At 38.6% G+C, this 56,524-nt stretch overlaps 4 protein-coding genes across 5 annotated transcripts; 3 read left to right on the top strand and 1 right to left on the bottom strand.

Annotated features, from left to right (window-relative positions):
* Positions 1–346: 346 nt before the first annotated feature.
* On the top strand, positions 347–10,934 carry LOC131543454 (mucin-5AC-like). Its single transcript, XM_058780784.1, has 26 exons — positions 347–374; positions 1,221–1,482; positions 2,018–2,132; positions 2,245–2,335; positions 2,443–2,549; positions 3,371–3,584; positions 3,680–3,805; positions 4,696–4,813; positions 4,985–5,123; positions 5,328–5,438; positions 5,563–5,632; positions 6,007–6,147; positions 6,327–6,491; positions 6,593–6,687; positions 6,774–6,900; positions 7,076–7,331; positions 7,806–7,855; positions 7,985–8,085; positions 8,547–8,698; positions 8,783–8,921; positions 9,008–9,112; positions 9,190–9,369; positions 9,478–9,714; positions 9,830–9,986; positions 10,098–10,226; positions 10,777–10,934. The coding sequence occupies exons 1-26, from the start codon at positions 347–349 to the stop codon at positions 10,932–10,934; spliced, it is 3,573 nt and encodes a 1,190-aa protein (XP_058636767.1).
* Positions 10,935–11,922: 988 nt separating this feature from the next.
* On the top strand, positions 11,923–30,139 carry LOC131543455 (mucin-17-like). Its single transcript, XM_058780785.1, has 12 exons — positions 11,923–20,172; positions 20,246–26,474; positions 26,574–26,833; positions 27,493–27,661; positions 27,966–28,070; positions 28,156–28,196; positions 28,317–28,442; positions 28,618–28,713; positions 28,843–28,971; positions 29,060–29,099; positions 29,697–29,817; positions 29,938–30,139. Exons 1-12 carry the CDS (start codon positions 11,923–11,925, stop codon positions 30,137–30,139), a joined length of 15,768 nt encoding a protein of 5,255 aa, XP_058636768.1.
* A 746-nt stretch (positions 30,140–30,885) lies between these two features.
* tollip (toll interacting protein) lies at positions 30,886–43,555 on the bottom strand. The gene is made up of 6 exons (XM_058783074.1): positions 43,388–43,555; positions 41,500–41,649; positions 39,244–39,426; positions 36,614–36,766; positions 36,189–36,279; positions 30,886–31,483 (listed from the first exon to the last, which is right to left on the bottom strand). The coding sequence occupies exons 1-6, from the start codon at positions 43,418–43,420 to the stop codon at positions 31,263–31,265; spliced, it is 831 nt and encodes a 276-aa protein (XP_058639057.1). The 5' UTR covers positions 43,421–43,555; the 3' UTR covers positions 30,886–31,262.
* An 807-nt stretch (positions 43,556–44,362) lies between these two features.
* Positions 44,363–48,391, top strand: slc35c1 (solute carrier family 35 member C1). 2 transcript variants are annotated; one of them, XM_058782113.1, is made up of 3 exons: positions 44,363–44,468; positions 44,928–45,430; positions 47,670–48,391. In XM_058782113.1, the coding sequence occupies exons 2-3, from the start codon at positions 44,959–44,961 to the stop codon at positions 48,242–48,244; spliced, it is 1,047 nt and encodes a 348-aa protein (XP_058638096.1). In that variant the 5' UTR covers positions 44,363–44,468; positions 44,928–44,958; the 3' UTR covers positions 48,245–48,391. The 2 variants fall into 2 exon arrangements, with proteins under 2 accessions (XP_058638096.1, XP_058638095.1); XM_058782112.1 differs by lacking the exon at positions 44,363–44,468 and having other exon boundaries at positions 44,487–45,430.
* The last annotated feature ends 8,133 nt before the right edge of the window (positions 48,392–56,524 follow it).

Genomic DNA, 56,524 nt, shown 5'->3' on the forward strand with positions numbered 1-56,524 from the left:
TTGAATATTTATTGATGTGGCTTCAAATTCAAATTTCAGCTGACCATTATTATTATTATCATTATCATCATTATTATTATTAATACATTTATTTTTTATTTTTTATTTTCTGACGTTAAATCAATTTAGTTTCTAAAAATGAGCCTCATTTATTCATGGATTCTAAATACAGGTATGGAAATCTATCAGCTAAATGTTACATTATGCTGTCATACAAAATAAACATGTGGCCCCACCTTTAGTTCAATCTTACGTCCCTTCTGAGGGACAAATGCTATAAAACTCTGAGTATAGGACTGTGTCTTTCTCATTGAACCTGTGGAGAGCTCGACGCTCCTCACACACCATGGAGAGGATACAGATCATGTCTATGGGTGCGCTGATATGGACACTGTCTATTGGACTTGCTACAACACAAACCGGTAAAACTCATTTAAAACAAGTGTTATCAAATACTGTATTTAAGCGTTTTATTTATTTTACGTTGACTGTAAAATGCATTTCATTTTGTAACACTTTACAATAAGGTTCCATTTGTTAACATTAGTTAACTACACTACTGTAGTTAACACTGAAAAATACGTATAACGCATTTATTAATATTTTATTAAAATCAATATTATTTAATGGACCTGAATAACATTAACAAATATTAACAATGAACAGCTGAATTTTTCCATATATAAATAAATAAAGATGAATAAATACTGTAACAAATGTGAACGTGTTAATGTTAGTCAGTGAACTACCTGATTTTAACTTTTAACTTATTATTAATTGTATAATTTTTTTTTCTTTTTTTTTCTGCTAGAATAATGTTTCTATAAATAGTGGAATGTAGTAATACAATAATAATGCAACTACATGTAATGATGGGATGCCAATCATATTTTCTAAGAATTTGTTTTTAATGTATATAATCATAATTAATGGCAGAAATTAAAATTGGAAGGTAACTATCAAAAATCTGTGCGATCCAATATATTTCATTTATATTATGTTTAGTGGAACTGAAAATGGAAGTTTGATTCAAACAATCATTTCCTATATTAATACTGAATATTTCTCGAAATCCTCCAGTTTTCACAACAACGAACATGATTCCAACTGCCACAATAGAAATGGTTTTAGGTAAAAATCTATGAATCATTCAAAAATTCAAATGTTTCTTCATTCACAACTTCAAAATAAAATAAAAACAACTGATGTTTTATGATCAGGAGTGAGTTCACAACACAATGAGCAGGTTTGCAGTGTGTGGGGAAACTACCATTACAAGACCTTCGACGGGAACTACTTCCAGCTTCCATCTTCCTGCAACTACATCCTGACCTCACACTGTTTGAGCAGCTATGAGGACTTTAACATCCAGCTGAGACATCAGGTGGTGAACAATGAACCCACAATCAGCAAAATCACCATGAAGCTGCAGGGGACAGTCGTAGAGCTGACCAAAGGCTCTCTCAGTGTTAATGGGCAAATGTAAGTGATTCTGATTATCAAATTAAGCATATCTTCAGGCTATACTCACATGGCACGTCCTGATATTGCCGAGTGCGACGTGTTCCTGGGTCAACATCTTTGTTGACCCTGGAACAACATTGTGATTAACCAATCAGATTTCAAGAACCAGTTTATCATTTTTGTAAAGTTTAGGATTACAATCAGTGTTTGGTGCCTGTACATCAGTGTAATTCATCTATCAGTTCCTCTGATTTTAGGGATTACTCATGGGTATGCTTAGGTTTAGGTGTAGGAATATGGTTAAGATTATATTTTTGGATTAAAATGTTGTTCCAGGGTCAACAAAATATGTTGACCCAGGAACACGTCTAACTCAGCAATATCAGGACGTGCCACATGGCTTAAACTGGTTTGACTTTTGACGTTATTGCTCTCAGTTTTCACTTTGTTTTTTGATGGTGGTGGTTTGGGAGTTAATATTGCAAGCATAATGTCTTTGACAGATCTGTATTGTATGAACAGATTTTACTTAATTTTACCACTCTTTCCGTAGAGTCACACTTCCATTTAGCAGCTCTAAAGTTTTCATCGAGAAGATGACGTCTTATATTTCAGTCAAGGCTATTTTGGGGCTAGTAGCCATGTGGAATGAAGATGATTCATTCATGGTTAGGATCTTTTTTTCATGCAACAAACATTTATTACTAATACTGCCTCCAATAACTGCAAACTAACAAGGAGGGAACCATGTAATGTAATATATATTTGATTGGTTTTCAGGTCAAGTTAGATGAAAAATACAAAAACCAAACGTGTGGACTTTGTGGAGACTTCAACGGAATCGAGGTTTACAATGAATTCATCAGTGATGGTACTTTTTATAGTTTATTTGACTATAGAGAAATATATCTGTAACCTTCTTGAATGTTTTACATTATAATACACAGACAATAAAGAATAATTTATCTCCTGTTCTAGGAAATGCGCTGTCCTTTTCTGATTACGGGAACCTCTGGAAGATGGATGGTCCAACAGAAGTCTGTAAGGAAGACACAGTACCTCTTGAAGAAAACTGTGGAGATGAGGTAAGGAATGAAATTGTCGTTTTTCTCTGTCTACACAGAAATAACAAGTAATTAAGTCCTTTTAAAATGTGTACAAACTAAGGTAGTAATAATCAAGTATTTGAGCTAAAAATCCTATGGTTATGGGTGACAAAGGAAATTGGGTGTGATTGGTAAATTCAAGTTTAAAAATTATGAACATAAGCACAAAAGTAGTCATTTAGGAGAGACTTTTATGTGTAAAATGGTTTTGGTTTATGTTGTTCATTATCCTTTTTGTCCCAAATGACCCATTTTACCCATCAGTTTTAAAATGAAATAAAATAAACAAAGTATTTTAGCATAATGCAGCAACATAACATAATGTGAGTACATGAAGGGGTCTGAATACTTTCTGCATGTACTAATTAAATAATAATAATAATAACCCAATAAATAACTAAGAAGACTATATCATATGGATTTACTTTTAGACATTTTGCTGATGCATTTATTTAAAGTGACTTTAGAAATAAGAAACAAATGGATTACCACAAATTATTGTCATGTTATTTTGCATTTTCTTGGGCCCCAAAAAACTTGATTTAGTATTATGAATCATATATTATATGTAGGAAATCCAGGGTTCAAGTCACAGGTATAAAATTCTTTATGTTTAATAAATCAATTTACACAAAAAAAAAAAAAACAAAAAAAAAACATTTGAATGTGAATGGATTTACTTCAGAAACAGTGAGCCTTTGGAATGATCATTATTAGTGGTTTCATCATTTGTAGCTGTAGCAATAATTATTTTACTGGGTTGTTGGTAATTATTTAATGCGACTTCTCATTCCCCACAGAAGTTCTGCCATGATATCTTCTCCAGTTCAGTGTTCAGTGATTGCAGAGGTCGGGTTTCCATTGATTCATTTGTCCAAGTTTGCATGAAAGACCTGTGCCATTGCAACGGCACCTCTGGATCCTTCTGCCTATGCAAATCCATCGCCGAATATTCAAGACAATGTGTGCATGCAGGAGGAAAGCCTGAAGAATGGAGATCAGAATATTTTTGCCGTAAGTATGCCATCTTCTGTTAGTAACTCATTTCTTTAGTCTTTTGTGAATGTTTGTCTTACCTATAGTATGTCCCCTTTTTTTGTATGTTACAGCACATCCATGCCCAGAAAGCATGATCCACCAAGAATGTGGAAATCCCTGCACTGACACCTGCACAAACCCTGAAATAGGACAAGTGTGTGAGCACCACTGCATTGATGGATGCTTCTGCCCTCCTGGTACAGTGTTTTTACTACTTTTTTTTTTTTTTTTTTATTGATGCTATTTTCTAAAGTAACTGGCTACATTGATTTCACTTTGCACATTTCTTTTATCTTTAAACTGATACTTTAAACTGATTTCATTTAACCCCTCTAGTGGCATTCAATAATTTTAGATTGGAAATTTATTAGACTATGAAATAATTAGAAAAGTCTTTATAAATAATCACACTTGTGATATTTGCAGTCAGAAATGACATAGGAAATGATTGGGATTCACAGAAAAAATATGAAAACACGGAGCATTTTTAGGAGTACAACCTACAACTCAACCACAGTGAACTAATCTTTGACAATGTCTAAATATATATCCAAAACCTAATAAAAGTAAGTAATTATGTATTAAACATACTCTTAGAAACAAGTAGAGAGAATAGACAGCATTTAGTGGTTAAGTTACATATAATTTTCTTATTTCCTCCACCAGATGTCCTCAATCTGCCTTAAATGCATTGGATATTCATTCCTTTGCTCTATTTTTAACTTAATCATTGTATTAAAAAAAAAAAAAAATTGAATATTTAAGGGCGAAGCACTGTAGGTGCTGTAGCCCCCATTGTATCAGTTTTTTTTTCTTTCTAAAATTTGTATTTTATATAGACATAAATGCTGCATAATTTAGAGCTTTGTCTAGTGCCATAAATCTCAAAATACTAAATATTAAAGGCTATATATTATGGAAACAAAATATAGTACATCAATTCCGTCCTGTTTGACTATTAAGGATCACAATTCTGAGAAATACCTGAGGATTAAACAACAATAATTGGTAGATTTCTAACTGGTGTTCTGAACACATCCATTCTGTCCTGTGCAATAACCCATTTTGCTCTTTCTCTCACTTCCAGGCACTGTTTTTGATGATATACACAATACTGGCTGTATCCCACACAGTGAATGCTCCTGCGTCCTTGGAGGCAAAATATTCGCCTCTGGGGAGAATTACACAAGCAGCTGCAGAGACTGGTAAGCCTTGTTTGACATTTAGATTGAATTTGCTCTTATAGTCAGGATAAAAATGAATAATATATTAGACAACTTAAGATTTAATGTTTTAATATTAAATTAAGTACTATATTGAATGTTTTGAAAAGTATATATTTACAGTGACATTATTATTATTTTTCTTCCATTTAGTACCTGTGAACAGGGACAGTGGAACTGTATCCAGAAGGATTGCCCACATTTATGCTCAGTAGAGGGTGGATCCCATATCACCACTTATGATGGAAAAGCCTACACCTTTCATGGAGACTGCACTTACGTCCTGTCCAAAGTATGTACTTTCTTGAGCTTGAAGCCAGTTCATTAGACAGCTTTACAAGACACTACATATAAGCTGCTGCTGCACTAATTAGAAGTAGCTAGTAAATAAGTGATTGATTTTTAAGTATTGCGCTAAGCAATGTCATGACTATACTGTCAAATAAAACAAACTGACAAATTAACCTTGTCCACCGTTTTCTTTCTTTTTCAAAAGCAATGCACAGGCACAAAATTCACAGTTCAAGGAGACCTGGTGAAATGTGGTCTGACTGAAACTGAAACCTGTTTGAAGTCAGTAACGCTGGCATTGTTAGATGGAACTAATGTAAGTACTAAAATGCACTGAAAGAGAAAACTTAACATACCACTTAGCATATCAAATCTTAAACATTTCCAAACAGGAAACATTCACTGACTTACTTTTTTGCTGTATTTCCTTGTGCCCACAGGTGATCAAAGTGGATTCCAGTGGAAATATTGAGGTCAACAGAATAATTGCCCAGATGCCACTTTTTACAGGTAGGCAAATCAAATATGAGAATAGAAAAGTTTGAAAGAAAGAAAGATAGATGGGATGAATAACCTACATGCAATTTCCCACGAGATCTGCCCCCTTGCAGCACTAAAATATAAATAACTATTATTACAGTTTTATGAAACTGTATTTGGGTAAAGTAAAGACATGGTTTTATTTAAAAAGTTACATGGTGTAACTTTAATATCAGAGAAAGGTTATTTGGTGAGTATAAAATCTTTAAAGTAATTCATATAGTGTTGGTGCATTTAAATAATTGTTCAGAATGGAGATTGCTTATACAAAAAACTGCTTGATTTCTGTTTTATTACTGTTTACCAATTATTTATTAATATGTCTATTATTATTTGATTTTCAGCTGATGTGAGCATTTTCAAGCCCTCCTCATTCTACATAGTCATTCAGGCCCATTTGATTGGGCTTCGTCTTGAGATCCAGCTTGTACCACTGATGCAACTTTACATCACAGTCAATTCAGCGTACCAAGGAGAAACATGCGGTATTTACTTTTTACAGACTTTTATCTTACCCTCTCATGCAATACTCTAGACAAAAGCAGCATCAAATCAATAAAATGTGCATGTTTTTTTTATCTTTATGTAAGGCTTTCTGTCTTTTTTTCTCTGTTTTTATTTTAATTATTTTTCCTATATTAATCTTGCTAATAACAATTTACAGGTCTTTGCGGCAATTTCAACAACATTGAGGCTGATGATTTCACAACCATTGGTGGACTCAGGGAAGCAACCGCTTTAGATTTTGCCAACACCTGGAAAACTAGAGCAAGTTGCCCTGATGTCAAAAGAAACTTTGAGAATCCTTGCAGTCTTAGCACTGAAAACGGTATGAATTCACTCTATTGTTGTGATTTGATTTTTAACTCTGGAATGCCATTAAAGACTAATCATTGATCATTTTTCTAATAAATACTTTTTGCTTCACAGAGAAATATGCACAGCACTGGTGTTCCCTGCTATCAGATCCCTCATCAGTGTTTGCCCCGTGCCACTCTGAAATCAGCCCTGAAATCTACAAAGCAGTAAGTGAAATTATGTTCCTTCTCTTTAATTTTTAATTTAAAATGTTTTTTTTTAGCGTTTTTACTAACTTTTACATACTTTCTAGAATTGCATATATGACAGCTGCAACTGTGAGAAAAGCGAGGACTGCATGTGTGCTGCTTTGTCTTCATACATTCATGCATGTGCTGCAAGAGGGATTGCTCTTGATGGCTGGAGAGATGTTGCCTGCAGTGAGTTGCTTTCTTCTCTGAAAGGCTTGAGAATATGTGATAGTTGGCAACAGCTCGACAAGCTCTTTTGGAGTTTCATTTTAAAAGTCAAACAGATTAAAAACAATGTGTGAGAGCTCAAATAAGAATTTTTGGTTGCATCTGTTCATCAAGTTAATTGTCTATTTCTTCTCAGAAACGTACACGCTAACCTGCCCCAGCACCACGGTCTACTCTTATCAAATGACCAGCTGTGACCGCACTTGTCGATCCCTCAGCCAATCAGACAACACCTGCACTATTGACTTCGTGCCAGTAGATGGCTGTGGCTGTGCAGAAGGAACATACATGAACGAGAATGGTGACTGTGTTGCACCAGCCAGCTGCTCATGTTATGATTCAGGGAAAATTATTGCTGCTGGAGACATAATCTCTAAAGATGGTGGATCATGGTATGCACATGGTGTTGGTTAAATTTCTGTTGAAAAAAAAAATTGTTGTAGGCAGGGTTTTTCAAAGTTTTTGATGTCAGTGACCCCCAAACATGGCAACCCTGAGGCACCAATATAAAGCTGGCTACTTTTATATTTAAAAAATATTTATATTAGGCTAACTGTGAGAAAAAATAGCAAAATTAAATAATTGATTTTAATATTGTCATTGCAATCAGGCTAACTTTTTTTTTTTTTTTTTTTTTTGTATTAAGTTCAAAGTGTAGCATTTATATAGTGATGCTAGCTTTTCAATTCAAATTGTGTACAGCTTTTTACAATCTTTTCTCAAGTCTTCTTTTTCTCTTGAATATTATAATATTACTTTTTCAACCCAGGCGGTAGGGGTGTCCATGGACTTCAGTTTGAAAAACCCTGTTATAAACTTGCCCAAAATGTGATTTAATAATATTTTATTTAATATTTAAATTTCAGTATTTGCGAGCAAGGGAAACTGAGCTGCACTGGGGTATCGAACGGGGAAGGTACGTGAAGCTATATTTAAATTGTACATTTAAAACCACAGGTTTCTGGTTTACACTTTAATTGTATTTGTATTTGAGATCAGCTACGTGCATACCCTTAATGTCTTTTTGTCCATTCTTTACTTATAGAGTGCCAAGATCCAATGACGTTTTTCAACTGCTCCAGTGCTAGCCCTGGATCCACAGGATCAGAGTGTCAGAAGAGCTGCAACACATTAGACATGGCCTGCGTGAGTTGCTTTAATTGCTATAAAAGTGTAGGCCATGCTGATGTAATTCTAAACCAGTATGGTACTTTTTCTGTGTGACACAAAACAAGAAATTTCTTTGAGTAGTCTTAAGTCTTTAAGTACAACAACAGTAAAACTTCATTACGGTTAATAAAACACCATAAATGCACAATTAAATATTGCCAGTTGTAATGTGTGGAATGGAAAATTACATTTGAGAGCTTTGAAGTTTTGGAAGACATTTAAAAAATACTATCAAAAACACTTTTGAGTTTTTGGAACTGGACTACCATGTACTGTAAAGAGCAGAATGAAGATAATTTATATACTCCCCCTTTTTGTTATACTGAGAAAGTAACAGCATATGGGTTTAGAATGGCATTATATTGTTAAATTTGGGTGAACTATCCTTTCAGCAGCTACAAGTAAATCATTACTTTAATGTTGAATGTTGAATGCAGATCAGCACAGAGTGTGTGTCTGGCTGTGTGTGCCCCTCTGGACTGGTATCTGATGGGAAAGGTGGCTGTATCGCTGAAAACCTGTGCCCTTGCTTTCATAACGGAGTTGCCTACCAACCTGGAGAAAGCATTAAGACTGACTGTAATACATGGTATGTTTAGCTGTTCAAGATTTGTAATTATTTTTTTATATTCTATATACAATTTTCCTAATGAACTTGCATTCCTTTTTATAGTACTTGTAAGGATAGACGATGGATCTGTACCACAAACCAGTGCAGTGGGACATGCAGCATCTATGGAGACGGCCATTATAAAACGTTTGATGAGAAAAGATATGTCTTCAGTGGAAACTGTGAATACAGCCTTGTTCAGGTATTAACCTTGCACTTCCTTGTGAAGCCTGAAGATCATTATACTGTATCTTTATAATCTGAATCTAAATTTTATGCCATGACCAGGACTTCTGCAACAACACAACTGGCACTTTTAGAGTCATTACTGAAAACATTCCCTGTGGATCCACCGGCACCACTTGTTCCAAAACTATCAAGCTGTTTCTTGGTGTAAGTTAACTTCTTGCATTCATAGTAACCTTAAATTAGTGAAGGATAAGCATTGCAATTATGCCATTGTATTTCAGAGCATTGAGCTTAGATTGATAGATGGATCCTACCAAGTTGTTCGTAGAGATGCAGGAGAGGAGATTCCCTACCAGATGCGCACCATGGGGCTTTACTTGGTGATTGAGGCCAATAATGGTCTGATGCTCATATGGGACAGAAAAACAACTATACATATCAAACTGAGTCCAGAGTTTAATGTGAGTAAAGTGGTTGGTTCGTCAACTCCACCCTTGTTAACTCTATTTGTTAATTGCAAATATCAGATTTATTTTATATATTAACAGTTTTTCCATTTGTATCGATAGGGCCGCGTGTGTGGTCTGTGCGGAAACTACGATGGAAACGCAAACAATGACTTCACTACGCGCAGTCAAGCAATTGCTGTCGAAACCCTGGATTTTGTAAACAGCTGGAAGCTCTCTAATTGTCCAGATGCAACCCTCATCCAAGATCCTTGTGTCCATAATCCATATAGAGAGGCGTGGGCACAGAGGCAGTGTAGCATCATTACTAGCAGTGTCTTCTCAACCTGTCATTCACAGGTACTTACAACAAACTGCTTTTTAGGGAGCTTGAAAATCCATCTATGTATTTTTTGTCTGAAACATTGAATGCAATTTTGGTAACAGCCACATTTCCATGAATATTGCTTTAAAGGTGGATCCCTCTCCTTTTTATGACGCTTGTGTGAGAGATGCATGTGCCTGTGATAGTGGTGGAGATTATGAGTGTTTTTGCACTGCTGTAACAGCCTATGCACAAGCCTGTAATGAGGGTGGAGCCTGCGTTGCTTGGAGAACACCTAAAATATGCCGTAAGTCACTAATAGTTATATGACTGTCATCAGATGTGCTGTGGTGGAATAACTAAAAGCTGTAAACCTCAAAGACCATGAAACAGGTTTAAGGTTGCCTTTTTATTGCAGCGATGTTTTGTGATTATTACAACCCCCCTGGTGAATGTGAGTGGCATTACAAACCTTGTGGAGCACCTTGTATGCAGACGTGCAGAAACCCCTCTGGAAACTGCTCTAATCAGATACCAGCACTTGAAGGTGAGAACTCATAATTAAATCCAGTTATATCACCTGCATGTTAGTGTGAAAACTATTGCTACTTGTAACAAAATGACTCTAATACCATTTCTAAATACATCACACATATTCTGTAGTTAAATATGTGTTTTTTTTAACATTGCAATATATTCAGTATACAATTACTGCTCTAGGTATCCTAGAGGTAATTTGGTTGGTTATCAATAATGTAGACCACATAAAGGATAACAGGAAGGGGATATTTTGCTTCAGGTTTTTAAAATTTTTGCCTCAAATTGATTCAAATGGATTTTAGTCAAGTATTCATGCAAATCTTTATTGTTCATAATATCACTCAAACTTATATTACCTTGGCTTTGAATCATTAAAAATACTTATAATAAGCTCTATTCCCGAAACTGAACAAGTATATGGAATAGAGCCTTTGTAAGCTTTGTAAAAACAATTGATTCACTAAAATAACTTAATTTGAACTTCACATATCCTCATCAAGGTGGATTTTTTTTTTTTTTAATCTGATTTATGTATTTTTCCATTTGAACCTTTTTAGGTTGCTATCCTAAATGTCCTCCCGAGCAGCCTATTTTTGATGAGGATAGCATGAAGTGTGTGACGCAGGAAGATTGCGGCTGTTTTGTTGATATGCTACATTATCAGGTTGGCCAGCAGGTGCCAACCACAGAGAACTGTCAGTCATGGTATGTGTAGATATTTTCTACTCATATTCAGGTTTCAGACAGGTCACTAACAGTTTTAAAATATATTTAATCTATCTTATCTGTACTTTTTCCTCATGCAGTTATTGTACATCATTTGGCGTTGTCTGTGACTTTGATGTAAATGGTAAGATTTTTAGCATTTCAGTTATAGTTTAGTTTGAAGATTGTTTAAGAAGAATCTATTAACATCATATACTCTTTCATAATACTTTATACATTTTCCATATACATTTTCTCTTTTTACAGCATGTACATGCATATACAACAATGTGGAGTACAACTTTGGAGATATCATTTATCACACAACGGATGGGCTGGGAGGTTGTATCACAGGCAGATGTTCAGTCAATGGAACTATTGAGAGGACTTTGATACCTTGTGAAACGACTACTGTCCCAACAACCACATCCACCGTGACCACAACACAGAAATTAACACCAAACCCGACAACAGTTTTTGTCTTCAGCACCCCAGGTACTTTTTCATTTCTGTGGTACACATTTATTCCTGATCTTATATATTGCTACTGTAGTTTATTTAGGCCTCATGCATTGCAAATAAAAGCTTATGCATTAGTTCTTCTAGGAAGACTTGTGGTAAGCTTGTTGTTGTAAACATAAATTATTTTCATTCAATTAAAATTAGATCACAACTTGAAATTGAAAGATATTTTTATATTATTCAAACACTGAACATATATTTTTACACACCAAATTATTTATTTGTTTGTTTTTTTGATTGACATTTTATTTTTGTTACTCTTTACATTTTATATTGTTATATTTCCCTTGTCCACAGAATACACTACACCTGAAACTGAAAAAGAAACAACCACAACTCATGAAGATTTATCTACATCAAGCACGCCAGAACAATTGACAAGTGGACATTTAAGCCAACCAACACCTGAAGTTATTTTAACTGCTTCTACTACAGAAATTAAATATTCAACTGAAAAACAGATAGCAGTAACATCAATGTCTTCAACATCATCAGTTGAAACATCAACACTGTCCTTATCCACGACAGGAAACAAAACACCAGAAGCTGAAAGCTCTACAGAGGCACAAAGTACAAGCAGGTTAACAACATCAGAAACCTCAATTGCACCCATTACAAAAACCCTTGCAACGATCACTGGTAAAGCGTGGACAACACTTCAGACTACTGGTGAACAAACCACCGAGATTAAATTTACCACATCTCAAATACCTTTGTCCACCACCACCAGGCCACCAAAAGTGGGGACGACTGGCCTAACAAGCCAACCAACGACTACAGCAACAACCACTTTAGAAGAGATAACAGGCACATCATCTGAAACATCTACAAGCACAGCCCTGCCAGTGTCACAAACTTCATTGCCAGTCGTTACATCCACACAGTCAAACACGTTGACAAAGACAACTGCAGTACCAGTTACTACCCTTGTGTACACAACAGTGAGTGTAGAATCATCCACTGGGTCTGAGGTTACCACTCAGGGTCTTTCTTCAACAACAAAACCAATCAAAGCTGAAACTACTTTTTCAACCACCACACCAGCCATCCCATCCACTACTCTCCTTGTCGAGGAAGAAAGCACAACTGCCCAACCATCTACAGAATCATCAGCTCCAAGTGTAGTCTCCACAACTTCAAAATCATCTACAGCTACTCAAACCACTGGACAACCAACAACAACTGAGACTGTAACTGAGAATGAACTGACCACAGCTCAGACACCTTTGTCCACCACCACCAGGCCACCAAAAGTGGGGACGACTGGCCTAACAAGCCAACCAACGACTACAGCAACAACCACTTTAGAAGAGGTAACAGGCACATCATCTGAAACATCAACATCTACAAGCACAGCCCTGCCAGTGTCACAAACTTCATTGCCAGTCGTTACATCCACACAGCCAACAACACAGACAAAAACAACTGCTGTACCAGTTACTACCCTTGTGTACACAACAGTGAGTGTAGAATCATCCACTGGGTCTGAGGTTACCACTCAGGGTCTTTCTTCAACAACAAAACCAATCAAAGCTGAAACTACTTTTTCAACCACCACACCAGCCATCCCATCCACTACTCTCCTTGTCGAGGAAGAAAGCACAACTGCCCAACCATCTACAGAATCATCAGCTCCAAGTGTAGTCTCCACAACTTCAAAATCATCTACAGCTACTCAAACCACTGGACAACCAACAACAACTGAGACTGTAACTGAGAATGAACTGACCACAGCTCAGACACCTTTGTCCACCACCACCAGGCCACCAAAAGTGGGGACGACTGGCCTAACAAGCCAACCAACGACTACAGCAACAACCACTTTAGAAGAGGTAACAGGCACATCATCTGAAACATCAACATCTACAAGCACAGCCCTGCCAGTGTCACAAACTTCATTGCCAGTCGTTACATCCACACAGCCAACAACACAGACAAAAACAACTGCTGTACCACTCACTACCGTTGTGTCCACAACAGTGAGCGTAGAATCATCCACTGGGTCTGAGGTTACCACTCAGGGTCTTTCTTCAACAACAAAACCTCTCAAAGCTGAAACAACTCTTTCAACCAGTACACCAGCCATCCCATCCACTACTCTCCTTGTCGAGGAAGAAAGCACAACTGCCCAACCATCTACAGAATCATCAGCTCCAAGTGTAGTCTCCACAACTTCAAAATCATCTACAGCTACTCAAACAAATGGACAACCAACCACAACTGAGACTGTAACTGAAAATGAATTGACCACAGCTAAGACACCTTTGTCCACCACCACCAGGCCACCAAAAGTGGGGACGACTGGCCTAACAATCCAACCAACGACTACAGCAACAACCACTTTAGAAGAGGTAACAGGCACATCATCTGAAACATCAACATCTACAAGCACAGCCCTGCCAGTGTCGCAAACTTCATTGCCAGTCGTTACATCCACACAGCCAACAACACAGACAAAAACAACTGCTGTACCAGTCACTACCGTTGTGTCCACAACAGTGAGTGTAGAATCATCCACTGGGTCTGAGGTTACCACTCAGGGTCTTTCTTCAACAACAAAACCTCTCAAAGCTGAAACAACTCTTTCAACCAGCACACCAGCCATCCCATCCACTACTCTCATTGTAGAGGAAGGAAGCACCACTGTCCAACCATCTACTGAATCATCAGCTCCAAGTATAGTCTCCACAACTTCAAAATCATCTACAGCTACTCAAACAACTGGACAACCAACCACAACTGAGACTGTAACTGAGAATGAATTGACCACAGCTCAGACACCTTTGTCCACCACCACCAGGCCACCAAAAGTGGGGACGACTGGCCTAACAAGCCAAACAACGACTACAGCAACAACCACTTTAGAAGAGGTAACAGGCACATCATCTGAAACATCAACATCTACAAGCACAGCCCTGCCAGTGTCGCAAACTTCTTTGCTAGTCGTTACATCCACACAGCCAACAACACAGACAAAAACAACTGCTGTACCAGTCACTACCGTTGTTTCCACAACAGTGAGTGTAGAATCATCCACTGGGTCTGAGGTTACCACTCAGGGTCTTTCTTCAACAACAAAACCTCTCAAAGCTGAAACAACTCTTTCAACCAGCACACCAGCCATCCCATCCACTACTCTCATTGTAGAGGAAGGAAGCACCACTGTCCAACCATCTACAGAATCATCAGCTCCAAGTATAGTCTCCACAACTTCAAAATCATCTACAGCTACTCAAACAACTGGACAACCAACCACAACTGAGACTGTAACTGAGAATGAATTGACCACAGCTCAGACACCTTTGTCCACCACCACCAGGCCACCAAAAGTGGGGACGACTGGCCTAACAAGCCAACCAACGACGACACCAACAACTACTTTAGAAGAGGTAACAGGCACATCCTCTGAAACATCAACATCTACAAGGACAGCCCTGCCAGTGTCGCAAACTTCATTGCCAGTCGTTACATCCACACAGCCAACAACACAGACAAAAACAACTGCTGTACCAGTCACTACCGTTGTGTCCACAACAGTGAGTGTAGAATCATCCACTGGGTCTGAGGTTACCACTCAGGGTCTTTCTTCAACAACAAAACCTCTCAAAGCTGAAACAACTCTTTCAACCAGCACACCAGCCATCCCATCCACTACTCTCATTGTAGAGGAAGGAAGCACCACTGTCCAACCATCTACAGAATCATCAGCTCCAAGTGTATTCTCCACAACTTCAAAATCATCTACAGCTACTCAAACAACTGGACAACCAACAACAACTGAGACTGTAACTGAGAATGAATTGACCACAGCTCAGACACCTTTGTCCACCACCACCAGGCCACCAAAAGTGGGGACGACTGGCCTAACAAGCCAACCAACGACTACAGCAACAACCACTTTAGAAGAGGTAACAGGCACATCATCTGAAACATCAACATCTACAAGCACAGCCCTGCCAGTGTCGCAAACTTCATTGCCAGTCGTTACATCCACACAGCCAACAACACAGACAAAAACAACTGCTGTACCAGTCACTACCGTTGTGTCCACAACAGTGAGTGTAGAATCATCCACTGGGTCTGAGGTTACCACTCAGGGTCTTTCTTCAACAACAAAACCTCTCAAAGCTGAAACAACTCTTTCAACCAGCACACCAGCCATCCCATCCACTACTCTCATTGTAGAGGAAGGAAGCACCACTGTCCAACCATCTACAGAATCATCAGCTCCAAGTATAGTCTCTACAACTTCAAAATCATCTACAGCTACTCAAACAACTGGACAACCAACCACAACTGAGACTGTAACTGAGAATGAATTGACCACAGCTCAGACACCTTTGTCCACCACCACCAGGCCACCAAAAGTGGGGACGACTGGCCTAACAAGCCAACCAACGACTACAGCAACAACCACTTTAGAAGAGGTAACAGGCACATCATCTGAAACATCAACATCTACAAGCACAGCCCTGCCAGTGTCGCAAACTTCATTGCCAGTCGTTAGATCCACACAGCCAACAACACAGACAAAAACAACTGCTGTACCAGTCACTACCGTTGTGTCCACAACAGTGAGTGTAGAATCATCCACTGGGTCTGAGGTTACCACTCAGGGTCTTTCTTCAACAACAAAACCTCTCAAAGCTGAAACAACTCTTTCAACCAGCACACCAGCCATCCCATCCACTACTCTCATTGTAGAGGAAGGAAGCACCACTGTCCAACCATCTACAGAATCATCAGCTCCAAGTATAGTCTCCACAACTTCAAAATCATCTACAGCTACTCAAACAACTGGACAACCAACCACAACTGAGACTGTAACTGAGAATGAATTGACCACAGCTCAGACACCTTTGTCCACCACCACCAGGCCACCAAAAGTGGGGACGACTGGCCTAACAAGCCAACCAACGACTACAGCAACAACCACTTTAGAAGAGGTAACAGGCACATCATCTGAAACATCAACATCTACAAGCACAGCCCTGCCAGTGTCGCAAACTTCATTGCCAGTCGTTAGATCCACACAGCCAACAACACAGACAAAAACAACTGCTGTACCAGTCACTACCGTTGTGTCCACAACAGTGAGTGTAGAATCATCCACTGGGTCTGAGGTTACCACTCAGGGTCTTTCTTCAACAACAAAACCTCTCAAAGCTGAAACAACTCTTTCAACCACCACACCAGCCATCCCATCCACTACTCTCATTGTAGAGGAAGGAAGCACCACTGTCCAACCATCTACAGAATCATCAGCTCCAAGTGTAGTCTCCACAACTTCAAAATCATCTACAGCTACTCAAACAACTGGACAACCAACCACAACTGAGACTGTAACTGACAATGAATTGACCACAGCTCAGACACCTTTGTCCACCACCACCAGGCCACCAAAAGTGGGGACGACTGGCCTAACAAGCCAACCAATGACTACAGCAACAACCACTTTAGAAGAGGTAACAGGCACATCATCTGAAACATCAACATCTACAAGCACAGCCCTGCCAGTGTCGCAAACTTCATTGCCAGTCGTTACATCCACACAGCCAACAACACAGACAAAAACAACTGCTGTACCAGTCACTACCGTTGTGTCCACAACAGTGAGTGTAGAATCATCCACTGGGTCTGAGGTTACCACTCAGAGTCTTTCTTCAACAACAAAACCTCTCAAAGCTGAAACAACTCTTTCAACCAGCACACCAGCCATCCCATCCACTACTCTCATTGTAGAGGAAGGAAGCACCACTGTCCAACCATCTACAGAATCATCAGCTCCAAGTATAGTCTCCACAACTTCAAAATCATCTACAGCTACTCAAACAACTGGACAACCAACCACAACTGAGACTGTAACTGAGAATGAATTGACCACAGCTCAGACACCTTTGTCCACCACCACCAGGCCACCAAAAGTGGGGACGACTGGCCTAACAAGCCAACCAACGACTACAGCAACAACCACTTTAGAAGAGGTAACAGGCACATCATCTGAAACATCAACATCTACAAGCACAGCCCTGCCAGTGTCGCAAACTTCATTGCCAGTCGTTACATCCACACAGCCAACAACACAGACAAAAACAACTGCTGTACCAGTCACTACCGTTGTGTCCACAACAGTGAGTGTAGAATCATCCACTGGGTCTGAGGTTACCACTCAGGGTCTTTCTTCAACAACAAAACCTCTCAAAGCTGAAACAACTCTTTCAACCACCACACCAGCCATCCCATCCACTACTCTCATTGTAGAGGAAGGAAGCACCACTGTCCAACCATCTACAGAATCATCAGCTCCAAGTATAGTCTCCACAACTTCAAAATCATCTACAGCTACTCAAACAACTGGACAACCAACCACAACTGAGACTGTAACTGACAATGAATTGACCACAGCTCAGACACCTTTGTCCACCACCACCAGGCCACCAAAAGTGGGGACGACTGGCCTAACAAGCCAACCAATGACTACAGCAACAACCACTTTAGAAGAGGTAACAGGCACATCATCTGAAACATCAACATCTACAAGCACAGCCCTGCCAGTGTCGCAAACTTCATTGCCAGTCGTTACCTCCACACAGCCAACAACACAGACAAAAACAACTGCTGTACCAGTCACTACCGTTGTGTCCACAACAGTGAGTGTAGAATCATCCACTGGGTCTGAGGTTACCACTCAGAGTCTTTCTTCAACAACAAAACCTCTCAAAGCTGAAACAACTCTTTCAACCACCACACCAGCCATCCCATCCACTACTCTCATTGTAGAGGAAGGAAGCACCACTGTCCAACCATCTACAGAATCATCAGCTCCAAGTGTAGTCTCCACCACTTCAAAATCATCTACAGCTACTCAAACAACTGGACAACCAACCACAACTGAGACTGTAACTGAGAATGAATTGACCACAGCTCAGACACCTTTGTCCACCACCACCAGGCCACCAAAAGTGGGGACGACTGGCCTAACAAGCCAACCAACGACTACAGCAACAACTACTTTAGAAGAGATAACAGGCACATCATCTGAAACATCAACATCTACAAGCACAGCCCTGCCAGTGTCGCAAACTTCATTGCCAGTCGTTACATCCACACAGCCAACAACACAGACAAAAACAACTGCTGTACCAGTCACTACCGTTGTGTCCACAACAGTGAGTGTAGAATCATCCACTGGGTCTGAGGTCACCACTCAGGGTCTTTCTTCAACAACAAAACCTCTCAAAGCTGAAACAACTCTTTCAACCAGCACACCAGCCATCCCATCCACTACTCTCATTGTAGAGGAAGGAAGCACCACTGTCCAACCATCTACAGAATCATCAGCTCCAAGTATAGTCTCCACAACTTCAAAATCATCTACAGCTACTCAAACAACTGGACAACCAACCACAACTGAGACTGTAACTGAGAATGAATTGACCACAGCTCAGACACCTTTGTCCACCACCACCAGGCCACCAAAAGTGGGGACGACTGGCCTAACAAGCCAACCAACGACTACAGCAACAACCACTTTAGAAGAGGTAACAGGCACATCATCTGAAACATCAACATCTACAAGCACAGCCCTGCCAGTGTCGCAAACTTCATTGCCAGTCGTTACATCCACACAGCCAACAACACAGACAAAAACAACTGCTGTACCAGTCACTACCGTTGTGTCCACAACAGTGAGTGTAGAATCATCCACTGGGTCTGAGGTTACCACTCAGGGTCTTTCTTCAACAACAAAACCTCTGAAAGCTGAAACAACTCTTTCAACCAGCACACCAGCCATCCCATCCACTACTCTCATTGTAGAGGAAGGAAGCACCACTGTCCAACCATCTACAGAATCATCAGCTCCAAGTATAGTCTCTACAACTTCAAAATCATCTACAGCTACTCAAACAACTCGACAACCAATCACAACTGAGACTGTAACTGAGAATGAATTGACCACAGCTCAGACGCCTTTGTCCACCACCACCAGGCCACCAAAAGTGGGGACGACTGGCCTAACAAGCCAACCAACGACTACAGCAACAACCACTTTAGAAGAGGTAACAGGCACATCATCTGAAACATCAACATCTACAAGCACAGCCCTGCCAGTGTCGCAAACTTCATTGCCAGTCGTTACCTCCACACAGCCAACAACACAGACAAAAACAACTGCTGTACCAGTCACTACCGTTGTGTCCACAACAGTGAGTGTAGAATCATCCACTGGGTCTGAGGTTACCACTCAGAGTCTTTCTTCAACAACAAAACCTCTCAAAGCTGAAACAACTCTTTCAACCACCACACCAGCCATCCCATCCACTACTCTCATTGTAGAGGAAGGAAGCACCACTGTCCAACCATCTACAGAATCATCAGCTCCAAGTGTAGTCTCCACAACTTCAAAATCATCTACAGCTACTCAAACAACTGGACAACCAACCACAACTGAGACTGTAACTGAGAATGAATTGACCACAGCTCAGACACCTTTGTCCACCACCACCAGGCCACCAAAAGTGGGGACGACTGGCCTAACAAGCCAACCAACGACTACAGCAACAACCACTTTAGAAGAGGTAACAGGCACATCATCTGAAACATCAACATCTACAAGCACAGCCCTGCCAGTGTCGCAAACTTCATTGCCAGTCGTTAGATCCACACAGCCAACAACACAGACAAAAACAACTGCTGTACCAGTCACTACCGTTGTGTCCACAACAGTGAGTGTAGAATCATCCACTGGGTCTGAGGTTACCACTCAGGGTCTTTCTTCAACAACAAAACCTCTCAAAGCTGAAACAACTCTTTCAACCACCACCAGCCATCCCATCCACTACTCTCATTGTAGAGGAAGGAAGCACCACTGTCCAACCATCTACAGAATCATCAGCTCCAAGTATAGTCTCCACAACTTCAAAATCATCTACAGCTACTCAAACAACTGGACAACCAACCACAACTGAGACTGTAACTGACAATGAATTGACCACAGCTCAGACACCTTTGTCCACCACCACCAGGCCACCAAAAGTGGGGACGACTGGCCTAACAAGCCAACCAATGACTACAGCAACAACCACTTTAGAAGAGGTAACAGGCACATCATCTGAAACATCAACATCTACAAGCACAGCCCTGCCAGTGTCGCAAACTTCATTGCCAGTCGTTACCTCCACACAGCCAACAACACAGACAAAAACAACTGCTGTACCAGTCACTACCGTTGTGTCCACAACAGTGAGTGTAGAATCATCCACTGGGTCTGAGGTTACCACTCAGAGTCTTTCTTCAACAACAAAACCTCTCAAAGCTGAAACAACTCTTTCAACCACCACACCAGCCATCCCATCCACTACTCTCATTGTAGAGGAAGGAAGCACCACTGTCCAACCATCTACAGAATCATCAGCTCCAAGTGTAGTCTCCACCACTTCAAAATCATCTACAGCTACTCAAACAACTGGACAACCAACCACAACTGAGACTGTAACTGAGAATGAATTGACCACAGCTCAGACACCTTTGTCCACCACCACCAGGCCACCAAAAGTGGGGACGACTGGCCTAACAAGCCAACCAACGACTACAGCAACAACTACTTTAGAAGAGATAACAGGCACATCATCTGAAACATCAACATCTACAAGCACAGCCCTGCCAGTGTCGCAAACTTCATTGCCAGTCGTTACATCCACACAGCCAACAACACAGACAAAAACAACTGCTGTACCAGTCACTACCGTTGTGTCCACAACAGTGAGTGTAGAATCATCCACTGGGTCTGAGGTCACCACTCAGGGTCTTTCTTCAACAACAAAACCTCTCAAAGCTGAAACAACTCTTTCAACCAGCACACCAGCCATCCCATCCACTACTCTCATTGTAGAGGAAGGAAGCACCACTGTCCAACCATCTACAGAATCATCAGCTCCAAGTATAGTCTCCACAACTTCAAAATCATCTACAGCTACTCAAACAACTGGACAACCAACCACAACTGAGACTGTAACTGAAAATGAATTGACCACAGCTCAGACACCTTTGTCCACCACCACCAGGCCACCAAAAGTGGGGACGACTGGCCTAACAAGCCAACCAATGACTACAGCAACAACCACTTTAGAAGAGGTAACAGGCACATCATCTGAAACATCAACATCTACAAGCACAGCCCTGCCAGTGTCGCAAACTTCATTGCCAGTCGTTACCTCCACACAGCCAACAACACAGACAAAAACAACTGCTGTACCAGTCACTACCGTTGTGTCCACAACAGTGAGTGTAGAATCATCCACTGGGTCTGAGGTTACCACTCAGAGTCTTTCTTCAACAACAAAACCTCTCAAAGCTGAAACAACTCTTTCAACCACCACACCAGCCATCCCATCCACTACTCTCATTGTAGAGGAAGGAAGCACCACTGTCCAACCATCTACAGAATCATCAGCTCCAAGTGTAGTCTCCACCACTTCAAAATCATCTACAGCTACTCAAACAACTGGACAACCAACCACAACTGAGACTGTAACTGAGAATGAATTGACCACAGCTCAGACACCTTTGTCCACCACCACCAGGCCACCAAAAGTGGGGACGACTGGCCTAACAAGCCAACCAACGACTACAGCAACAACTACTTTAGAAGAGATAACAGGCACATCATCTGAAACATCAACATCTACAAGCACAGCCCTGCCAGTGTCGCAAACTTCATTGCCAGTCGTTACATCCACACAGCCAACAACACAGACAAAAACAACTGCTGTACCAGTCACTACCGTTGTGTCCACAACAGTGAGTGTAGAATCATCCACTGGGTCTGAGGTCACCACTCAGGGTCTTTCTTCAACAACAAAACCTCTCAAAGCTGAAACAACTCTTTCAACCAGCACACCAGCCATCCCATCCACTACTCTCATTGTAGAGGAAGGAAGCACCACTGTCCAACCATCTACAGAATCATCAGCTCCAAGTATAGTCTCCACCACTTCAAAATCATCTACAGCTACTCAAACAACTGGACAACCAACCACAACTGAGACTGTAACTGAGAATGAATTGACCACAGCTCAGACACCTTTGTCCACCACCACCAGGCCACCAAAAGTGGGGACGACTGGCCTAACAAGCCAACCAACGACTACAGCAACAACTACTTTAGAAGAGATAACAGGCACATCATCTGAAACATCAACATCTACAAGCACAGCCCTGCCAGTGTCGCAAACTTCATTGCCAGTCGTTACATCCACACAGCCAACAACACAGACAAAAACAACTGCTGTACCAGTCACTACCGTTGTGTCCACAACAGTGAGTGTAGAATCATCCACTGGGTCTGAGGTCACCACTCAGGGTCTTTCTTCAACAACAAAACCTCTCAAAGCTGAAACAACTCTTTCAACCAGCACACCAGCCATCCCATCCACTACTCTCATTGTAGAGGAAGGAAGCACCACTGTCCAACCATCTACAGAATCATCAGCTCCAAGTATAGTCTCCACAACTTCAAAATCATCTACAGCTACTCAAACAACTGGACAACCAACCACAACTGAGACTGTAACTGAGAATGAATTGACCACAGCTCAGACACCTTTGTCCACCACCACCAGGCCACCAAAAGTGGGGACGACTGGCCTAACAAGCCAACCAACGACTACAGCAACAACCACTTTAGAAGAGGTAACAGGCACATCATCTGAAACATCAACATCTACAAGCACAGCCCTGCCAGTGTCACAAACTTCATTGCCAGTCGTTACATCCACACAGCCAACAACACAGACAAAAACAACTGCTGTACCAGTCACTACCGTTGTGTCCACAACAGTGAGTGTAGAATCATCCACTGGGTCTGAGGTTACCACTCAGGGTCTTTCTTCAACAACAAAACCTCTGAAAGCTGAAACAACTCTTTCAACCAGCACACCAGCCATCCCATCCACTACTCTCATTGTAGAGGAAGGAAGCACCACTGTCCAACCATCTACAGAATCATCAGCTCCAAGTATAGTCTCTACAACTTCAAAATCATCTACAGCTACTCAAACAACTCGACAACCAATCACAACTGAGACTGTAACTGAGAATGAATTGACCACAGCTCAGACACCTTTGTCCACCACCACCAGGCCACCAAAAGTGGGGACGACTGGCCTAACAAGCCAACCAACGACTACAGCAACAACCACTTTAGAAGAGGTAACAGGCACATCATCTGAAACATCAACATCTACAAGCACAGCCCTGCCAGTGTCGCAAACTTCATTGCCAGTCGTTACATCCACACAGCCAACAACACAGACAAAAACAACTGCTGTACCAGTCACTACCGTTGTGTCCACAACAGTGAGTGTAGAATCATCCACTGGGTCTGAGGTTACCACTCAGGGTCTTTCTTCAACAACAAAACCTCTCAAAGCTGAAACAACTCTTTCAACCAGCACACCAGCCATCCCATCCACTACTCTCATTGTAGAGGAAGGAAGCACCACTGTCCAACCATCTACAGAATCATCAGCTCCAAGTATAGTCTCCACAACTTCAAAATCATCTACAGCTACTCAAACAACTGGACAACCAACCACAACTGAGACTGTAACTGAGAATGAATTGACCACAGCTCAGACACCTTTGTCCACCACTACCAGGCCACCAAAAGTGGGGACGACTGGCCTAACAAGCCAACCAACGACTACAGCAACAACCACTTTAGAAGAGGTAACAGTCACATCATCTGAAACATCAACATCTACAAGCACAGCCCTGCCAGTGTCACAAACTTCATTGCCAGTCGTTACATCCACACAGCCAACAACACAGACAAAAACAACTGCTGTACCAGTCACTACCGTTGTGTCCACAACAGTGAGTGTAGAATCATCCACTGGGTCTGAGGTTACCACTCAGGGTCTTTCTTCAACAACAAAACCTCTGAAAGCTGAAACAACTCTTTCAACCAGCACACCAGCCATCCCATCCACTACTCTCATTGTAGAGGAAGGAAGCACCACTGTCCAACCATCTACAGAATCATCAGCTCCAAGTATAGTCTCTACAACTTCAAAATCATCTACAGCTACTCAAACAACTGGACAACCAACCACAACTGAGACTGTAACTGAGAATGAATTGACCACAGCTCAGACACCTTTGTCCACCACCACCAGGCCACCAAAAGTGGGGACGACTGGCCTAACAAGCCAACCAACGACTACAGCAACAACCACTTTAGAAGAGGTAACAGGCACATCATCTGAAACATCAACATCTACAAGCACAGCCCTGCCAGTGTCGCAAACTTCATTGCCAGTCGTTACATCCACACAGCCAACAACACAGACAAAAACAACTGCTGTACCAGTCACTACCGTTGTGTCCACAACAGTGAGTGTAAAATCATCCACTGGGTCTGAGGTTACCACTCAGGGTCTTTCTTCAACAACAAAACCTCTGAAAGCTGAAACAACTCTTTCAACCAGCACACCAGCCATCCCATCCACTACTCTCATTGTAGAGGAAGGAAGCACCACTGTCCAACCATCTACAGAATCATCAGCTCCAAGTATAGTCTCTACAACTTCAAAATCATCTACAGCTACTCAAACAACTGGACAACCAACCACAACTGAGACTGTAACTGAGAATGAATTGACCACAGCTCAGACACCTTTGTCCACCACCACCAGGCCACCAAAAGTGGGGACGACTGGCCTAACAAGCCAACCAACGACTACAGCAACAACCACTTTAGAAGAGGTTACAGGCACATCATCTGAAACATCAACATCTACAAGCACAGCCCTGCCAGTGTCGCAAACTTCATTGCCAGTCGTTACATCCACACAGCCAACAACACAGACAAAAACAACTGCTGTACCAGTCACTACCGTTGTGTCCACAACAGTGAGTGTAGAATCATCCACTGGGTCTGAGGTTACCACTCAGGGTCTTTCTTCAACAACAAAACCTCTCAAAGCTGAAACAACTCTTTCAACCACCACACCAGCCATCCCATCCACTACTCTCATTGTAGAGGAAGGAAGCACCACTGTCCAACCATCTACAGAATCATCAGCTCCAAGTGTAGTCTCCACAACTTCAAAATCATCTACAGCTACTCAAACAACTGGACAACCAACCACAACTGAGACTGTAACTGAGAATGAATTGACCACAGCTCAGACACCTTTGTCCACCACCACCAGGCCACCAAAAGTGGGGACGACTGGCCTAACAAGCCAACCAACGACTACAGCAACAACCACTTTAGAAGAGGTTACAGGCACATCATCTGAAACATCAACATCTACAAGCACAGCCCTGCCAGTGTCGCAAACTTCATTGCCAGTCGTTACATCCACACAGCCAACAACACAGACAAAAACAACTGCTGTACCAGTCACTACCGTTGTGTCCACAACAGTGAGTGTAGAATCATCCACTGGGTCTGAGGTTACCACTCAGGGTCTTTCTTCAACAACAAAACCTCTCAAAGCTGAAACAACTCTTTCAACCACCACACCAGCCATCCCATCCACTACTCTCATTGTAGAGGAAGGAAGCACCACTGTCCAACCATCTACAGAATCATCAGCTCCAAGTGTAGTCTCCACAACTTCAAAATCATCTACAGCTACTCAAACAACTGGACAACCAACCACAACTGAGACTGTAACTGACAATGAATTGACCACAGCTCAGACACCTTTGTCCACCACCACCAGGCCACCAAAAGTGGGGACGACTGGCCTAACAAGCCAACCAACGACTACAGCAACAACCACTTTAGAAGTGGAAACATCATTCGAAACAACTAAAACAGTGTATATTCCAACCATTTCACCAATTTCAACACAAAATGTTTTCCACTCATCCACATCCATGAAGACCTCAATTGCTCCCTTTACACAAACATTACCATTATTTACTAACACCCTTCCAGTGCCTACAACGTCCTCTTCATTCTCAACCACTTCTGTTGCTTGTTGTTTTGTCAATGGCACACATTTTCAATCAGGTACAAAATTCCCATTTAATTTTTATTTTTTTATTATTTAATAATTATATGAAAAGCTGAAAATGTGTAACTTTGTAACTGTTTTTTTTTTTTCTTCAGGTGACATCATTTACAATGTTACTGATGGCTTTGGTTGGTGCTTCACTGCATACTGTAATGCAGCTTGTGATATTGTGAAGATTTCAACATCATGTGAAACCTCCCCATCACCATCCATTCCTCCTGAAACAACCACATATTCAAGTTCAACAACCATAAGTTCCCCAGAAACAACACAGCCTGCCACAACTAATACAGACACAGAAGTAACAACTACAACCTATGGGCCTAAGTGTGATGCACTTGATCCACCAAGACAGGTATATCTTTAAATACTAGAGTCTTGTGTTTCACAGGTTATGGAATTAATAGAGACATGACCCTCCTTTTTTGCATGTTAAATGTCAATGGGAACAAGATAATACCAAAACTAAATGTTAGATATTTGCATCTGGCAGATGTTTTTATCCAAAGCAACTTAAATTTCACTCAGTTTGTTTAAGAATGTAAATATTTGTTCTGACAATGATTGGATTCACCTTCTGATTATAGTGTTTGTATAGTGTTTGGTAAAAACTTATAATGGGTCATGATTTGATCAGGTTTTGGTTATTTTGGATTCATAATTATTTCTTTAAAAAGGCTAATCTCACTAAAGTGACAATTTGGCCATTAGTAATATATAGACAAAATTAGGCTAAACTTTCTCAAATAACAAATTCTCAGTCCCGAAAACTGAATTTTTGATAATTAGTGCATTTAATAATAATATTCCAGTAAACTAACAGAAACAGATGTTAAGCAGACTTTTAAATATGTGTAATAGATTTGCAGATCATGGAAAAATGCCTGAACAGTTAATTATTTGAATGGATGTGTCAATTGCAGAATTTAGTGAACAGAATTCAATTAACCATTTCAGCTTCCCATCAATGAAAATGTGATGTATCTTACACGTTTTTTTGTTTTTGTTTTGCAGCCCAATGATAGTTGGCAGAGTGGATGTCAAATGTGTGAGTGTGAGAGTGAAACACTGACGGTCCGTTGCCAGCCTGTAACTTGTCCTGTTTCACCACCTGTTACTTGCGATAAGCCTGGACAAGTGCTTGTAAACACAACAATTGACTGCTGTGAGATCCATGAGTGCAGTAAGTGATCTGAAAACAAGGAAAAGTTGGGGACACAGAAGGACTTTTTAAAACAGAAATACTATAGAAATACTATTAATTTTATATATTTACTTGTTTTTAGTTATTTAGTCATACTTACCAGTGGTTTTCAACATGATGGCTTTCAAAAATGAGGTCCTAACTTAAGGAAATTATGGGTCTTGATTTTACCCTTGTACTGTTTAAACAGCATAAAGTTAGACTAAAAATTCGAAAAATCGATTGTAGAAATGCCTGTACATTTACAATGAAATGCTGAACAAATATTTTTAATATTCTACAGGTTGTGATGTGAACCTGTGCCCTATTCCCGCAATACAATGTCCACTGGGCTTTATACCATCCTTCAGTGTGTCTCCAGATAACTGCTGTCCAGATTATAATTGCTGTATGTATATGGACCAGTTGTTCTCAGAAAAGATACTTTGTTTTGATGCTGTGCAATGCACTCATTAATTTCTTATTCTTTACAGCACCCATGGAAGTCTGTGTCCATAATACCACAGTGTATCAGGTAAAATGAGATATTACTTCATTTTATATATATATGTATATATATATACTGTATATATATACCAATACCTTACAAGATATCAAAAGTATACATATTCCCTCTCTCTGTCTTCGTCTCTAGCCTGGCTCACCTATACCAAGCGATGACCCTTGTACGCTTTGTCAGTGTGGTTGGAACGTAGATCCTGAAACAAAACTTCTTGCTCCAAAGTGTGTGAAAGCTGACTGCAACGATAACTGTCCAGAGGTATAAACGTCTATTTCCATCTTCAATAAAGACTAGCACAGTGGGGTTACAAATGCCACAAATGTTTTAGAAAATCATGTGAACAATAAGCAAAGACACCTTTAAAAGAAGTCAGTGCACAGTTATGCATCAACTACCAGGCAATGTGATGTATTTCTTTCTTTTTTTCCTTTAGGGTTACGAGTACCAACTCATTCCTGGTCAGTGCTGTGGAGAGTGTGTTAGCACCGATTGTGTTGTTATGCATGACAACATCACAGTTACCGTTTCAGTAAGTTCTGACATGATATTTATTTGAGCATTTTAGCAATTGCATCGTAAAGTGAATTTTGTAACATCAAATTAATGACATTTTAAATGTTTGCATTAAGTATTTTATGTATACGTTCTCCACTAACAGGTAGACCAGATATGGCAACCATCTAATGACAAATGTGTGAAATACAAGTGTGAGAGAGTCAATGGTAACTCAGTGACAGTTGAGATTAAGACCACTTGCCCTGCCTTTAACCCTGAGAATTGTATCCCTGTAAGTGGCCTGAAAGAGACTATTTTGGACAACATAATATCTTAAATTTATGCCTGTTCAATGGTTAATGCCTTTTCTTTTTCTACAGGGAACAGAGACAATAGATGCAGATGGCTGCTGTCAAACCTGTGAGTCTGGAAAATTTAAAAAGCATTATTCAATAATTGCAAAATATGTTAATGAGAGTTAAATATTACTCTTAGAAAATGCATTTATTTGAATCATAATTTGTGAAAATGACGGGTAATGCCATTTAGATATACATCTGATGCCACTATCTGAACACCATTTCTAGGAGCAAAATAATAAAAAAAAAAAAAAGAAAGAAAATACTACTACTGAACAGTGCTGGGTAGATTACTTGCAAATTGTAGTTGGAACATAATCCATTATATTATACTTTTCAGGTAATATAATCAGACTACTTTTTGATTACTTTTAGAATAATTCTGACCTAACATGTTTATCTCTGCCAATTTACCTGTGTGTCATGTGACCATGTGAATAGCATGTAATCATGTAACCAATAAAAAGTAACTGTAGTCTGATTACAAGCGTTTTAAAATGTAATATAATTACAAGTACTTCATTTTTTTACATAATCTAGATTACATGCAGTTGGTTACTACCCAGCACTGCTACTGAACTTGCCGAAAAACGATTTCATATACAGTGCAGAATTATATTTTCTAACACTTACCTAATGTGTTTATCATTTCCCTTAGGTACACTGGACAACAAGTGTAATGTCCAGAAGAACAGCACCTTCATGGTCAGTAATGGCTGCATAAGCAGCACACCTGTGGAAATAACCTCTTGCTCAGGCATGTGTGAAACCTCATCAATGTGAGTATCAAAATCACCATTTAGAGACCTTCATTTATAAATACATGTAGTTTTTATGCCACAAACTGCACCGTCTGTGCTGGTACTTAACAACCGAACCCTCATTGTATGTTGAAACAGATACTCTGCAGAAGCGAACGCTCTTGTGCACTCATGCTCGTGCTGTCAAGAAATGACAACCACCAAGAAGCAAGTGACTCTGACTTGCCCAAATGGGTCAAATATCAGCCACACTTACATTTACATTCAGTCTTGTGGCTGCAAGGCCTCTGATTGCTCTGGTCAATCGACTTCCTTAAGGAGACGCCGAAGGAGATTGTGAACCTACGTTCTTAACCCCGTACAGTAGAGCAATTTCAAATGAATTTTATGGAATAAATCTGTAAATTTTAATAGCATGAAATGTTTGTGATAATTATTTCTATGGCGTCATGAGAATGACAGCTTTTGTTTCTTGTCTAGTAGCTCTTAATAAACTAATGCAAACTGAAGTTTGTTCATATGTTGTCATTTTTCTTTAAAACTGCAATGGTTTCAATGCTCTGTGAATGGCATGGTGGAAAGGATTCTGCCCCAGTTGTGGATTCACAATGTAAATTTTGGATGCAAAATTATAATCTTTTGCAACCCATGACCATTGCTCATGCACTTAAGTATATTTTTTAGTCTAACTGCATTCAAACTGGCGATAACTGGTGCGTTAGCAACTATAGCCTTTTCATTTATGTTTACATTTCTGCATTTAGCTGACACTTTTATCCAAAGTGAAGAAATAACAGCAATTCATCACAGAGCCAACAACAATCACAGTGTGCAATGCCAGGTTTATTAGAAAGCTAGAGCAGAGGAGAAAAGCAAAGAAAACGATTTTGTGCCATTTACTCCAAAACACTACGATACTTTTAATCACAAGGTCTTGCAAATGTACTGTGCAATAACAGGCATTGTGCATCATATATTTGCCAATATCATGGGCATTTTACACTTAATAGATATTCTGTGCTTGTAATGGTCATAAAGTGGTTTGTGCACAAATGAGCTATTAAAATAATGACATTAATTCTGATATACTCTGATATCTCTTTAATAATCTTCAAAATAAATTATGTTCATGTACATTTATGTAACTAAATTCATACAGATAAAAGCATAATACAGTATATCAAACATCTTTAAGACATGGGATCACTACAATACAGATATGGTATACTGCCCTCAGCGGACATATGACAAGTTACTCCTTTGCCAAAATCATCCTACATTCTCTGTAACGTTCCAGAAACATTCATTCTGAATGCTGATTTAGAGACAATTAAAAGTTTGTTAGATTTACTTGCTACTGTTAAGGGTTGATAGACTTCAGTGTGCATATTTACAGGGTCTTTTTGGTATAAAGTTTTACATTGTTGGTACATTTAAGCGCTAGCTGAGTGGCAGTTCTGCAGTTAAAGCTCCTCGGCCATCTGTAGCAAGGAGTTAATGGCAGCATCCTTGTTACCCTGTTGGGCCTCCAAAACGGTGCGGATCACCTCCTTGTCCAGGTTGGGAAACATGTCCTGAAGGGCTTTAAGGTCTTCTTCGCTGCAGGGGGCGCTCTGTGATGTGACAGCAGGCACAGCTGGCATTCCCATGGGCACCACACCTTGGTTGTACATACCAGGGACACCTAAATACACATTTGGACAAAAGTGTACGTTTTGTGTTTTGTTTTTATCATTCAAGGCAGTATTTAACTGTGCACAAGTAACCATTTTAGAGTCTTACTCTTCCAAACAGAACAGGCTTGCTTACTCATTTTCACCCTACAAATCTGACATTAAAAGTAATATGAAAATCTGTGTTTTATTATTATTATTATTATTGAAAGTTCATTTAATCTATAGACACAAAGGTTTGCGTATGTGTTTTTGTTTTTGTTTAGAGGCTGAAACTGAGCAAAAATATGCAATTAGGTGCAGATGCTGATATTTATACTGCCAAAAATGAAGATGAAATTTTGATAGTTTGTATTGTAAATCAATGAGGTCTTTATAACAGTATATCAGACTACCTGCATAAAATGACACACACGTGGTCAGAATTGTTGGTACCCTTGGTAAATATGGTCAAAGGCGGCTGTGAAAATAACTGTGCATTCTTAATCCTTTTGATCTTTTATTTGAAGAGAGAAAAAAAAAAAAGAGAGAAAACCCCACAAAAATCTAACCTTTCATTGGAGAATAAGAATTTAAAATGGGGGGAAATATCACTATGAAATAAATGTTTTTTCTCAAATACACGTTGGACATAATTATTGGTACCCCTAGAAATTCTTATGAGTAAAATATAACTAAAATATATTCCCATTCATATTCACAATTTTGAGCACTCCAGGGTGATTATGAACATGAAATTATCCAGCCATGGCTTCCTGTTTCACAGAAATAGAAATAGGAGGGAAAACAAAGCCAAATTCCCTTAATCATCCATCACAATGAGAAAAAACAAATAATATATTTCTGATGTGCAGCAAAAGATAATTGAGCTTCACAAATTAGTGAAGTGACTTTAAGAAAAGAGCTCGAGCAGTGAAAATTCCCATTTCCACCATCAGGGCAATAATTAAGAATTTGCAATCAACATAAAATGTTACGAATTTGCCTGGAAGAGGACGTGTGTCTATATCGTCCTAATGCACGGTGAGGAGGAGAGTTTGAGCGGCTAAAGACTCTCCAAGGACCACAGCTGGAGAATTGCAGAAAAAGGTTGAGTCTCGGGGTCAGAAAACCTTTAAAAAAAAAAAAAAAAATCAAACAGCACCTACATCACCACATGTTGTTCGGGAGGGTTTCAAGAAATGTTTTTAAAAACGTACAAAATCAAGAAAAGAAAATGCTTCCATTTTCATTTACATATTCAGTTATCAGACACGACTGGAATTTCAAAATGGGACTGGCTTCTATGGTCAGATGAAACTAAAAAATGAGCTTTTTAGCAGCAAACACTCAAGATGGATTTGGTGAACACAGGGATAAAAAGTACCCCATGTGTACAATGAAATATACTGCTGTATTTTTGATGTTGTGGGCCTATATTTCTGCTGGAGGTCCTGGACATCTTGTTTAGACACACAGCATCATGGATTCTATCAAATACAAACAGATAAAACGTCAAAAAGTGATTGACTCTGTTAGAAATCTTATAATGGGCCATGTTTGGATCTTCCAACCGGACAATAATGCAAAAACAAACCTTAAAAACACAAAAATGGGTCACTGAGCACAAAACCAAGCTTTCTGCTGGCCATTCCAGTCCTCTGACCTGAACCCTGCAGAAAATGAGTGGTGAAATGAAGAGGAGAAGAACCAACATGGAGCTGGGAATCTAAAGGATCTGGAGTGATTCTGGGTGAAGGAATGGTCTCTGATCTCTTGTCAGGTGTTCTTTAACCTCATCAGGTATTATAGGAGAAAACTCCTATACCATTTTGGCAAATGGAGGTTTCAAGAAGTATTGAATTAAAGGGTACCGTTAATTGCGTCCAATGTGTATTAAAAGAAAAACATTTATTTCATAATGATATTTCGCCCCATTTTTAATTATTATTCTCCAATGAAAGGTTAGATGTTTGTGAATTTTTTAAATAATAGATCAAAAGGATTAACAATGCAGATTTATTTCCACAGCCTTCTTTGATTATATTTACCAAGTGTACCAACAATTCTGACCACGTGTGTATATCAGTTGTCACTCTATATCCCCAATAATGTCTTAGTAAGATGATATTTAACAAAAAAAAAAAAAAAGCTATAGGCCAGAAAGAGCTAAATAAACTTATCACTGCATCTAAACCAAAAACATGTTTATTAGATCCTGTACCCACTAAATTACTGAAAGAGTTGCTGCCTGTAGCAGAAGAAGCGCTTCTCAATATTATTAACTCGTCGTTATCTCTAGGTCACATCCCAAAACCGTTCAAACTGGTGGTTAAGTCAAGTCTCTTGTTAAAAAAACACAACTAGATACTAGTGATCTGGCAAATTACAGACCCATTTCAAATCTTCCATTTATGTCTAAAATTTTAGAAAAAGTTGTCTCTGCTCAATTATGCTCCTTCCTTATCTATAAAATTATATCTATAAAGAATTTCCATCAGGTTTCAGGGCCCATCATAGCACAGAAACTGCACTTGTTAAAATTAAAAATGACTTGCTTCTTGCATCAGACCAAGGCTGCATCTCATTGCTAGTTTTACTTGATCTTGGTGATGCGTTTGACAATATAGATCATGACATACTCATAGATCGATTACAAAACTATATGGGTATTCAAGGGCAGGCTTTAAGATGGTTTAATACTACCAGTCTGATCGCTATCACTTTGTCTATTTAAACAGGGAATCATCTCAATTAACGCCAGTAAAGTATTGAGTCCCACAAGGATCTGTTCTAGGCCCTCTACTATTTTCAATATACATGTTACACCTTTATGGGATTAGTTTCCATTTCAACAAGACCAGATGAAACTTCTGAATTATCTAAGATAACAGAGTGTGTTAAAAATGTAAAAGATTGGATGACCAATAATTTTCTCCTATTAAATTTGGATAAGACAGAGATATTACTTATTGGCCCAACAAAACAGTACACAGAATCTCTTAGATTACAATTTGGATCTAGACCGATGTACTGTTACTTCCTCTAGTCAAAAACTTGTGTTACATTAGACAGCAACTTGTCTTTTGAAAACCATATTTCCCATGTTACAAAAACAGCATTCTTCCATATTAGAAACATCGCCAAGCTGCAGGAACATGTTATCTCTTTCTGATGCAGAAAAGCTAGTTCATGCATTCATGACCTCTAGACTGGACTATTGTAATGCACTGCTAGCTGGTTGTCCTGCATCTTCAATAAACAAGCTACAGGTAGTCCAAAATGCAGCTGCTAGAGTCCTTACCAGGTCAAGAAAATATGATCATATTACTCCAATTTTACAATCTCTAAACTGGCTGCTTATTACAGAATTGTGTTAGTTACAAAATATTACTACTTACTTATAAGGCCCTTAATGGTTTAGCTCCATGCGTACCTAACAAGTCTTCTAGCTCGCTACAATCCATCACGCTCCCTAAAGTCGCAAATCTCTGAACTCTTGGTAGTTACTAGGACAGCAAAGTCCACTAAAGGAGGTAAAGCATTTTCGCATTTAGCTTCCAAACTCTAGAATAGCCTTCCTGATAACTTCTGGGGTTCAGACACACTCTCTCTGTTTAAATCTAGATTAAAGACACATCTCTTTACCCAAGCATTCACATAATGTATCTCATAACCTTCTGATCAAATGCACATTATTCTTTTGCTTGGGTTGAACACATCATTTTTTGCTTGGTTTGAACAGCAGCTATGCTAATTTTGTCTCTATTTGCTTCTCTGTGTCTGCCACGGGATTGGCATCCCAAAGTAACTAGGAATTACAGAAGCTTCAGTCTGGATTCAGCCCCTACGAAGATCTGAGATGACCGAACACCTGAGAAGAGACTATGCCAACCCCTCAGAGGGCCTCAGATGATGCCAATCCTGAACCAACATACAAAACTACCAAATTTTGCTATAAGTCTGAACGCAACATATAATCGTTGCTGTTAATAGTGTTCACTATTAATAGTGTTGATTACATGTCATTAACTAACTGCATGATTTCACTGTACATTTCTGCCACATGGTCATTACCTCAACATAGTCACCACTGATAAGCTACTACTAAATATAATGCAGAAACTTAAATTTTCTGTAAAGCTGTTTTGCAACGATTTGTATTTTGAAAAGCGCTATACAAATAAACTTCAATTGAAAATACTTAGTTTTATGTTCAAAACATATAATGCAATGGAATAGAATTACGACTGAGAGAAAAACAAATAAATGTTCCTCACATTTTAACATGATTTTTCCAAAAAATGATGTCTGGACAATCAAGTAAACCTGAGCTGCTGCAGTCCTGTAAGTGTTCATCTTGAAATATTACTAACATCATCAAACGTATTCTTATGTTTACTTCGAAAATATCAGTAAAGATTTCACAGCAAAAAGACATGTGAAGCACGAGCTGAAGGTGGACGTTTGTACAATTATACTAAAATGACTTTTACTTGCTAAAACAGTCCATCATATGACAGAAAGCATGTAGTAGATTGTGTGAAACAGGCATTTCAGCAAAATTGATCATTTTGATAATTTAAAGGCCTTAGAAATGTGTGTACCAAATATGATACAGTAGGGTTAAACATGATGAAGGGCCCTAAAACTGCATTTATGAATACTTTCTGAAAATAAAGCAGTGGCTGATCGATTGCTTCATCCCTAGCTATTATGTCACAGTGTTAAACAAACCTGCTATGGGCACATATCCAACTCCCTGTTGATAAACTGTAGGCATCAAAACCACAGGCTGCGGCTGCATCATCATTCCCGCTGGTATTGACTTTGACAAAAAAAAAAGGGAGAGAAAGAGAAAAAATACATTTGATTTAACAAAAGTTGACGTGCTCTTTTTTGAAAGAGTTACTGTTCTTATACTTTACAGTGCATATACTTTCTGAATTTTCATGCATGTTCTGACCAGGTCATTTGTACAGGCAACAAGTAATTTGACTGTCAACATTGAAAGCAAAAGCAGAACATAAAACATATGCATACCTATCACAATTGCATTGGTTTACAAAGTTACATTAAGATGGGGCAACAGCATTTCTCTCGTCAAGACACACCATAACACTCAGTTCATGCACAGGAGTATTTTGTGAGTGAGGACTTACAGCAAAGGACATGACAAGATTAATCATGCCTTCTTTGTCATCACCCTGTCTTCCGCTCAAGCTGTACCATTCATCCACGACGGTTCCCTCTCGCAGACTCTCTGGGATCGTCACATGTGTCCATGCGATGCGATCATCCATGGAAAACGCCCTCTGTCCGGCAACACAGAACAATCAACATTTAAAATCGCCTAATGCCATGTAAAGGTGACTTTTCTGCAGGATTTCAGGATATAAAAATGAATATTTTGAAACTGTTTACATTTTAATTTTAGTTAAAGTTTTAGTCATTAAATTGTGTATTTTGTCCTTTTGTCAATTGTGCCATTTTTATAAATTTTTTGTCTGTTTCTTCACCTACGTCCAACATCATCCGCTGAAACATCATTATTTTGTGAACATGCATACAACAGTTAGCGGAAGCTAAATGTGGATATTTTTCTTACACAAATGCATCGATTCACTTCAGAAGACCTTTATTGTCCCTTTGGAGCCTTGTGGAGTACTTTTTATGATGGATGGACGCACTTTTTTGTGCTTCAAAATCTCGACCCCCATTCACTGCCATTATAAAGCTTGGAAGAGGCAGGACTAGGCATGGGCCGGTATGATAACCTTAGATAAAAAAAATATCACGGTTTCACGGTATCACGGTATTGCGATTACAGCTCTAAAATATGTTATTTTTAAACATAACATTTTTTTCCACTGAACACGATATATTTTATTTTTATGAAACACATAGAACATTTTGGCTAAATAATTAAAATAAATAATTTAATTCTTGTTAATTAAATTAAGTGCAGTCACTTCAGTGAGCCTAAACCTGCAGCAACAATAATCAGAACATAAATTATTTTCTGTAAAAATTAAAAAAAAAAAAATCCTTCTAAATGGGGAAAAATTAAAAATAAAAATTGCAGTCACTTAACCTAAACCTACAGCTCAATAATTAAAAACATAAATCAAAACAATTTCTGTAAAAAAAATAATAAAAATGCAGTCATTAAACCTGCAGCTCAACAAGGTTTTTGGAGATATGCTCACTTTCTACACATTCATCTTTCAGTTATGAGCCGTGAGGTACAAAGATGTGTGCACATTCACATAAGGAGAGAGCGCGAGTGTGTCACACACACACACACACACACACGGTCTCTCTCCAAACAGTGGCAAAGACCCCTGAGAGCCAGCAGTTTGTTTGTTTTTTAAATGACATGACTTGAACCGATGTAAACAATGGCAGGAGGCTTAAAATTATAGACGTGATACCAGCTAAATTTAATTAGTATACTAAATCGCAGAAACGTAGTACTTTATTCTGCTATTCCCCGCTCTGTGAAGTAACGTGAGGGAGGAAACTAGTTGACCGTAGCTAGTTAATTAGCCATGTTATCTGTCTCGGTAGCAAGCCAAATAGTATTTATTTCAACACTGAAACAACCGGCGAATGGGTCTCTGTCTTGATCGAGGGTGAAAGAGGGTGAAATGAAGACGACACAGATATATCGTTTGTGTACGACCCGGAAGTATTTATTTAGTGATCGGCGCCAAAACGTCATCTGTACGGAACATCATTGTGATTAATCTACGTTACCCGAAAAATTCCCATACGGCAGACTTCGTGTTTTTCGACGGGGCAAAAAGTTTCAGGGATTCAGCTTCTTCGGCCATCATCCTACACACAGGTGACTCTCACTGACTGCTCGCACCAACCGGAGGAGGAGGGGCCGTGTGACTCGTTACGGTCTTCACTGCTCACAACTGAGGGAGTCCTGCACTTTCCATCTTTGACGACACGTAAAAACTGCGCATACCGCAGGAACGGTATAACAGAAAATTTTAGTGGTTTTGAAACCGTGAATTTTCCAAACCGTGGTATACCTTGAAACCGGTTATCGTCCCATGCCTAGGCAGGACATTTTTAAATATAACTCTGATTATATTCATCTGAAAGAATAAAGTCACATACACCTAGGATCGCTTGAGGGTAAATTATGGGTAATTTTTGAGTGAACTATCCTTTTAACTATAGTAACCTTGGCATGCCGAAATGGATTTTTTTCTTCCATACTATGGAAGTCAACGGCTACCAGAAACTCTGGTAATCAACATTCTTCAAAATATCTTTCTTTGTGTTCAACAGAAGAAATAAACTCATATAGTTTTGGAAAAACTTGAGGGACAGACTAAAATATCAACAGTTTTCAATGAATGAAATTAATGTTAAATAAATATGACAAAAACAAGGACATGTAACATAAAACTATGACTATACTAAGCTATTAAATGTAGCTGGAAAAGGAATACAATTTCAAACCACTTTGAAAAGTAAATTCGAAACTTTCAATTATTTTGTCTCCTCTTTTTTTGAAAACAAACAGAGATTCTGGTATTTTTTATTACATTTTAGTTTGATCTTTTCCTGTCAACAATAAAGAATATTTATATAGTCACAGTTTGCGTTAAATGACGTCAGTGTTGTCTCATCATAGTCACGGAAAAAAATAGGTTATCAATAAACATTTTTCATCTTACTTTTAGTAAAGAAAATTTTATATTTAAAAAAATTAAATATTATAATTTGGTAAATTATATAACTGTTTACAAAAAAAGTTTTTCAGTCTGACCTCATCGAAGATTTCCAGATAGAAGGAGTCGACCCCAGGCGGGACAGTGGACTGGATGACTTTGTTCCAGCGAGGGTTCTTTGCTCCATTGTGGGCAGTAGGAGTCTCATAGACGGCATAGCCAAGTCGAATCCTGCAGTAAGGGTCCATGCGTGTCATCCCATAGTTCTTCGCAAGCTTCGCCTGTGAAAATAACAATTAAATTGGCCTTGTAACTAACAGGCCTTTGCATCTCCTTTTAAATATCCAGTATACTTATTACACACTTAAAGTCACAGATGCACAAATACAACAATTGCAATGCTCCATTTATGCAGAAACACAATGTTAAGCCAAAATGTTGTTTTGTGCAACTGACTGAAATGCATTGCTCAAACAATTGCCCAATCAGTGTTGCAACCACAGAAAGATGTCAGTGATGGAAATAACTTGTTATCCAACATTGTTATCATTATCATATTATTACACCTTTTACCACGTTAGTCTCTGGAGAAAGCAATATTATAGATAGAGGACTTGTTTCATGTTTCATATGCCTTATTGATTTATTTGTTTATTAGAATCACACAGCTTTTGGCTTCACAAGATGTTAACTGATGGACTGGAGTGGCGTGGATTATTGTGATGTTTTTATCAGCTGTTTGGACTCTCATTCTGACGGCACCCATTCACTGCAGAGCATCCATTGCTAAGACACTGATGCAATGCTACATTTCTCCAAATCTGGTGAAGAAACAAACTTATCTACATCTGGGACGGCCAGAGGGTTGAGTACGTTTTCAATAAATTTTCATTTTTGGGTGAACGTTTCCATTTTCACTATTTTCCCATTTAACTTAGATTGATTCCACAGTCAATAACAGCTCAAGAAATAACCAGTCTTCAGACTCAGGCTCAGCATCTGGTAACCCATTCAGTCCATTTTGCAAAGTGATTCATTAAAAGGTATTTTCTCAAGACGATGTTCACAAATTCACTATTAAATTCTTACTTCAGAATAATGAAGAATGACAAGTGTTTCCTGTAGTAATGTAAAAAGTAGGGATGCACCGAATGTTTGAAATTATTGCAACCGAAATTATTCTGCCGAAAATAGCAAAAAAAATATCTTTCTCTGTTCGGCCGAACAAGCGAAAAGACTGAATAAATTGTACCGGACAATGACATTTTTGGTGACGTCAGAGAAAGACGCAAAAATTATTACAAGCACTGACAGCAAGAGACTGTTTAGTGGTGCATCTGCATCACATGTCTTCGATGAAAAGAGGAAGGGGTGGTTGCTGTTTGATGATTGAAATCGTGAAATGGCCTTATACAATTAGTAAGTAAACTGCAGAATGTTATGTTTTCATTCTGACAGCGCTGCACAAGCTCGGGGCGCTATCTGCTTGTTAGCCAGGGTTCAAAGTCCAAAGCGCGAGGAACACTGAAACAGTGTTACTCGTCAGTTGCTCAGTAACATTTTTATGAATTTTTACAAGGCATGGATGTGACAATGTTATATGCAAATTCCCAAATTCATAATGAGAATCATTTATCTGCTGTGTTGTCAACAACAAGAAGCACCGAGGTCCACCAAAATAAAAGCTACATTAACATTCAATTTGACTGTTGTTCTGTAAAATAAAAAAAAGTAAGACAATAATAATAATTACAAGAGCTCTAATAATACATGTATTATATTCACACAGTGTTCAAATTGGGATCTGTAATATTTTCTAATGTTTGAAAAGTCTCTTTTGCTAAGCAAGGCTGCATTTATTTGTACAATAAAACATACAAAAATGGTAATATTGTGAAATATTATTACAATTTTAAATAACTGTTTTGTATGTGAACAAACAGTAAAGTGTAATTGATTTCTGTGACCAAAGCTGAATTTTCAGCATCATTCCTCCAGTCTTCAGTGTCAGATGATCCTTCAGAAATCATTCTAATATGCTGATTTACTGCTCAAAGTGTTCAGCTTTTGTTGTTTTTTTCTTTGAAAGGCAAGACAAAAAAAACAAACACATTTTGGCTATTTAATTTGTGCAATGGTGAAAAAAAAAAATTACATGGGGGGGAAAAAACCTGAAAAACAGTGTTCGGTATTCGGACTTCAGCCTTCGGCCCAGTGTTTGTTTTGGCTTCAGCCAAGAATTTTCTTTTCGGTGCACTCCTAGTAAAAACGTGTTATTATTCTATGGAATGTAACAAACTGGGTTTTACAAACTGATCTGACTGTCCACCATTAAACTAGCACTGCAGACATACCTGTACGACAGTGATGCTGAGGCGGCCAGCTGTTCCTAAAGATCCTCCGTACTGCAGCTGTCGGGCCGCCTGGGCGTCTAACTGCACCTGCTGCTGCTGCTGCGTCGGGGTGATTCTCAGGAAATCCTGAGGCAGCTCACCAATGTAGACCTGAACACACAATAACAACAGCTTTTGATTCTGTGCAATGATTTATGATACTTCAGAATCACAAAAACACCTTTTTCATGCAATTACTAGTCATTGTATCTTTGATCACCTCGAGTGATTACTCAAGTATCTCTAATAACAGAGCTATGGTTGAATTTGTAATAAAGACACAGAATTTCTGTAGACATTATAATGAGAACAACCCTAGAGCAACCCTGTTTGACCCTCCGTTGAATGGAAAATCGGGGTGATGTGCCTCCTGGTAAAGAGACTGAAATATCTGAATTTTCATAAAGAAATATTATAATGTTTAGAAATTAATCTGCAAGTAAATAATGAAAAACTTTAATTATCAAAAGCATAATAAAAAGTTAAGAAATGCAATGAAACCATCATTTTCTATTAGAAGTCTATAATTAAAAAGTTTGAGCACTAAAAGGACATTGCTGTTCTTTCAGTTCATTTTATTTTATTTTTTTAATGTACAAATATGTTGTTTAATAAGGTGATTGGTCTAAAATCTTTGCCAGGTTTGGGAGTTAAAGTAACACATAAAGATGGCACAATGTACCAAGTTGTTAATGGAAATGTTCGCAAAATTAATGCATAATTTTACATCATTTTAAATGCATAATTTACGACATCTTTTGCTTCTTTTAACAAAGGAAAAAATTAGTCTTTTAATAATTCCCAAAAAGATTCCACTTAGTTTTATTTGTATTGTACAAATCATCATTATCAGGGCATGGCGTCTTATAACAGACATTTATAATGATGCTACTTTAACCTACAATATATATATATATTCTATGGTATCAGCAAAACTATACTAAACTATTACAAAAATAAATAAATAAAAAATAAAATTACATTATGCAATTCAGAAAGAGATTTTTGCAAGAACTTTCAATATCCAAATTAAATTGTTTAATAGCTGTTTAACAGGATAGATTGAATGTGACATTTTAAAGAAACCCTATCAGTATCAAGTACAAAGTACAAAGTATTTGTTGGTCATTTCCTCTTTGTTGATTTAATTGCATCATTATTATATATCTAAAGATGACAAAAACACTGTTGAACATGGTACAATTTATTCAATGCACTCCTAATATATATTACTACATTTCTCTTTTACTATATTGATGTAGACTGGAAGTGTGTTATTACGTTATGCGTCAACTTCCCGTAACGAACTGCGTGCTAAATCACGAGCCCGATGCACAAAACAACACCATTCACGACATATTACATCTAAATAACTAACGTACCGTTTATCACGGTAATGCACTTCGATCAAATTTACGACAAGAATAACGTACGAATGACTTATTAAATAAATCGACTGTTTAGTTACTAACGGATACAAACAGGTCTTTAAAATATGGCATTAAATCACATTTGTCAACATTTAGTTGTCACATTTTGACATTGACGATCTTAACGTTACCTGTTGTAAATATCTCGACGATTCTGCAGCACTTGGGAAATCAAGAGCTGGCATATGTAACGTTAACGTTACATACTTATTTGTGTCTTTCTCGTTAGTGTGCGTGCAACATTGTGATGTTTAGACGCCAGTCGAGGTGTAACATCTACGTGTGTATATTTTAGTAACGTTAATTCTGTACTGCGCAACTTCCAATGTTTGTTTTTATTGGGACAAATCCTTATTATGCTGCTTGAGCAAGTTAGCATGTTGCGTACGGTAAAAGTGTATTTAAAAACGATCTCTTACCTGTCCTCGTTGCGTGCTAACTGTTGTTGCCATTTCGAGGTTATTAGATAACAGACGACGACTGTCTTCTTTTCTAAATAAGAAAAATGTAATAATAATTACGTCAGGTTGTACTGATATATACAACGATATGCATCAGCGAAGCTCACTACCGGAAATAAGCAACCACCCTCTCAGGCCCCGCCCCTTTCCGCACTTCAGAATAAAAGTACCTTTTTTTTTAGTATTTAATATTTAAGTATTTATCTGTACCTTTCCAGAGACAGAAAATAATCTATTTTGAATGGCAATAATTCCTATATGCAAAGGATAACTAGGAAAATAAATATACAAATTAACATAAAAAATAGATGAGATTATTTTTCATAACTCTGACTTTAGTAAATGTGGTTTGTTGCTGCACATAACTGCGCTATGATTTCTACTTAATTTAAACACTAAACAAACGCTAAACAATCTATTAAGAGAAGCTACACATTTTTTTGTTTTGATTATGAAAATAGCTATATGTGTTTAGGGAGCCATCAATGCAATCAACTATGGGAGTCATTATCTACCATATCTTAGAGGATGAATAATAAAGTTATTAAAAGTACACAATTAGCATTGATTAGGTTAATAAAAGAAATGTTCAAATATGCCTTTTCAGTGACAAACCCCAAAATTCATGATAAACCAGTAAGGAGAACATACACTATTCACCATTAAAAAGCACCATGTAAAATTAGGAGTAAATACATTTTACAGGTGCAATTTAAAATCATAAATGACATTGTTATGACTTATAGAAAATGCAGAATATTTTTATTGCATTAATATTAAAAAAAAAGTGAATTTTTCATACATGATTGCAAATATTTAGAAACAACACCCCAGCTTATAATGCTTTGGAGTGATACTGATAGATATCCCATAACTAATAACTGGCCTGTTTTGTTCTATTGTAATAACAATGCAACACAAGTTATGGTACTACGGTAGACTGTCTCAATAGAAAGGAGGAGTTGACAATTAAAAACACTTCCTGCTTTAATCATGTGCACTGCAAATGGTTGTAAGCAAATGTCTTATATCCAGGAAGGTAAGACTCAAGCGTCAGATATGAACAGATTCTGTCATTTTTTAGCGTTGCAAACATTAAATTCAAAATTATTGTATTGCTACTGTTTAAGTAAGAGAATGTATGTATGGTTAAGCATCCGAAATGCTCTGTTACTATATGTTGTTGTTTGTATTCACTTAATTATTTATTCCCTCATCTATAAACATTATTACGATAATTATCTGATTGTTTCCGCTCGTAGTTTATGGTGAGATTCGATTCTGTGCAGTTTTATGATTTTGTAAAAGGGTGAGGATGTCACTTTAAGAAATGCAACGCGGAACCGGGAAGTTGTTGACCACTCTGCCTATCATTTTACTCATGGCCAGTGCAGGGTCCCACAGGCGCCTGACGCGAAATGTTATTGTTGCTGTTGTTATAAAATAACTAATGTGCATTTGCATTGTTCCTCTTCCTTTATTCTTGAACCATGAACAGGTCCCAGCTCAAGCGATCCAGAATTTTAAGAATGGCTTTCTCAGACTCCACTCGGTCGGAAAAAGACGAGCCCTTTATCCTGAGAGCGACCAAAATCGCTGTGGTTGTCGTTCTTTACTGGTTCATCTCGATTTCCATGGTTTTCCTGAACAACTACCTGTTAGACAGCAAGGAGCTGGACGCGCCTGTCTTCATCACGTTTTTCCAGTGTGTTGTTAGCGTTGGATTATGTTGGCTCATGCACTTTCTTTCAAAATTATGTCCTGGATTCGTGGATTTCCCGTCTTTGAAATTTGATTTCAGAGTGTCCAGAGAGATTTTGCCGTTGACCGTCGTGTTCATCGGCATGATTACATTCAACAACTTGTGCCTAAAATATGTGGGAGTTGCCTTCTATACTGTTGGCCGGTCGCTTTCCACCGTGTTTAATGTCGTTCTGTCCTACTTTGTTCTAAAGCAAACCACGTCTTTCTACGCGGTGCTGTGTTGTGGAGTCATTCTAGGTGAGTGCCAGCCGCTTAAAGGGATAGTTCACAATATAAATAAAAAAAAAAAAATCTGTCATCATTTACTGTCCCCCATGTCGTTCCAAACCTGCACGAGTTTCTATTCTCTGCTGAACACAAAAGAAGATATTTTGAAGAATCTTGGCAACCAAACAGTTGACGGTAGCCATTGACTTCCATAGTATACTATGGAAGTCAATGGCTACCGTCAGCTGTTTTCCAACATTCTTCAAACTATATTCTTTTGTGTTTAGCAAAAGTAAGACATTCATACAAGCCGAGTTTCCATCCTAAGTTGCGAATTTAACTTGGAATATCGCATTTTTGCGAATAAGCGCCGTTTCTATCCAACGAGAACAAAATCGTCACTTCCTGACAAACTTATTGTTTGCATTAACCCTTTGCATTAACTTATTATGCGCATTATCCCAAAGTCAAAAACCACCTCAAGCGAGCGTAAAAAGTTTTTGCGAATGAAGGGATTTCTTTTCGAAGCATCACTCGTTTTTGAGGCGATATTTCAAAATGCGCATAAAAAGAGGGTGATGGAAACATGATGGAGTCATTCAAGTGGAGAGAAACGGGTAAAATCCATAGAATATGAGAAAAATGTGCCTTTTGATGGCAGAATCTGAATGCAAATAATTTTATAGAATACTGTCATCAAAGACGCCATTTGAAGCTGAACGCCGACGTTTAAACGGACAGACTATGGATGAAAACTGCTATGGTTACTGAACTTTTAATGCATAAATTTGATTTAAACAATATGTCTACATAATATTCACATATGCTGTTCATGGGACTTATTGTATTAGCCCTACAGTAACAGCATGAAATATTATTTAAACCGTTTACTATTAACATTTTACATAACATGTATTTTATCTCACAGTTCTGACTTTTTTTCTCACAAATGCAAGTTTTTATCTCCTAGTTTGGACTTTATAACTCGATTTAACTCAACAATAGTGAGTTTGTCAATTCTGAGGGGGGAAAAAAGCCAGAAATGTGGGATATAAGCTCATATTCTGAGCCGAGGGGAAAAGAGAAAATGACGAGTTGTTTTTCCTTATCAGAATTGTGAGAATAAACTCACAATATAAACTCAAATTTCCCTTTTTTAATTATTTCATTCCATGGCTCCTTAGACTGCTACTTGAAAACTGTCATTTTCTGCCACCAGATAGGCTCCGCCCACAAAAACTAACGCTAATATAATTATTGTTATAGTTCAAGGATAACTATAAAGTGTTAATAACTGTGTTATTAACACTATAAAGTGTTAATAACACATTTATAACAATATAATTGTTGGAATCTCTTTCAGAACAAATTTTCTAATGGACAAACAGTAAAAACATTGAAAGCCAATCAGAGTTTGAGCATTTAATGCTAAATTTCCACCATGCTTTTAGAATAAACAATGTTATCGTCCGTTGGTGTGAATGCTAATGTACATATAGTTATTTTACAGTATGTGCACTTGCAGTGTACATAAACGTACTGGATAATATGTGACCCTGGACCTCAAAACCAGTCTTAAGTAGCACAGGTATATTTGTAGCAATAGCCAACAATACATTGAATGGGTCAAAATTATCCATTTTTCTTTTATGCCAAAAATCATTAGGATATTAAGTAAAGATCATGTTCCATGAAGATATTTTGTAAATTTCTTACCATAAATATATCAAAACTTCATTTCTGATTAGTAATATGCATTGCTAAGAACTTCATTTGGACAACTTTAAAGGCGATTTTCTCAAAATTTTGATTTTTTTTTTTGCACCCTCAGATTCCAGATTTTCAAATACTGTCCTATCATGACAAATCATGCATCAATGGAAAGCCTATTTATTCAGCTTTCAGGTGATTTATAAATCTCAATTTTAAAAAAATGACCCTTATGACTGGTTTTGTGGTCCAGGGTCACACATAAGCTTACTAAATGGGTTAAGGAGTATGTTTTAGGGGTAGGTTCAGGGTTAGTAGGCTATAAGTACATGTGCATGCGGAACTGGGCTGTAAAAATAAAGTGCTACTGTTATCTTTATAGTTATAGTTCTTGACGTGAACAGACTTAAAAGACAGAAACCAGCTTTCATACCTAGTTAATGAGAAAGCTGCTGTGACAGTATCAAAAAATGCTATAAAGATCCCGTTCATCAATACAATGGAGTCCGCTACAAAAGAGATGTGCTGACTATCTGTGCTTCGTTTCTTATGCCTCCAGGTGGATTCTGGCTGGGTGTGGACCAAGAATCTGTGGCAGGTTCCCTTTCTTGGACAGGTGTCATTTTCGGCGTAATTGCCAGTCTTTGTGTATCTCTCAATGCTATCTTCACAAAAAAAGTGATGCCGGTGGTGGATGGAAATATCTGGAAGCTCTCCTACTACAACAACCTCAATGCCAGTGTACTTTTTATTCCGCTTATTGTCGTTTTTGGTGAAGTGAAAAGCTTGTTGGAGTTTAACCGACTGACACATTTACATTTTTGGGGCATGATGATTTTGGGTGGACTCTTTGGCTTTGCCATCGGTTACGTGACGGGACTTCAGATCAAATTCACCAGTCCATTGACGCACAATGTGTCCGGCACAGCCAAATCGTGCGCACAGACCGTGTTGGCGGTCGTCCACTCGGCCTCCACTAAGAGTAAGCTCTGGTGGACAAGCAATATGATGGTGCTGGTCGGATCCTTCGCCTACACCTGGGTCAAAGGATTCGAGATGAAGAAAGTTCAAGTGCCTCCGGAAACACAGACCACAACAAGCATTCAGAAAAGTAAAGAGGATTCTGCGGTGTGAAAAATGGTTTTGGAGTAACTTTGTTGTAGAGACTGTCTGTGCAGCACAGCAAATACATAGGTGTATTTATATGGGCATTTGAATGTTTGATGTATATACATTTACTTTGTAGTGTAAATGATAATTATTAAAACATGTTTGACAAAACTCTATTTGCGTAATAACACCATATACAGATATAAACACACATTTCGGAGAAAAATGCATGTACCTTTTCTCATTTTTATTCTGTGACAGACATAAGAAAAACAACCTCCGTTTTAGCGGTAGCTTTTTAGCATCACTGTGAAGTGGATTTATTTATTGTAGAGTTACTGAATGTCAGTAGACTGGGAAGATTTTAAAATGAGTGGTTCATTCATAAATTCATATAAATGTATATCTCACAATTCTGAGGGGAAAAAAATCTCAACTGCAAGATAAAAACTTAGAACTGACATACAGTTGGAACTGTGAGATAAACAGTCACAATTATATATTGTTAGCATTTTTAATCCTGTGATAAAAACAAGCTTTCATAAAGAACAGTATTGTTGGAATCACCTTCAGAACTTGTTTGTTTTCTCTCTAGATGATGAACGATAAAATCACTGACAGCCAATCAGAGTCCTGCTTCGAAGTGCTCACAAATTTAAAGCGCTAACATTTGCTAATAATATGCTTTTTTTTTTTTTATAATTATAGTTATCGTTCTTCGTGTGAATGCATAATATGTTATTCATTTTATCCTTTAGATAATATATGAATTAGAAGAATCGGTACATTTGCTTATCAAAATATTTTCACAGTTATTGTGGTAATAACTCACACTGAAGAGAAAGGAAAAGACGAGATAAAAATAATAAGAATATAATGACTATGGCTTTACATATGAACCATGGGTAAGTTGTTCATTGCTTGTGGTGCCTGTTGACATGCTGAGGTATAGCTAGTGTAGTGGACCAATGTTTAAAAAAATCAGTGACTTGCGTTAGGAGAAAATGGGGGGGGGGAGTCTTTACCACTTGTCTGAAGTATTTTTTTGTTTGTGTATTTTCTCTCTTTCTCCTGTAATATAGAGTCTGCTGGTAAAATGAACGAAACAGTTTGGTGCATCTTTCATTTAAGAATAGTGCGACCAAATTAGAGATAACTGCTTGTATAAGCAGCATGTTTTCTTTTGCCTTGAAGGAGCTGAGTTTTGCTCCGTGTCAGAATTCAACAGGGAAATTTTACATGAAGATGTTACATGCAACAGCCAATGAAGCTCATTCTATTCCTCCTTTTTTCTCCATAGGGTGTGTTGACCTTTCAGTCAAATGAACACAAAGTTTACAAAAGTACTGGATGTAAATGGGCAGGGCAGAGAAGATATTATTCCATGTCAACCCGTCTAGGGTTGTCTAGGGAGGATACAGTATGTCTCTCTTCAGATGCGGAGTAACAAGATTGTGTTGTGAGAGACAGAACAAGATTAACCTGTTTATGGTGTTATAGACAGGAGTTTTTAAGTTCATTGGGCCTGTGATCCTTTTGCCTCAGGCATCTGCATACAGCTCGAGTGGAAATGCATTGTTTGTGATCCTGTTATAGGATACTGGAACTCAAATTCCAGCTAATGTGTGCCGATGTAGAGTATCACGATTATATATGCTGTCACATGGGGAAATGCTTTCATTGCCTAACCAAACTGATATACAATCCATGATTCCTAGTTTAATATTTATCTAATGTGTACTGCAGGAGTGTCTGAACCTGTTCCTCTAGGGCCGGAGTTTAACGTCAACCCTTAATTAAACCCACCTTAACCGGCTAATCAAGATCTTCAGGATCACTAGAAACTTGGAGCTAAAGTGGCCTGAAACCAAGGATCCTTCAAACTGGCCTTTGAGGCTTCTTTCAGACAGACCATGGTAAAATTTTCAATGAAATAAAAGATTCCCTGTTTATTATCCATTTAACGTCATCATTAACATCATACCGTTTAAAAAGAACATGCAAATAATAAAATGCGAAACAACATAATGAATACATACTTAGAAAAAGGTTGTCTGTTGTACAATACAGAAGGCTGAGGTAACAGAAACAGAAAACGCTAGCCTACCCAAAAGACCTGCATTGGACATGACCATAGACATATAAAATACACTATGATACAGTGATACATACAGTGGGTACGGAAAGTATTCAGACCTCCTTAAATTTTTCACTCTTTGTTATGCAGCCATTTGCTAAAATCATTTAAGTTCATTTTTTTTCCTCATTAATGTACACACAGCACTCCATATTGACAGAAAAACACAGAATTGTTGACATTTTTGCCTTTTTTATTAAAAAAGAAAAACTGAAATATCACATGGTCCTAAGTATTCAGACCCTTTGCTGTGACGCTCATATATTTAGCTATCGGGGGAGAAGAGCCTTGGTGAGAGAGGTAAAGAAGAACCCAAAGATCACTGTGGCTGAGCTCCAGAGATGCAGTCGGGAGATGGGAGAAAGTTGTAGAAAGTCAACCATCACTGCAGCCCTCCACCAGTCGGGGCTTTATGGCAGAGTGGCCCGACGTTAGCCTCTCCTCAGTGCAAGACACATGAAAGCCCGCATGGAGTTTGCTAAAAAATACCTGAATAAGATTCTCTGGTCTGATGAGACCAAGATAGAACTTTTTGGCCTTAATTCTAAGTGGTATGTGTGGAGAAAACCAGGCACTGCTCATCACCTGTCCAATACAGTCCCAACAGTGAAGCATGGTGGTGGCAGCATCATGCTGTGGGGTGTTTTTCAGCTGCAGGGACAGGACGACTGGTTGCAATCGAGGGAAAGATGAATGCGGCCAAGTACAGGGATATCCTGGACGAAAACCTTCTCCAGAGTGCTCAGGACCTCAGACTGGGCGAAGGTTTACCTTCCAACAAGACAATGACCCTAAGCACACAGCTAAAATAACGAAGGGTGGCTTCACAACAACTCCGTGACTGTTCTTGAATGGCCCAGCCAGAGCCCTGACTTAAACCCAATTGAGCATCTCTGGAGAGACCTAAAATGGCTGTCCACCAACGTTTACCATCCAACCTGACAGAACTGGAGAGGATCTGCAAGGAGGAATGGCAGAGGATCCCCAAATCCAGGTGTGAAAAACTTGTTGCATCTTTCCCAAAAAGACTCATGGCTGTATTAGATCAAAAGGGTGCTTCTACTAAATACTGAGCAAAGGGTCTGAATACTTAGGACCATGTGATATTTCAGTTTTCCTTTTTTAATAAATCTGCAAAAATGTCAACAATTCTGTGTTTTTCTGTCAATATGGGGTGCTGTGTGTACATTAAAGAGAGAAAAAAATGAACTTAAATGATTTTAGCAAATGGCTGCAATATAACAAAGAGTGAAACATTTAAGGGGGTCTGAATACTTTCCGTACCCACTGTATATAATATGATCATGCTGCTCTCTGCAGGCCGGCAGCGGTATCACAGCAGCTGTAGCTAGTGTACCTCAGAAACATGCTATAGTGCAATAATAGATTTAAAGCCTCAAAGTATTGGCAACAGTGCCATCTGGTGGCTATAAATATTACTAGATGAATTGACCTGTTTTGAGGGAATATAGTGTATGGACCCAAATGCACGTTTAGGGTAGATACTTACCCTGTGAATCAACATTAGTGCAGGGGTGAAAAATACTTGAGTAATTTTACTTGATTACTGTACTTAAGTATTATTTTTGGGGATTTGTACTTTATTCAAGTACAATTTAAACTGACTACTTGTACTTTTACTTGACTACATTTCTGAAGAAAAACAGTACTTTTTACTCCTTACAATTTATTTCATCTTGAAAAGTACATTACATCTTTATATTATCTTATGCACATTAAATAAGGCAAACAGAAGCTCAAACGTGCGTGCTTGACGTGAGAACCAATGATTATTGTTTTAATGCATCAAGCACACACATTTCTATTTCAGTTATGACTTTCATCAGGTAAATGTCTGGCTTCAAAAGTTCACCATCAAATCCAAGGAAGCGTATTGAGGTAGTTGCATTTTCTCAAAAAAGTTTATTCATTATTTGTTCTGTTTTGATAGAGCCATTAGCTGTGTAACATATTGGCTGAAAGCACAAGACTGAGTGCAAATAAAATAAGTGATGAGAATTTAAATACTATTATTATTATTATTTATTAATTGTAATTCATGTTTAGTGATGTTCTTACCTGGTAGTGGATAAGTTGTATTTATTATGTGTCATTATATGACACATTGAGTAGGAATTAGGACTGTCAATGAATATATATATTTTTTAATCTTAATTACATGATTTGCTCATTAATTAATCTAATTAGTCGCAAATAATAATTGATCAATACTTGCTGAGAAAAAACTCTAAGTGCCCCAAATAAACAAATAAAAGATTAATTATCCTTTTAGACAGTGATGTTCATTAGACAACACTAAAAAAGTGGCCTTTCAAAACGTTAATGTTGTATGTTTTATTTCTATGATTCTCCTCATTAATTCAACACATTATTGTATTCTGTCTGGAAGATGTTTCTGGTCTCTGCATCACATCTTGCTCTTCAAAGGGATAGTTCACCCAAAAATCAAAATTCTCTCATCATTTACTGACCCTCAAGATGTTTATCACTTTCTTTCTTCAGATGAACACAAGCAAAGATTTTTAGTCCGTATAATGCAAGGGGACAGGACCGCTTCAGAAACCACACGAAGTGAACACGACGGTCAAGTTTAAAATATCGTTTCACTTAAGACGACACTGATTCATTAACAGGGGTTGTATGAGTTACTGTCATATTCACTTTGTGTAGTTTTTGAAGTATCGTTTTTGGACGTCCCATACATTTGCATTATACGAAGTGAAATTTTTCCTTTTTTTTTCTAAAACTATTAGTTTGTGTTCATCTGATGAATGAAATTCATATACAGTGGGGGAACAAAAATCATTTGATCCCCTGCTGATTTTGTACGTTTGCCCACTGACAAAGAAATGATCAGTCTATAATTTTAACAGTAGGTTTATTTTAACAGTGAGAGACAGAATAACAACAACAAAAAATCCTGAAAATATATATATAAATTGATTTGCATTTTAATGAGTCAAATAAGTATTTGATCCCTTCGTTGTCAGTCACAGAGGTCAGACGTTTCTTGAAGTTGGCCACCAGGTTTGCACACATCTCAGGAGGGATTTTGTCCCACTCCTCTTTGCAGATCCTCTCCAATTCATAAAGGTTTCGAGGCTGACGTTTGGCAACTCGAACCTTCAGCTCCCTCCACAGATGTTCTATGGGATGAAGGTCTGGAGGAGACTGGCTCGGCCACTCCAGGACCTTAATGTGCTTCTTCTTGAGCCACGCCTTTGTAGCCTTGGCCATGTGTTTTGGGTCATTGTCATGCTGGAATACCCATCCACGACCCATTTTCAATGCCCTGGCTGGCTTCAATGCCCTGGCCCTGACAGTACATGGCCCCGTCCATCGTCCCTTTGATGTGGTGCAGTTGTCCTGTCCCCTTAGCAGAAAAACACCCCCAAAGCATAAGGTTTCCACCTCCATGTTTGACGGTGGGGATGGTGTTCTTGGGGTCATAGGCAGCATTCCTCCTCCTCCAAACACGGCGAGTTGAGTTGATGCCAAAGAGCTTGATTTCACCCAGTTCTCCTCTGAATCATTGGCAAACTTCAGACGGGCTGTACATGTGCTGTCTTGAGCAGGGGGACCCTGCGGGCGCTGCAGGATTTCAGTCCTTCACGGCGTAGAGGGTTACCAGTTGCTTTCTTGGTGACTATGGTCCCAGCTGCCTTGAGATCATTGACAAGATCCTCCCGTGTAGTTCTGGGCTGATTCCTCACCGTTCTCATGATCAAACTCCACGAGGTGAGATCTTGCATGGAGCCCCAGACCGAGGGAGGTCGACTGTTATTTTGTGTTTCATCCATTTGCGAATAATCGCACCAACTTCTCACCGAGCTGCTTGGCTTGTAGCCCATTCCAGCCTTGTGTAGGTCTACAATCTTGTCCCTGACATCCTTGGACAGCTCTTTGGTCTTGGCCACGGTGGAGAGTTTGGAATCTGATTGATTGATTGCTTCTGTTGACAGGTTGTCTTTTATACAGGTAACAAACTGAGATTACTCCCTTTAAGAGAGTGCTCCTAATCTCAGCTCCTTACCTGTATAAAAGACACCTGGGAGCCAGAAATCTTGCTGATTGATAGGGGATCAAATACTTATTTGACTCATTAAAATGCAAATCAATTTATAACGTTTTTGAAATGCGTTTTTCTGGATTTTTTTGTTGTCATTCTGTCTCTGACTGTTCAAATAAACCTACCATTAAAATTATAGACTGATCATTTCTTTGTCAGTGGGCAAACGTACAAAATCAGCAGGGGATCAAACAATGTTTTCCCCACTATATATATGGAATGGCATGAGGGTGGAAAGGATGGAGTTTCCCTTTAATCACTTTCCCTGTATTATTATTATTTTATTTTATTTTTTCCACTGTGCTGCATTTTAATGGTCAACCTGGTCTCATAAAAATACGTACCTCAACCTAGTTAATGGTTGTTGTTGCACTAGATATATGTGTTTGACCTGTGCCATTGCATTTTGTTTCGTATTCTCCCTTTAACCAAACTTCTGAATGTCAGAAAAAAAAGTACTTCTACTTTTTTAATACTTGAGTACAGTTTAAAGTTGTGCTTTTTACTTTTACTCAAGTATGTTTTTGGCCAGATACTTGTACTTTTATTTGAGTAAAATTTTTTATCGTGAGAGTTTATGATGAACTGCCTTAAAGGGTTACTCCACCCCAAAATGAAAATTTTGTCATTAATCACTTACCCCCATGTCGTTCCAAACCTGTAAAAGCTTCGTTCGTTCTCGGAACACAATTTAAGATATTTTGGATGCATTCTGACAGCTCTCTGACCCTCCCATAGACAGCAATGTAATAAACACGATCAACATCCAGAAACGTAGCAAGGAGATCGGGAAAATAATCCATGTGACATCAAGTTCAACCATAATTTTACGAAGCTATGAGAATACTTTTTATATGCAAAGAAAACTAAAATAATGACTTTATTCAACTACTCTCCAAAATGGTCCTACGCTGACGCAGAGGACACGAATTGTTGAATAAAGTCGTTATTTTTGTTTTTGTTTTTTTGCATACGAAAAGTATTCTTGTAGCATAACGTTACGGTTGAACCACTGATGGCAGATGGACTATTCTGACAATGTTTTTTAATACTTTTATGTGCCTTGACAGTGTTAATTGTTTGGCAGTCAATGGGACAGTCACAAGCCTCTCGGTTTTCATCCAAAATATCTTAAATTGTGTTCCGAAGACGAAGCTTTTACAGGTTCGGAACGACATGGGGGTAAGTGATGAGCTCGGTCTCATGAAAATGCCTATAAATGGTATGCCAAATAAAAACGAAAATTAGTGGTATTGATACGCAAAAATGAACTTTGGCGTATGATACGAACGTGTTTGGTGTGCATATAAAATGCAGTTTTCGCGTGCATATGATAGCAAATTTGTTGCCGTGCATATGATACGCAGTTTTCGTGTACATATGATACGCATCTACCCCACAACCCTAATCCTACCCATCGCGTAGCATATACACGCCAAAGTCCATTTTTGCGTATCAATACCAAGAGCTTTCATTTTTATTTGGCGTACTATTTATACACACTTTCATGAGATCGGGTTGATTAATGACAAAATTTTCATTTTGGGGTGGAGTAACCCTTTAAGTTTTGCAATTTGTTGAACTTATGCAGATACACTCTTTTGGCAGAGGTCTGGTGTCCTTGTGTAGCCTAATTTACTTTTGAGTTGGAGCTACCAAATTTGTTGTAAACTTCTGTTAATATATTAGTACTCAATTTAAGCTCGTAGAATTTGAAGTGTGAATTGTTTGTTATTTTTACAAATATTGTTTAAGTAAATATCAACGTCATGATCCCGTTGTTCCCATCATGCACTTGGGCAAGAATAATTAATAGGGTAATTTTTTTTTGTTGTTGCTGTTTTCGAGATGTATTTACACTGTTTTGTGGTTGCTTTTGTTGTTAGGTTTAGTAACTTGCTGTTTTGTGACATCTGGAGTTCATTTTTTACTCAAAATGACCTATTCATACTCAAACACTATTCGCTGATTATCATCGTCATTGTGTATCATGTGCCAAGTATTCAGGTCTCTGTGTTCATTCAGTTAATACCTATATTGAGTCAACATATTACCTTAAAATGAATAACGAGCAGTC

The sequence above is a fragment of the Onychostoma macrolepis genome, chromosome 07 (assembly GCF_012432095.1).
Source record: "Onychostoma macrolepis isolate SWU-2019 chromosome 07, ASM1243209v1, whole genome shotgun sequence".
NCBI classification, from domain to species: Eukaryota; Metazoa; Chordata; class Actinopteri; order Cypriniformes; family Cyprinidae; genus Onychostoma; species Onychostoma macrolepis.

Excerpts from the sequence above, each read along its gene's own strand:
- LOC131543454 (XM_058780784.1), top strand. The coding sequence starts at position 347 with ATGGAGAGGATACAGATCATGTCTATGG. Across the intron at positions 375-1,220 it reads GATACAGATCATGTCTATGG|GAGTGAGTTCACAACACAAT; the intron begins GTGCGCTGATAT and ends TTTTATGATCAG. Across the intron at positions 1,483-2,017 it reads CTCAGTGTTAATGGGCAAAT|AGTCACACTTCCATTTAGCA; the intron begins GTAAGTGATTCT and ends CTCTTTCCGTAG.
- tollip (XM_058783074.1), bottom strand. The coding sequence starts at position 43,420 with ATGGCAACAACAGTTAGCACGCAACGAGGACAG. Across the intron at positions 39,427-41,499 it reads TCAGCATCACTGTCGTACAG|GCGAAGCTTGCGAAGAACTA; the intron begins GTATGTCTGCAG and ends TTATTTTCACAG. Across the intron at positions 36,280-36,613 it reads ATCTTGTCATGTCCTTTGCT|TCAATACCAGCGGGAATGAT; the intron begins GTAAGTCCTCAC and ends TTTTTGTCAAAG.
- slc35c1 (XM_058782112.1), top strand. The coding sequence starts at position 44,920 with ATGAACAGGTCCCAGCTCAAGCGATCCAGAATTTTAAGAATGGCTTTC. Across the intron at positions 45,431-47,669 it reads GTGTTGTGGAGTCATTCTAG|GTGGATTCTGGCTGGGTGTG; the intron begins GTGAGTGCCAGC and ends TTATGCCTCCAG.
- LOC131543455 (XM_058780785.1), top strand. The coding sequence starts at position 11,923 with ATGTCTTCAACATCATCAGTTGAAACATCAACACTGTCCTTATCCACG. Across the intron at positions 26,475-26,573 it reads TGGCACACATTTTCAATCAG|GTGACATCATTTACAATGTT; the intron begins GTACAAAATTCC and ends TTTTTTCTTCAG. Across the intron at positions 28,714-28,842 it reads ACATCACAGTTACCGTTTCA|GTAGACCAGATATGGCAACC; the intron begins GTAAGTTCTGAC and ends CTCCACTAACAG.